At 36.9% G+C, this 72089-nt stretch overlaps 3 protein-coding genes across 5 annotated transcripts; 2 read left to right on the top strand and 1 right to left on the bottom strand.

The window, feature by feature from the left end:
* The first annotated feature begins 15276 nt into the window (after positions 1 to 15276).
* On the top strand, positions 15277 to 24920 carry LOC113299553. 2 transcript variants are annotated; one of them, XM_026548587.1, is made up of 7 exons: positions 15277 to 15475; positions 17922 to 18050; positions 18177 to 18220; positions 19608 to 22994; positions 23335 to 23439; positions 23602 to 23779; positions 24292 to 24920. In XM_026548587.1, exons 2-7 carry the CDS (start codon positions 17934 to 17936, stop codon positions 24499 to 24501), a joined length of 4041 nt encoding a protein of 1346 aa, XP_026404372.1. In that variant the 5' UTR covers positions 15277 to 15475; positions 17922 to 17933; the 3' UTR covers positions 24502 to 24920. The 2 variants fall into 2 exon arrangements, with proteins under 2 accessions (XP_026404372.1, XP_026404371.1); XM_026548586.1 differs by having other exon boundaries at positions 19605 to 22994.
* A 27510-nt stretch (positions 24921 to 52430) lies between these two features.
* Positions 52431 to 55363, top strand: LOC113293349 (endoglucanase 5-like). The gene is made up of 9 exons (XM_026542005.1): positions 52431 to 52877; positions 52992 to 53192; positions 53307 to 53396; positions 53488 to 53652; positions 53760 to 53883; positions 53983 to 54146; positions 54241 to 54571; positions 54694 to 54828; positions 54923 to 55363. The coding sequence occupies exons 1-9, from the start codon at positions 52473 to 52475 to the stop codon at positions 55210 to 55212; spliced, it is 1905 nt and encodes a 634-aa protein (XP_026397790.1). The 5' UTR covers positions 52431 to 52472; the 3' UTR covers positions 55213 to 55363.
* Positions 55364 to 55795: 432 nt separating this feature from the next.
* On the bottom strand, positions 55796 to 60032 carry LOC113299552 (nucleolin 1-like). Of its 2 annotated transcripts, none has more exons than XM_026548584.1 (17): positions 59885 to 60032; positions 59751 to 59778; positions 59511 to 59644; positions 59162 to 59263; positions 58957 to 59082; positions 58581 to 58691; positions 58414 to 58503; positions 57938 to 58057; positions 57748 to 57837; positions 57597 to 57653; positions 57397 to 57494; positions 57177 to 57294; positions 56984 to 57090; positions 56806 to 56875; positions 56626 to 56717; positions 56191 to 56495; positions 55796 to 56109 (listed from the first exon to the last, which is right to left on the bottom strand). In XM_026548584.1, the coding sequence occupies exons 1-17, from the start codon at positions 59897 to 59899 to the stop codon at positions 56084 to 56086; spliced, it is 1689 nt and encodes a 562-aa protein (XP_026404369.1). In that variant the 5' UTR covers positions 59900 to 60032; the 3' UTR covers positions 55796 to 56083. The 2 variants fall into 2 exon arrangements, with proteins under 2 accessions (XP_026404369.1, XP_026404370.1); XM_026548585.1 differs by having other exon boundaries at positions 57397 to 57488; positions 59885 to 60031.
* Between the last annotated feature and the right edge of the window lie 12057 nt (positions 60033 to 72089).

The raw sequence follows: 72089 nt of genomic DNA, 5'->3' as shown, positions 1-72089 counted from the left end.
TCCATTGCTCCAGTATGCTCCTTCCATGTGACAATAAGTACCTGAAACAAGAGTTCTCAAAGCTACGTCAAAACCAGAAAATAATAACAACTAAAAACAAAACTAAAAATAAGAAACCAAAGACAAGTGACAACCGCTGCCTCCCCGGCAGCGGCGCCAAAATTTGATCGCTGTCGTAGGCGTCAAAAATAATTACACTTTCTTACTACTCAAAGTATATAATATAGCAAGGACAAGAAAGGATCGTTCCCACAGAGATGACTAGATTGTCAATATGTTTTGGTATTTTAAGCAAACAAAAGGGGGGATATTATGATTTTGATATACTAAAATAAAATAAAAGCAAAACAAAGAAATAAAGCATACAATTCAAATATGTGAAAGTATTGGTCAAGGATATGGTTTTCATCCACAAACATGCTTTTCAACAATAACTAGAATTGATATTTAATCTCAACTTTATTAAAAGTCCTAAGATATCTTGATCGCAAGTATATCTCGCTAATTCCTTGATTTCATCACAACCACATTAAAAGATGCATATGTGAATTCTTCCTAGAAAGCAACCTAAAGTGTAAAAGCACAGTTAAGTTTAACTCCCTAAAAGCATTGATTTCTACGGAATAAGACTAATCAAAGCAATCGAACGTGTAAAAGCACTAATCCGACTTAACCAAGGTTATGATCCACTTGTGACTATTAGGATGCATCACTACAAGCAATACCCACAATTATGCTACTTGCAATCAGGAATTATCACTTTTACGTATAATAACCCTAATCTAGCAATAGAGATGAAAACTAATTCAACCGATTCGCGACTCGACTAAACATGTATTCAAATCATATAACAATATTAATAGTGAATCATAAGCAACAAAGTATGGAGACAAAACTAATTCATTGCATAAAAATCATGTTTGGAATTCAAACTTATTCCTTAACCAAAAGAAAACTAGCTCATGTTCATGGAGTTCATCCAAATAAGAAATAAATCTATCATGTTATAAACCCTAGAACAAAAGTAGAAGATGCGATGATAAAGATTGAATGAGAAAAATTTTCTCTTTTATAGGTGTCCAAGTAATAAAAATCCCGTGCACACAAACTCCTCCAATCTGTTGCCAAAACTTAACCAAGTCTGGCCGTGAGGTTGAGCCCACAAGTGAAGGCCAGGCAAAACAAATCCATCAGCTCACCTGAATCGGCGGGTTAACTCGCCTGAACCGGAACCCAACCGAGTTATGGCTGTTTTTGTTTAGTTTCTGTACAATCCTAGCATACATCCACGACTTATTCTAATTTTAACTGTAATTTCTCCGCCAGTTCATCTCTACCTGCAGTTCAGTTCCATCACCAACATCTTCTCCATCCATGAAATGAAAAACAACCCTTGTAATCTTCGTCTGCAAAAACAACACATTCTGCGACATATCAATTCCATCTGCATCACTCCATCTCAAGCTCAATTTCACTTCCAACAGCCCTGCAGTTCTTACATTCCTTCAAGATAAGCCTAACAAACATCTATCATTTCAGGTTTTGATTTGAGAGACCACTGCAACACCATTCCATTGTCTTCCTCATAACTCTCGATCCACAACAATCATTGACAGCATCAACCAATTCCAGTCCCATTGTTTCTGCAATTGCATAACTGCAACAACACCATCACTGCCTAGCCATTCTACCAGTCTCAGTACTACCAACTCCATTTCCTGCAAAGTTCCTAGCATGCATCTAAGTTTATTCTGTAGCTCCAATTACCACCAGTACACAGCCCCAGTTTTGTAAACCACAGTCCCGTTTCCATCGACTCAAGCTCAGCTTAAACTCTCACCAGGACAGCGTTACCATTATCTGCATCTCCCTGTCTTGCTTTCTATTCTTCACTGCATCAGTTGTAACTTCAACATCTCCATTAACATCTACTTGTTTACTCATAATTCCAGCTGCAAAGTAACAACACCACTATCTTGTCGCAACTTCATAACCTGCAATATCCCTGCACCAGTTCCGATAGCAGCTACTCATTTTGAACCTGACTGCAACCCATCTGGCTTCAACATCAACACCTCTTGCTTTTGCTGTTTCTCCTCTACTGAAATCACACCACCAGTACTCCATAGTATCTCCAATTCCTTATCTGCACCACCAGTTGTAGCTCCTCTTCTTCCCTGACTTCCGTGCCGTCCACAACTCCTTGCAACAACCATATTCACCAATTGAGCTCAAGCTTTGAGCAGAAACCACTATGAACCCATCTTCTACGACATTGATTTCTATTAAGCTTCATCTGCTCAAGCTTTAAGCACCAGCACCATCTTCCATTTAACTGCATTACCATTTCGACCATCAGCAGCAATATTATAAAACCAATCTTATTTGTTTTTCTCAACTATAACCTCAGCCACCCATTGAAATTCAAATCAATCCTAGCATTCATCTAATTAAGCAGTTTACAAACCACAAGATCTTATGTTCAGCTTCAGATTCTTGAGTTATATCTACTTCTTTTCATCTTTGCTCAAATTCCATCTCTTGTTCTGTTGCCAATTGCCAACTGAAACAAACCCCAAATTAGGTGACAACAACTTGTCCAATTCCTTGAACATACCCTTGGACTCCAAATCCTCACCACTTTTTCCACCAACTGAATCACAATTCTCAGAAATCATCATCTCCATCTCAGTAACAAGTCTTCTCAAATTCATCCCAGATTCGACAACGCATTCTCTAATCTCATCACATCAACATCAGAATTCAGAAATCCTAAATTTCACTCACCTCCGTTCTTCACTGTGTCTGATTTCGATCTCCCGAAAACCCATCTTTGTTCATCAATTTGTAACACCACGGAAACATCAATTCCTTCCTTTCATCCCCATGAAAATCAGCAGAACAAATTCCTTCTCCCATGTCTCTGAGTTTTAGGTGCCGCCATAGATTCAGAAATAAAAGCTAACGAGGAGGAGAAATGCTTCCTCTCTCAATTTTAGGGCTGTTGTAGGAAATGACAGGGGATACATCCACTTAGATAAGGCAGATAAGGGGTGACCAAGGTGACTTTATGCACCACTCATCAGATAAAGGCCATGGTTGTTTGGCCCCCTTGCTTCTAGGGATGTCAATGGATGCTAACGTAATGAAAATAGGCTCTGTCGCTGTCGTTGCCATTAAAAGTTAGCGGATATCCGTTATCCGTTAATTTCCGTCGGAAATAGGAAATTCAAAAACTTTACCGTTATGTTGGACTTACCGGATAACGGATATTTTTCCGCTACCATCCGGTATGTCACAGGACAACCACAAAACAAGCTAAAACAAAAGAACAAATACACATAACAACTTCTAAATCCAAGAAAACAGGTTCTAAATCCATGCCACAAAAAAAAAAGACATACAGATGTTTATGCCACACAAGAAAACAAGTTCAGAATCTTCAGATGTTCTAGCAAAAGAAAAAACCATGTTTTTTGCAAAAAAAAAAGACATCTCCATCTCCATTTGCTTCAACAGTTGCAAATGCATTCCTCCTCCATCTCCAGATTCTCCACTGCCAGGTGCAAACTGCATCTGCCAATGCATTCCACCTTACTCCTGAACTTCTGCATTTTGACAGTAAAATCAAAAGTGTTAGACATTTTAAGCTGGCAATGTCATTGTCAGTGCAATAAGCCAATAAATTGCAAATAAAAGATTAAGATGTACCAGTAACACAACTATCACTGTCACTGAGAGTGAGAGTGAGATCTGGCAGCCAATCACCCAAACAAAGCAATGCTTCAACAAGGTCTGGAGCTAATGAACTCCTGTGAGATGTGAGAACCCTGCCACCAATACTAAACATAGATTCTGAAGCTACACTTGTCACTGGAACTGCCAATACATCTCTTGAAATCCTTGAGAGAGTTGGGTACTTTGGAGCATGATTCTTCCACCAACTTAAGATATCAAACCTCATTTCTTCAGTGGTTGTGCCTTTAGGAAGAACTGGTTCTGCTAAGTAAGTCTCCAATTCTGACTTCTGAACCTCAAAGACATTGTTTTCCATAATAAAATCATCATAACCAAATTCATATGATGATGTTGTAGCTGCAGAGATCTCCATTCCAGCTGAACTCATTCCACTATCATAATAATCTGGAACTGTGGTGTTTGTTTCATAAGCACAGTAAAGAGCATTGAGTGCAAGCTCAAATTTGTTATAGTGACACCATATACTCTCTTCATAACAAACTCCACCCATCTAGCTTTGTACCTAGGATCTAAAACAACTCCAATTCCCATCAAAGTGTTACTTTCTTTCCAGTAGCTATCAAATTTCATCCTCATATTCTTGGCCATGTCTCTGATATACTCATGCTCACTTGATTCCCAGATCTTAATGCATCTATTAACTTCTTGCACTCCATTATAATAAAAATTTGCCGTGGGATACCTAATCCCAGCAAATTTGGTTGAAATGACATCAAACAATTCCAAACATTCACATATATTTATTCCTTGTTGCCAATCCTTAGAACATGGTAGTATCTTGAAGTCATTATCCAATTCAGCTAGCCTAACAAAAGCTTGTCTCAAAAAAATTGCATCCTTTAGCATCTTAAAGGTGGAGTTCCACCTGGTATCCACATCTAAACCCACATACCTTGAAGCAGGAAGCTTAACTTGGGAAATTGCACATTCAAATCTCTCTTTTCTAGCCTGACTTGACTTGACATATTTTACACACTCTCTAACTGCGTCTATAAATGGAGCAGCTACTCTCATTCCCCACCCAACAATCAAGTGAAATATATGATTACAACACCTCATTTGGAACATAACCCCATTTAGAACTAAACAGTCTTTGCTATCAAGCCATTTCTTCAGATGTTTCATCATAACATTGTTGGAGCTAGCATTGTCAGCAGCTACAACAAAAAGCTTATTGTCTATGTTCCATTCTAGACACACTGATTTCACTACAGATGCTAGAACCTCTCCAGAGTGTGGTGATGGCACTAAAGTATATGCTAGTGTTTTCTTAATCAGTTTCCACTCCTCATCTATGTAATGCAGTGTCACACAACATTAAACCATCCTTTGTATGCTTACATGACCACATATCTGTTGTTAAACTACATTTAGATGTAATATTCTCAAATTGTTCTTGTAATTCCAGTTTGAACTCAGTTGCTAGTGTCATGATGTCTTCCCTAACTGTATTCCTAGTGTAAAGCTTAGCAGCAGGATTCAGAGACTTAACAAACTCTCTAAAATAAGGATGCTCAATTATAGTGATTGGGTAACCATGTTTAGCAATCATTTTGGCAACTAGTCTCCTAGTAACAACATGATCAAACTTCCAATTTTCTAACTTGGTTTGAGCATTACCTGTTTTGACAGAAGTAATCTTCCTTTGTCCTTTCTTATTCTCAGGCTTTTCTTTGCAGATTCTCGCATGGTAATGCAAGCGGCTGGTTCCTTGGTTACTGGGAGCAGGTATTCTCTTGTGACAATGTTTGCATTCAGCTATCAGTATCCCAACCTCCTTCCCTTTTACAACATTTTTTCTAATTTTCCTGTCAAAATCAACCCATACATCATACCTTACTGAGCGCAGTTTTTTCTTCTCTTCAGCTATAACTGGGTCTTCATCTACTTCTACATCTTGTTCTTCTTCTTCTCTAGGACGAATTGTATGTGTAACAGAAGCAGGTGTTGAATTAATTCCAGAACCTTGAACTTGGTTGGATGCAGCAGCAGCAGGTAAATGTGATACAACTGAAAATGAGAGATTCTATGAAGACCCAACATGGTTTGATGCTCCTCTTTCGCTTTGGGACATGATTACTTTCACAAATCTGAAATTGTGAACCCTAATTTCAGAAACCCTAAATTGAAAATTGAGTTTTGAAGATTGAAATTAAACTCAAAAGAAATTGAAGAAGAGATCCCTAGTTTCTAATCAGTAATCACCCTCAGAAGATGATGATTTCTAAGGCAGGGAAGACGATGATTGATTCAACAACCCTAGTTTTGTCTCTTTTTCTCTCTGAGTCTCTGTTGTGCCGATAAAACTGAAGTGAAGAATGAGATAAACCAAACGTAATAACCCTAGGTATAAGAATTTACATGTGCAGTACGCATGTTTCCGGATAACATAACTAAACCTAACGGAAATATATGATTCCACTACCGTTACGTTAAGAAGGAATTATCCGTTAGCTTATCGGTATCGGATATCCGTTTACCGCTATGTCGGATGGTAGCAGTAACGGCTAACGAATTGTCGGTATCGGATGTCGGCTAATCGGTATCCATTGACAGGCCTACTTGCTTCTCTAGTCTAAGCTTTAGTGGCGGTCTCCTATTGTTGGTTTGGATCAGATTCGCTCCCAATAACAGTTGCCTGTGATTGACCTTTTTGCTCATTACGTTTCAAACGGATGTTTTCTCCTTCTTTTGCTCATAATGACTCAATTGCACCTGATAAACTCAAAAGCAATCATAAGATACATAATTTACACGAAACTCGCAAAGAAAGCATAAACACTAGATATAAATCTAGGTGCTTTGGACACCTATCAATCATATTAGACCATCCACTGGTTTTTAGTTTTCTGACATAACCGCGTTTTGCTAATCGAAATAATTGTGCCAGTAAATATTTATAAATGATTGAAACGAACTAGATCTATTAATTTTTCGTATTGTGTACCCTTAGCTAAGCCTGCTGATTTATGTATTTAATTTACCAGGACCGCCAGTTTTTATCAGATCAAAATTATTTAATAAAATCTTATAATTTGTCGTATCTTATATACTCGGTTAAACATGTTAACTCACATTATCAAATTGGCGGGGCCGACAACTTTTCAATATTCGATTAAGTTTTTTCTTTATCTGAAAATCATAAATATCTTACATAATATTATGAATTGTTGTTCTTTTCAACCATGAAAAAGATAGTGAAGTAAATTATTAGCTGTGTATGCGTAGGTTGAAAAGTTAACCTCATCGACGAAAAAAAGTCATAGTCTGGTTTGCTATCAAAAACTCTTTTTTACAAAACAAAGTTGAAGTTTTTACCCTCCACTCAATTTTTACTGTTACTGTACGATTTTGTTTATTTGGAAATTAGTCAATGTAATAGATTGTATCTCATCAGAAAATGACAACTGTTATTACTCTCTAAAATTAGAAAAGTTCATTTAAAGAAGAGATCTTTTATAAATTCACTATGAATATTCCCAAAAACATACAAAAAACATTGGTAATATCACTTCAGAGATTGATTTTATTCCTCAAAAACCACATTTATTACTATTAGTCAGCGTTGTATTCATCCGTTAAAATCATTTATGATTTCAGTGTAATATTGACTGACACTACATGTGATAATAAATTTTATATAAATCTAAAATAATTACCATAAGACAAGTAATTAATTTTTTTTAGTTTTTTTTTATATTTTTTATGAGATTTTAGTGTTTCTTTTTTAGGAAATCTTTCAAAATTATACTGAGAATTAAAAACAAAATCTAATCCAAGAAAACAAATCCATGGGTAAGCACTTGCTTCACTCTACAATTGTGGTTTTATCAAAAAAAAATTTACTGCTCCAAATATTTGGCACATGGGTTTCACTACCTAATGTGATTTCTCTCATATACATTTTTTTTACTGAATATGGTCCCATTCAGTACTAGTTAGTGCAAGGACCAAATAGTCACAACAGTGGGAAAAGCTAAGATGTTAACATACAAAATGGACAATTATAAACACTTCGTGCATCATATATCAACATGAATATCAGTACATTAACAACCGGAAATTAATAAGTATATACAACTTATGTTTGAGTGAAAAAATCATTATGCTGCTGCAATATGAATATCATCCAGGACTTTTAGTTCAACCCAGGAAGAATGATAAACAAATTTTTTTTAACTTCATCCAGTAGGAGGTGAAAAAACAAATCCAAAAGAATGCGGTCAATCAGATAAATAATCAAATATATACAAGCAAAACATTGAACTATGATACACTTCCAGGGTTTTTCACGATCAGGTCAGATGGCATTTAACCTAGACGAAAATTTGAGAATATTTTCATCAAAAGTTTGAGTTTTAAACATCATCTAATCTCCGAGGGTGATGAAGTTGTTCGGGTGCTTGCTCATTTGCTTCTTGCATTCGTGATGAGCATCATCTTTCTTAACGAGATTGATAGTAGCATGACTTCTGTTCGTCCTATTCTCAAGAGGCTCATCATGGTGATAAGGCTCACTGTGGTGTTTTACCAAGGTAAGAGGCTCTACATGGTAACGAGGATCGACATAGTGGTGAGGCTTAGCATGGTCTTCCCATGAGTCGGGATGTCGATCTGAAATCTCGTAAAATCCTGTTAAGCGTCTTGAAGCCTTTCGGGTTGCCTGGGACTTAGCGTCCTTTTGATGCAAGAGAGACACTAATAGAGAATCACCGTCTTGGATGTTTCTGTGATAGACATGGAACCGCCTTGCAGCTAAGAATGATGCCTCCCAGAATTTTTATTCGTTGTGGAAACATTTTGTGAGTCTACTCAAAGTTCAAATATGGGTTTCTGAGTACGTTTGTGTTATGGTTGGTGGTTGAAAAATCAAATTCATCCATGATGGAAACCATGGTCGTAACCTGTAACTACGAATGAGTGATCAACCGTCCCACCGTAATCACCAAAATGTATATGTCAAAAATATGCGAGGGTTAGTCAGGTAATCTGAATTTTTCGACTGTGAGGATGGGAGTCTGATGATGAACAGTCCCTGCCTAAACCAAGATGATGGTCGTTCAAATACTGCTTCAGTCGCATATGGGAGGTATGGTTGGTCTAGGGAAGGTATCCGAAAGAGATACGATTAGAGTTTCTCATTTGTAGACGAAATTCTAAGAGAGAGACAGTTGAAGAGAACTTTTTGTTGTTCTAGCTATTCTGTTATGTTTAGAATGACCAATCGTAGGTCTATTTATATCTCTGCATTACCCTAATATCTAGTCGGTAGGATAACGATAAGGAGAGAGGATCATCACTTTCTCATAAATCCCAGGAATAACTAAGGGTAGACAACCTGTCTAGTCCATCCTAAGCTGACTCCTCACACCCGACTATTCTCTTTTTATGTGGTCAGGATAATAACCACATGTTGTCGTAGACCTCCAAACCAAAACTCTAAGGTTATCTCCCCATTTATGACGCGACCAGATTTGTATGTGATGTGTTAGCATACTTACAAGTTTTCATAACTTTGCATGTGTTTTTGCATGGAGGTCATCTAGACTAATGTGAAGAGATCCAAAATACTTGTTATATCTGTGTGTGTCATGTGGAGAGCACAAGATTGGATGAAGTCTTCCGTGATCTAATCGTGAATGTTGACTTCGGCTGAGGCGTGTTGATCTGTCTCTATGAAGAGGCTTAGGAAAAGTCGATGCAAAAGTGGCGTTACGACTTGGAGGCGGTCAAATGTTGATTTGATCCGTTTGGATTGGGCTGAGGCGATCCATTTGACCTCGGCTAAGAATATCCCTTTGACGCCAGCTGAGGCGTGTTGAGTCGGCTCTATGAAAAGGCTAAGGCAAGGTTATTCCAAAAGTGGCGCTATGACCTGTAGGCGATCAAACATTGACTTGATCCGGTTAACCTCGGCTGAGGCGCGTGGTCGAATGCGGACCTATAGGAAAGCAATATCTTTAACCTTTAAGTGGTGAAGTCCTTTCTTTTTAGAGCGAATGAAGCTCTTCGCCTCGGAGAAATGAAGGTTTTTCGCCCCGGAGTGGCGGAAGTTTTTCAGGCCTAACTAGTTTCTTCAGCTTTGAGCTAGCTTCTCTTTATTCAAGAGTTGGACTCCGTCTTGAACCCTTTCTTGGCCGGAGTTTTGGACTTCATAGTGACTAAATTGCGTTTGAGTTCACATGCTCCTCCACATGGCCTAGTAGGCGACCGTATTCATGGGCATGAATATCTCGATTGGGTTGGACATTTTGGAAAAGTGACGATTTTTCCTTGACTACAAAAATCACGATTTTACCCTGGGTCATAAAATGACCAATTTACCCTCGGTCCAAAAATCACCATCTACACTAGTGAAACTAACTGATTAAGATACTGGACAACCCTTATTCATTCTGTTAAGTACCGTTAATAGACCTACTTACCACTGACCATTTGAAATAAATTTTGTTTTACATAATTAATATGAAAATTATCTATAATCAACATGCACATTAGAAATGTCGTAGAATAAAACTTAATGACGTATTATTCATTTGTATTTACATCGACTTACTTTCATCACATATTTACACAGACTTACTTACATCATTATATTAGCTCAGCCACTGGTCTTTAATTTTATGACATAACCGCGTTGTGCTAATCAAAATAACTGCGTTAGTATTTTATAAATGATTGAAACGAACCGAATCTTTTAATTTTTCGTATTGTATAACCTTAGTTAAGCCCGCTGATTTGTGTCATCAATTTAGCAGCGCCGTCAGTTTTTATCAGATCAAAATTATTTAATAAAATCTTATAATTTCTAGTAATTTATATACTCGGTTAAATATGTTCACTCACGTTATTAAATTGGCGGCGCCGACAATTTTTTCAATATTCGATTAAGTTTTCTCTTTATTTGAAAATTGTAAATATCTTACATTATATTACGAAATATTGCTCTTTTCAACCATGAACAAAGTCGTGAATTAAATTTTTAGCTATGTAACCTCATCGATGAAAAAAAGTCATGGTCTGGTTTGGTATCAATTTTTTTTTTACAAAACAAAATTGAAATTCTTACCCTCCACTCAATTTTTATTGCTACTATACGATTTTGTTTATTTGGAAATTAGTTAATGTAATATAGGTGGTATATCTTCAGAAATACCAATAGTTATTACTCTCTAAAATTAAAAAAGTTCATTTAAATAAGAGATCTTTTATTAATTCACCATGAATATTCCCAAAAACATACAAAAAACAAACAAACATAGGTAACATCGCTTCAGAGATTAGATTTATTCCTCCATAACCACATTTATTACATTTAGTCAATGTTGTATTCATCCGCTAAAATCATTTATGATATTAAAGATGATTTTAGTGTAATATTAATTCAAACAACATGTGGTAATAAGTTTTATAAAACCCTAAAACAATTCTCGAAAGACAATTAATTCAAATCTTAAGTTTTTGTTTTGGAAAATAATCTTTAAAAATTACTATTATTAATGAGAATTACAACCAAAATCCAGTTCAAGAGAACAAATCCATGGATAAGAACTTGCTTCACCCTCCAATTTTGGCTTTGTAACTGTTTTTTTACTGCTCCATGCGTTTTTTTTTTGCTAGGCCGAAGCCGAATCGAAGCCCCTACCCAAATTCAGCCAGTTGGATTTGCCAAACTGCCAGACCCAACCCCGCCAAACGCTTTATACAACTAATTTAAATATAAACATTTACGGTGGGGATTGAACCCCTGACTTCCTTCTTACTGGAGTTGATGAGATACCACTGAGTTATGCCCTTGGAACCATTAACACGACGCTCTAACCAACTGAGTTAATGGGCCAAGTTTTTTGCTCCAAGCATTTGACACGTGGGTTTCACTACCTAATGGCATCTCCGCCGAACACATTTTTTTGCGGAATATGGTCTCACCTGGTACTAGTTAGTGTAACCGTAAGTTCCAAAAGGACCAAATAGTTACAACACTGAGAAAATCTAAGATGTTAACATACAACATGGACTATTATAGACACTCTGTCATCAGAATATCAGTACATTAGCGGTCGGAAATGAATAAACTAAGTGTGGGTCCCACGGAGGAATACAAGCAAATATCCGATCATATGTGAAAAGTAGGTGGAAATGAACAAGTGAAAATGGAAAGACTATCCTTTAAGACTCTTGTATTTATAAACACTATTTACTCAAATTTTTTCTCGTCATATTTTCGTCAAACCATTAGGGGGAATTCAGAGAAGTCTCTATCTGTATGTGTCTGTGATAGACGTGGAACCGCCTTGCAGCTGAGAATGATGTCTCCCGGACTTCTTCTTTTTTTTGGAAACATTCTGCGAGTCGGCGAAAAGACTTTTCTTTAGACATAAAGTTCAAATTTGGGTTTCTGAGTACGTTTATGGTATGGTTGGTGGTTGAAGAATCAACTTCCTCCACGATGAAAACCATGATTGTAATCTGTAATTATGACTGAGTGATCAACCATCCCGCAGTGATCACAAAAATGTATATGGCGAAAAATATACGAGGGTTAGTCGAGTAATCTGACTTGTTCGATCGTGAGGACATGAGGCTAATGACGAGCAGTCCTTGCCTAAACCAAGATGATGGTCGTTCAAAGACTGTTTCAATCGCATATGGGAGGTAGGGTTGGTCTAGGGAGAGAATCATAAAGAGATCAGATTTGATTTTCTGAGTTGCAGATGAAGAAACTCTAAGAGATATACAGTTACAGAGAACTTTTGGTTGTTCTAGTTATTCTGTTCTGTTTATAATTACCAATGGTATGTCTATTAATATCTCTACAAACCCCTAATCTCTAGTTGGTGGGATAACGATAAGGAGAGAGGATCATCACTTTCTCATAGATCCTAGGAATAACTAAGGATAAATAACATGTCTAGTCTATCCTAACTAAGATGAATCCTCACACCTGACTATTCTCTCTCTGTGTGGGCAGGCTGATACCCACATGTTGTCGTAGATCACCAAACCAGAACCCTAAGTTTATCCCCCCATTTGTGGCGTGACCAGCCTTCGTATGTGATGTATCGTTTGACGTGTTAGCATACTTACAAATTGTCATAACTTTGCATGTGTTTGCACATGGAGGCCATCTAGAGTCATGTGAAGAGATCCAGAAGGCTTGTTATAGTCGTGTTTATCATGTAGAGAGCACAAAATTGGTTGAGGTCTATCGTGACCTAATCGTGAATGTTGACCGTGGCTGAGGCATGTTGAGCCGGCTCTATGAAGAGGCTTAGGGCAAGGTCGGGCCAAAAAGGGAGCTATGACCTGGAGGCGGTCGAACGTTGACCTGAGAAGTTTGGTCTCGACTAAGACGAGTTGTTTGACCTCGGGTGAGGCGCGCGGTCGAACGCGGACCTGTAGGAGAACGATACCTTTTACCTTTGAGTAGTGAAGTCCTTTAATTTTAGAGCGATGCAGGATTTTCGCCTTAGAGCGGCGGAAACTCTTCGTCTCGGAACGGCGGAAGCTCTTCGAGACTAACTAGGTTTCCTCAGCTTTAAGAGAAATTCTTTTTCTTCAGGAGTTAAAATCCTTTTTGAGCCCTTCTTGGATTGAGTTTTGGGCTTCATACTGACAAAATTGCGTTTGAGTTTAAATGCTCCTCCGTAAGGACTGGTAATCGACCGTATTCAGGGGCCTCAATACCTTAACTGGGTTGGACATTTCGGCAGAGTGATGATTTCGCCTCAGACTACCAAAATTATGATTTTACCCCTGCTCGTAAAATGAACATTTTATCCCCGCTCCAAAAATCACCATCTACACCAATGAAACTAACAGATAAAGATACTGGACAACTCGTATTCATTCTGTTAAGTACCATTGATAGCCCTACTTACCATTGACAATTTGATTTTTTTTAACATAACTGATATGAGAATTATCTATAACCAACATGCACATTAGCAATGTCGTAGAATAAAACTTGATGACGTATTATTCGTTTTCATTTATATCGGCTTACTTTCATCATGTATTTACGTCGGCTTACTTTCATCATATATTTACGTCGGCTTACTTACATCATTATATTAACTCAGGCACTGGTCTTTAACTTTCTGACATAACCGCGCTTTGCTAATCGAAATAATTGTATCAGTAAATATGTATGAATGATTGAAACGAACCGAATCTCTTATTTTGTCGTACTATATACCCCCAGTTAAGCCTGATGATTTGTGTATTCAATTTAACAGCGCCGCCGGTTTTTCATTTTTTATCGGATCAAAATTATTTAATAAAATATTATAATTTGTCGTATTTTATATGCTCGGTTAAACATGTTAACACACATTATCAAATTGGCGGCGCCGACAACTTTTTCAGTATTTGATTAAGTTTTTTCTTCATTTGAAAATTGTAAATATCTTACATTATATCATGAAATTTTGTTCTTTTCTACCATAAACAAAGTAATGAAGCAAATTGTTAGTTATGTGTATGCGTAAGTTGAAAAGCTAACCTCATTGATGAAAAAAAGTTTTTGGTCTGATGTAGTATCAAAAACTCTTTCTTACAAAACAAAGTTGAAATTTTTACCGTCCACTCAATTTTTATTATTACTGTATGATTTTGTTTATTTGGGAATTAGTTAATGTAATAGGTTGTATCTCATCAGAAAATGACAATAGTTATTACTCTCTAAAATTAGAAAAGGTCATTTAAAGAAAAGATCTCCTGAATTCACCATGGATATTCCCAAAAACATACATAAAAAAAACACACATAGTTGATATCGCTTGAGAGATTAATTTTATCTTTCTGTCTACATTTATTACTATTAGTCAGCGTTCTATTCATCCGTTTAAATCATTTATGATATTAAAAATGATTTTAGTGTAATACTGACTCAGACAACATGTAATAATAAATTTTACAAAACCCTAAAAACAATACCACAAGACAACCAATTCAAATCTCAAGTGTTTGTTTAGGAAACTAATCTTTCAAAATTATTATTAGTAATGAGAATTAAAAACAAAATCTAATCCTAGAAAACGAATCCATGAATAAGCACTTGCTTCACTCTCCAATTTTGGCTCTGTAAAAAAAGCTTAACATGCTCAACACATTTGCCACGTGGGTTTCACTACCTAATGGCATCTCTCCCGTACACCTTTCTTTGCTGAACATGGTCCACTTGGTACTAGTAAGTGCAACCGTAAGTTCCAAATGGACCAAATAGTCACAAGATTGAGAAAAGCTAAAATGTTAACATACAACATGTACTATTACAATCACTCCGTGCATCTTCCATCAACATGAACGTCAGTACATTAACGGCCGGAGATCAATAATCTCAGGCCAAAAAGCGGGACCCACAAAGGAATACAGACAAACATCCGATCATATGTGAAAAGTAGGTGGAAGTGAAACAAGTGAAAATGACAAGACTATCCTGGGAGACTATTGTATTTATAGACAGTATTTACTCAATTGTTTTCGTCTTATTTTCATCAAACCATTTAGGGGGAGAATTCAGAGCAGTCTCACACTCTCTCTCGTTTGTTTCAGAGGATATTCTCTCTCACTCTCACTGTTTCTCATCTAAATTTGGTTCTAAACAAGGGAGATTCTTGTTTTGTTCAACTTAAACTGATATAGAACAAGTGGGGCTGTGGGGGAGGAAGAATTTTGAAGGATTGGTGTTTCTTAAAATAGCTAACAATCGCAGGTATAATGAACTTCTTCTTTTTTACTATTCATTTTTTATGCTTTTGTTTTACTGTGTCTATCTGTCTGTCAGTATGTCTGGGTGTCTGAATTGAATTGTTTGTTTCTTTTTATTATCGCCATTGCTTTGATTGTACAAGTTTTAGTGTTTTGTGAGAAAATTATGTGTTTTAGAAGAGTTTGAGTTATGGGTTTTTTCATTTCTTTGTTGTTTGTTTGATTCAAGTGGGGAATGTTGTTTAAAGGGTCTGTTTATTTTGATGAATTTAGTTGAGGTTCTTTGAGGCTTTAGTTTGACTGACTGAAGTTCTTTTTTAGGAAGATGTAAAAGTTTAAGGTTTACTCAGTATGTACTTACTTGAAAGTTCTTATTGGTGTGTTGAGAATTACTTCAAGGATGTACTTGTGCAAACATTTGTGGATCCTTTCCTACATTGCTTGTTTGGTTAAAAGTATATGAGGGCGTTTTTTTGTTTTTGTTTTGGTGTTTTCATGTGAGATTTCTATCACTAATCAGAGGTTTTAGTTACTCATTTCTTTGTTTCTTGTATGTTTTTGTTGTTGTGATTGAGAGAAACTTGGGTTTCTTTTTGTATTTTCAATGGTCATGGTCAGTTACATGCTAGATTTGGTTTTTCCTTGTGCTACGATTTTGACTCCTTTTTTGTTGATATCAGAAAGATCAGAAAGATATATAAGCAGATTAAATAGGTCTTGTCTTGTTTCAATCTTTGACTACTATGTCATGTTTAGATAAGGGAGGGTTTGAAAGGATTTTTATCTTCTTAAAGTTAAATCATATATATTTGAAGTTATTATACCTTCTGAACTTTAAGAAAATGGGTTCCTCCTGTACATGAGTTTGAAATAGAAGCATGATTATGCTTTCATGCACTCGAGTCTGTTAATGTGATCTAAATTTGAGTTTGTAGTAGATGAGGTTTGTTGCTGGTTGAATTGCAGTATTGGGCAATTTGGACCTTATTCTTTGAGCACATTTGCTCAAGGTATATAATGTTTAAAGAACCGTACTGTTTGTACGTAGTTATAAGATTGCATGATGGATGTTTCTTTCCAATTTCATGATATGGTTAGGTTGCCCATGTTTTCCTTTGCTTTATCTTTCACCTATTTTCAAATGTTCCCCAAGGATGCTCAAATTGATTGACCTTATCTGTTTACTTGTTCGAGAAAATATAAAACATTTCTGTAAAGTATGTTTCTATGGTCTCATGTTGTGTGTATAGCAGCTAGGGTTTGCTTTCTTCCTAGTTTAATAACGATTCTTAAATTAGAGCCACGTGTTTTTACTTTAATGCAGTCTCTTGTTATTTTCTTCGGTGTAGTACCTTAACGGTAATAACCGCTCAGGGCTATTTGTTTTCTACATTTGTCAACTCTAGTTGTCGTTATATCCCATGACATGCTACTCACTTATCGCCTAATCACGTTTCCAGTCACGTGCTTATTTTTTACATTTAAAATATAATCTAGGTTGATATATTTTACTGTCCAAGCCAGCTGACTCCCCTTACTAGCTCGTGCTCAGGTTGAAGCATATGTATAAGTAACATGACTAGGCATGCTAGGCTCATTTTGCTTTCTGTTTCTATTATGGGAAAGTAGGTCGGTGTTAATCTTTGTATGTTCGAGTGTAGTTAAGGAGATTAGGATCACTTGAGGACCTGTTAGAAAGACGCAGTATTTGCTATTTGACAGCCCTATACTTCCTGATAGGTGACAAGGTTCAATCGTTTTGTCGGTATGTTTTGGGTAGGTTCGAAACAAAGAAGACATTCCTAAACATTATATGAGACATCCTAAAGAGTTTCTTAGAACATACGTTGATGAACTGGAAATTGTATTCCTGGAACTACCAAACAAGAAACCGAACTTTCTGTTGGCATGCATTATTTGTCGTTATGAGGTCAACGTTCCACATATTATAGGAAGGCATGCATTGTACTAAGTAACAATGATAGCCATAGCAAGGATGGGACATCACTCAGTTGGATTGTCCTGTGATCATCTTATGCTACGACAATTATCACTCTCTGTACTTGACTTTCGTGTTTTGTTTCTTAACAGCATGCACCTTACGTAAATGATTTCCAAAACAATGTTGTCTTGTATTTTTAAAAACTGATAGCACCTGCATCATACAACACAATAGTTCTCAACTGGTTTCATGCATGAGTTAAGCATACAACAATTGCTCGCATGTATAACTAGTTTCTGATTGTGCTAATAATCCTTGGTGGTCTTTCCTTTGAAATTGCATGCTGTAGTAATTATGTGGATACCTGACTATATGAATTTTTTCTTAGAGCTGATTAGGTATTTGTCTGTCAACTTCCTGATGCTTTCGAAAGTTTACTTTGTTATCTAAGTATTAGTTGCTTATCCATACCTAATATTTTCTTTTTCTTGTGTACTGATATGGACAGGCATATCAAGGCATGCAGCGTGCTCTTGGGAGGAGCACGCAAAGCAGGAGGAACGGGGTCTTACAAGGTGGAAATAGTTCTTTCTTGGGGAGGGCACCAGAGCCGGAGATCATCTTGAGCTCCTTGAAGGTTACACACCTGTTTGTATCAACTTGTTGACTTATATAAGACTTTTGCTAGGCCTAACCACTCGTTTGTGGACCATTTACTGTTTGTGAGTTTTGCTGGGTAATGAACACCCTTTTATTTTTCCAGGATAAAGCTGAAGCAGCTTTCCTTGTGATGCTTGATCCTCAAAGGTAGCATATTTTGGTGCACTTGTGTCTTTCTTTATTTTATTCTTCCATTTATTTCTCTATTTCTCTAGTTTGGATATCAGTCAACTAGGCAATTCTGATACGATTGTTCTAGCGTCTTATCATCACTGCGTAGTTCATTAGGTGATGCGAATAACAACCATGATAGACAGGATGAATGAAAATATAAATATCATCTGAAAATCTTTTTTCTTTGTCAGATACAATCTTTTGTTGATGGCAAAAAGATGAACCCAGAAGGCTTATATGTGGTATCTGTAACCTAGGTATACTTATTACTTAGAAGTCTCATAGTTCCTATCTTTAGTGCAGATACTCACTTTATAAGGAGATCATATTCACCAAAAACCAACCTGTAAGTCAACTTCAGCCTTGCTCCATGTCATTCTGCCATTTCACGCTTAACGACTTTAGATGCTAAAAAATATAAGCCGAGGGCCTTTATCGGAGGATCCATATACATTTACGAGTGACTCTAGGCCTATAGAAGTATGTAAGAAAATGTTTCAAAATTTCTCACCAAAAATAAATGGATTAATGAGCCATAAATATTTTTCCTTTTGGTGAGAAAGATTTTCTCTCTATCTTTGAAAATCAAAATAGTACTACTAATCTGTAGCACATGCTAGAATTTCCATTTAGGAAATATTTTTAACCAAAATTACTATATGTGATTCAATTATGTCAGTAATTTTCATTTGGGTTACAACACTAATATTCCATAACCATATTTACTGGCGGATAATTATGAACCATGGCTAACGAGTCAACTTTGTGCACTCATAGGTTATAATCTTACAACACCAGTTGCTTGGGGTTTAAGCGTCGACCACAGGATTTATCTAGTAAGACACTCTATATTCGGCAGTATAACTAGGATAATGTGTTTATGTCACATGGGGGTGACATTAATTTTTACTGGAGTATCAGACAATGGGGTTGGCTTTTGGTGGAGAAGATCCTCAAAGCTGGAATTAACTATGCAAGGGAGACACAGTAGTTTTGGTGGCATAATTGTTGCTCCTCTTTGATAGATCTCACAATTTTCAGTACCAGTTAATTGTTATTGTAGGAACATGCCTAATTTAGTTACATGATTCTTTGGGTATCGTTGATGCAAGTGGCTATAGGCACTTCAGATGCAGCCTGATGCAAATGATATACAAAAAATTTCCCTCATACCACTTTCTAGACTTTGGCGCTGGATTTTAGATTTCCCTCATACCACTTTCTAGACTGGATGCCAAAAAATTTGTTTGTGATATTCTACTCTTCCTGCATCTCATGTGAAATCTATCTACTCCTTCAACTTCTACTGATTAAGCAATTTCATGGCTATAGCTAATCTCTGCTCCTATTCATTCAGCAGGTTTATTATTTGTCCCGGATTTTTAGCTGAGAGGGGCGAAAATGGTCGCATACTGCTTCCGTTTCTTCTATGGCAGGATCATGCTGATCTAATTTCTTCTCAATCTGCTTCATCATCTTCGCCAAGTGCCCCTACTCTTTCAAAAAGACAAAGGAAGAAAATGGCCAAGGCTATCCATCAACAAAATTCCTTCCTTCCGAGGGATTTATCGGAATGGCTCCCTCAGGGGCCTGTCGCATCAAATGATCAAGACAAAAATTCCAGAAAGAAATTGAAGAAGAAGAGTAAGAAAACGAAAAAGACCTCAGCAGGTACCAAGTCGGAAACTTCATCTTCCAAAGAGGTCAGTGGAAGTTCTGCCTCTGCAACCTGTGGCGATACAGACTTGGCCAATGAGGGACCTTATACAGAGTGCGAGTTGCCTGAGATTACTCAAGCGGAATACGATACCGAGGGAAACAGTATCTCCAGAGCTAAACAGCCTGAAACTCCAAATACTGTCGTATCTCATAGTGATGGGGTTGTTGCAGCATCATCTCCAGTACCTTCTTCTGTATCAGAGGACTTTCATTCTGTTGATTCTAGAATAAGCGCTACAAATGAGATGGAAAATAGATACTCTATCCTCTCCTCCTTTGACGAGGAAACTGCATACACCCATGAGAGCACTGATAGTTCTTCTGAAGTCTTCTTTGATGCACGCAGTGCTCCTTTTACAGAACCTTTTTACGATGAGTGGAACAGTTATGAAAGTACCAATGTTGGTGATGATATTGAAGTCCAATCATCTGTTAGGGAAGATTCTATTATAAATCCATCGGAGACATCTGAATACAGTAAGTATGGCTATTTGGATCGTCCTGGAAGTAGAGGCCTTTCATCTGGTACTTCATCACATGAGGGTGTTGATGGAAAAGATAGACACTTGTCTGGGAATTCAAGTGTTCAAAATTTGGGTGAAGCAATGAAGAGTTCCTCCTTTGGTCCAATAAGAAAGAAAAGTCATTACATATGGCGGGAGGATCAAGAAGATGATGTTTGTGAAGGTATTTCTAATTCAAGTGATTCTTCTTTGTTGCAGTTGCATGAGTTTCCTACAGTCGCAGAATGTGGTAATAAAGGCAATAAGCGCTCTGGCTGGCGCAGAAGCTCTGACTTGCCTTCAGTTCTACCAATAAAAAGTGAACAGAAAGACAAAAACTTGTCTGAGTTTTCTATCAGTGCTCGAATACTCAGTCTAGAAGGGAATGTTTCTAGTGGACCAATTGGAAAGGAAAACCATTTGGTAAGGCAGAAGAAGGTTCGAAAGGATGATGTTGTTGAAGGTGTTTCTGAGTCAAGTGCTTCTTCTGGATTGCAGTTTGATTCTTCACTAAAAGAAGCTCCACTTTCGAACAGGGTTTCAAATGTTCTGGGTTCAGAGGAGGTAGTTAAGTCAAAAGATGACAGTAAACCAAAAGCAACAGACATGCCTTATAAGGAAGCGTTGCAACACCCCGTACAGGTGAAGCAGAAAGTTCAACGTCCTTTAAGAAGAGCACGGCTTGAAGATTTCACAGGACGGAGTCAGACTAGAACGATAGATCCCAATGCTTTTTTGGTCAGACAAGAACGATTGCAGAGGACTGGGAACATGGAACCATTGACGATTTCAGAGCTGGCGAAATGGAAGGACGAAAGGAAGGACCTTGAAAATGTGACAGAGACAGCATCTCATGCCATTGACGGCAAGGCCTCTAAACCTGTTGGGAACTTTGAAAGCTCTAAAGATGAAAGGAGTGAGCTGGATGTGTGTGCTACAGTTTCCCCACAGGTCGACTACAATGACTGTGAACGTTTTGTGGACTCAGAAATTGATAAAGACGAAAGGCAAAATGTGACAAAGACAGCATCTCATGCCATCGACTCCAAACCTGTTGCAAACTTAGAAAGCTCTAAAGATGAAACGAATGGGCTGGATGTGTGTGCTACAGTTTCCCCACAGGGTGACTATAATGCCTGTGATCGTGTTGTGGACTCAGAAATTGATAAGGACGAAAGGAAGGTGCTTCAATATGTGACAAAGACAGCATCTCATGCCATTGACCGCAAGGACTCCAAACCTGTTTCAAACTTAGAAAGCTCTAAAGATGAAAGGAGTGGGCTGGATGTGTGTACTACAGTTTCCCCACAGGGTGACTATATTGCCTGTGATCGTGTTGTGGACTCAAATACCTCTGAAGAAGTGCTTCAAGCTGTGTGCACTACAGTTTCTGATACGAATGGTAAAACTTCATCATCTTCAACACCTGAAATTGCAGACCAGACCTATTCGCTGTTGGGGCTTTCCGAGAGATGCAGTCCTATTCCTGTCTCAGATGCCACCATCAACATACAGCAGATAGAAGATTCTTGTCCAGAATCTGGAAATCAAGGCCATATTTCTGGATCTGGATCCATCTCGAAGAAGTGGTTACCTGTTCCGCGACAAGATGCTTCTGGGGAAACAGGTAAAAGAACATATGAGAATTCATTGGCATCGGTTGATAAATCAGTATCTGGGGGATTGACTCTGCAGAAACATGGTGGAAAAAAATTGAATCCCGATGCTCATGTTTTTGTTCCATTACAAAGTAATAATGTGAGAAATGTTGGAAAGAGTTTTGCAATCCCAACTGGCAGAGATAGAATCCCAATCCTAAAAAATCCACCTCTCACAGATCGAGTCCAGAATCTCCAGATAGAGAAGTTGAGAACACTTGCAACAGATGAGTCAGACAAGATAGTACAAGCCGTAGGGGATGCTTATAGAACGGAAATGAGATCAATAGGTGTTGATCTGGCAACTAGCAAGCCACTAGCTGAGTTTGAAACGTTTCTTCACTCCGCTTCACCAGTTCTTGGTCCAACTCGCACTCCTCATGATTGCACATCTTGCTCTAGAGATCATTTCATTGGCACTTCCCTTTGCAAGCATGAAATACCAGATGCATCTCTTGGAAGAATTTGGCAGTGGTACGAGGAACATTCGAGCTTTGGATTGAAAATAAAAAAGGAGGATTGTCCCAAGTTCAGTGCCTATTATGTTCCCTCCTTATCGGCAGTTCAGCTATTTGGAAATTGTAGAAGTACTTCCGATTGCAGCAGAGGATCTTCTAGAGCTAAGGCACTGAAAGCAGTAGGAGAGTCCAAATATGATGCAGATCTTGTAAAATCCTCAGGCCTCTTGCCTCAGCCAAGTGGAAATGCATCGGCAGCAGATTTTAGTTCACCATGCAGTTCATCTTCTATGTATGGAGAGGATGAGTTCATTGATCGTTCACTTGGTATGACACCACTTGAGTCAGAGCTCCTGTTTGAGTACTATGAACCCGAGCAGCCATTTCATAGGCGACCACTATTTGACAAGTAAGCATACCTGCTTCTTTCTTTTATTGTTATTGTCACTATTATCAGCATTATTGTTGATGACTCCGAGGCTAAGTTCTAGACTTTGTCACTCTACCTAACTTAACCCAGAAGTTAATGGGAGAATGATGGTCCGTCAGTTCCGCATGTTCTTCATTTCTTCTAAATTAGTGATCCTTGCTTCAGGATCACTGTTCATAGTCATTGCATGGTTACTATTCAAGAACACTGGCCAATTAGTTTATCTTTTGTCAATAGTTTGTGAAAGTACAGTTTTATTTGTATAAGGCGTTCTATCTTTTATTCATGGTACAATTTTTTTGGGGTTCTAAATAATCAGGATAAAAGAACTGGTTAGAGGTGGTGGAATTCAGAAATGCCAAACATATGGAGATCCAAAGAAGCTAGAATCTAGCAATCTGAAAAATCTGCACCCTTCCTCTTGGTAAGTGGAGTATTATTTTGTGAACCCCAGAAGTTTTTGCCTTAGATATTTCGAAATTGTTTCTTAGCTCAGTGAACATTTTCTTACTAAGTTGATCTATTGCCTCATGATACTTGAGTGATATCTACCTCAAATAAATCTCTAATTTTGGTTCTGTTTCAGGTACTCCGTTGCCTGGTATCCCATTTATAGAATACCCCAAGATGACTTGAAAGGAGCGTTTCTAACGTTTCATTCACTAGGGCATTTTGTCAGAAGGTGTACTCCATCAGACGATCGTGGTGGTAGTACAACTAGTATAGTATCACCAGTTGTGGGTCTTCAAAGCTATAACACACAGGTACTCCTTTTTGTACTCGTACTTGTTTAATTGTGCAAGGTTTCTCCTTAGCCTAATCCACAGCAACAAGAAGAGGTCCTTCTTCAGCTTGCCAGCATCTAAGGATCTTGAGGCAATTGATTTGGCCTTTACACTCACCTATTTTTCGACACGATCTACTCTTTTTATCTTTTCATTTTTTACGTGATGCTGTCAGTGTTTGTAAAATGTTGAAGCCCTCATGCCATATATTTCTTGCTGACTTGTCTGAATCATTAATTACCGAGAGAATGATCTCTCATTTTTGTGCCACTAGGCCCAGTATACCGTGATAAGATTATCTTTTGTTTGTATTAGTGACCTTTTAGGATTGTTGGATCTCATTCTTTTGCTTCTTGTGAGATGTCTTGAGTTTGATCTTGTGCACCGATAATTTTCTCCGCCTTCATGTAGTTTTCTTGTTAAATAAGTTTTAGCATCGTGTATTCACGACTGAGCTGATTTACTCATTTTACATATGCTATACATTACAGAAGGAATCCTGGTTCAAACTCAAGACACCTTTGATGACTCAGACACAAGAAGAAATCTCTAACCATGCTGAAATTCTGGAAGAACGTTTGAGAAGTCTACAAAAAACAGCATATGCTATGGCAAGAGCTGTTGTTAACAAAGTAGATGGGAATATAATTACAGAACATGGAGATCTCAAATTCTTTGCTACTCGAGGAGGGTTTAAATAGAGATTCCAGCAGCATTCTTCAGGTTCACTCACTCAAAAATTGCCTGATTTTTTTTGCGTCGATTACCAATAACAAAATATAGTTCAAATTTTATAAACAAAATACTCCAAAGCATCTTAACCAACAGAGAGAGCAGAAGTAATAATTAGGAAAGGAAAAAAGAAATGTCTTTTGTTGTCAGTTTGTACAACATCTTTTTCCTTCTTTTGTATAGGACTTGGTTGAAAAATTGTATCATAAGTTAAATTTTCTTTTGAGGGCTTGAAAATGAATGCTGCTGTTGGTGCTCTATCTAGCCCTGGCTAATTATTTTTCTTTTGATTAATAGAAAAAGAAAAAGAAAACTATTTGTTCTCAGAATTCTTAACTTATTATTTTACTATGGGTTACTTTATATATTTATGGAATGATTTGCACAATACACTTCCATGTCAGATTTCATTTTTCAATGCCTTTCATGGGCAAATTTGGGGTGCTTTCCCTGTTCACGCAGCAGTAGCACTTCTCATCCTACTTTGCTGGAGTCTTGGACTTGCGCATTCGTGTTTGCTAGACAGTTCATGCTGCATTGCTGCAATAAGTATGGGAAAATGCAACGAAGCAGCTACTGGTAGTGTATTTATTGATATATTTCTCATTTTTCTTCAATCGTGCAATCTTTTTAGATGTTTAAGGTTCTCTAGTTTTTCAGTAAATCGTATATCTATCTTCATTAGCTAGATATATAGTCGACTGGGGACGACGTGCAACCCATCAAAACTGCACTAATATTGTATTATTGTTAGTCTTTTAAATTTGTTCGCACCCAACCATGGGGTTGCTCGTGACAAACATGATTGTAATTTGTCTATAACGGCAACTTAAATTTGACAAACATGATTAAAATTGGAATTTATATTTCTGACGGTGGGTGATACATGATAATGTTGGGGGCCCCTAGAGTTGGTCTCCCAATAGCATTTTGGGGTTACCTCTTATCCCAAATTTTCGAAATGGCTAAACTACTCCCAAACCGTTAGTGTTAATTGAGTTGATTAGTTAAGTTAGATTAGTTGTTAATTAATTAAGTTAGATAAATCAATTTTAGGGGGAAAATTTAGATAATAAAAAAATTGTATTTTGGTGTTGGATAGAGAGGAAGAAAGTGAGTTTAGGGGGAAAATTTAGGTTATTTGAAATGAGTGATTGTAGTAGAGGAAATGATGTAGGTGAAGATTCAAACAACATACATGATTGTGTTGATGGTGAGATTGTCTAATCTAATCCTATGGATTGGATGTTTGATGAAGTGATTTTAAAAGAGGAAGCTTTGATAATTGTTGCAATGAAGATCCTTTTGCTCAAAATGAAGGAACCAATACTCAAAATGAAGAACCCAAAATTCTAAACAATCAGGTAAACTTCATATACTCTTGTAATTATATGAATGGTGCTCAGTGGTCAATTCATGGTCACTATGCAGCAGCTTAGTATGAGTGTCGTTGGGTCGGGAGTATAATAAACTGACGACCCTTATGAGTCATCAGTTATTTGGCACAAAAAAAAAAACGACTCAAATCTTCAGTTATGAAAAATCGTCAATCAAGTTTGAAAAAACTGACGACTCCAATCCGCAATTATGAAAAATCGTTAGAAAAAAAGAAGAAGCTAAAACGACCGTTAGAAATAATTGACGACTCTGATTATTCATTGACGATTCTCAAAGTAAAATTGACGATTCAATTGCTTTCTACTGACGACCCTTACATTTTTGTTGACTCAGAGGAGTTGTATATGAAAGGTACAGAGTCGTTAATTTCATAAATTGGTCGTCAACATAGGATCGTTAACACATTATTAATTAATTGACGACCCTTTCATTTTTTTCAAACAGAGAGGTGGTTTGGCATAAACGATGATTAAAAAGGGTCGTCGAAAGAATTGTTTTCATCACTTACACCTAATGGTTAACGACTTATCATGAATGAAACATCCATTTTACAGTACCAAACCCTTGTGTAGCCTTGACAGTTCGAACCAAGGTTGTCTTCATTGTAGTCTCCATCGACGTCGCTTCCCTGACTACTTTCGAATCAATCCAACACGTACATATTCAAATCACCAGCTCTAACCAACAACTCCACCTTCCAACAGTTCTGGTAACCCCCATTCCATTTCTTTTACCACCTAAATATCTCTCTGCTTAACAAAGAAATGAGACTTTCTTCTCTGCATAAAGAACATGAAATGTTGATGATGCTCTAACTTATTACTAGGACATGCAGTAGTGGAGTAGGCCACGTCCTTCGTTTTCTTTTAACTCTTCTCCTGTTTGTATCACAGCACCAAGTCCCATTCTTCTTTTAATTTATTTAGCCAACATGGACCCATACTGTAAACCCAATTCCATTTTACAGTACAGCATTACTATATACTGACGACCCTTTCGTATTAGATGAAAGTCGTTGGAAAAAAAGAAGAAGCTAAAACGACTCTTAGAAATAATTGACGATTCTGATTATTTATTGACGATTCTCAAAATAAAATTGACGATTCAATTGCTTTTTATTGACGACCCTTACATTTTTGTTGACAGAGGAGTTGTATATGAAGGGTACAGAGTCGTTAATTTCATAAATTGGTCGTCAACATAGGATCGTTAACACATTATTTATTAATTGACGACCCTTTCATTTTTTTCAAACAGAGAGGTGGTTTGGCATAAACGATGATTAAAAAGGGTCGTCGAAAAAATTGTTTTCACCTACACCTAATGATTAACGACTTATCATGAATGAAACATGCAGTTCAAGGTTAACGATTTTTCATAAATTATTGGTAGGGTCGTTTTCACCTCCACCCTAATGGTTAACGATTTTTCATAAATTCCACATGCAGATCAAAAATCGTTAAGCAATAAAACTTCGATGTTAACGACCTTTTTTCTGAAACTGCAAGTATAAATAGGATGGAAAAAAAATCCACAGTCGTTAATGGACAAAATGGGGACGAGAGGGAGGGGAGGAGAAGAAGAAGAGTTTTGGGTTGGAATGAAAATTGGGGGCCTATCTTAAGTGTTAATAGGATTTTAGGGTTAGTTTTTAGAGAAGGGTAAAATGGTATTTTCACCATCATTTTGGAAGCCCCCTAACTTTTCTGGTGTGGGTATAAATTTGGTGAGGCCCCCAATTATTTTCCGGGGCCCCCAATTAATCCTTGTTTTTAATACAAACACAACCAACTGAAAATTTTACCTCTCCTTAGGAAAAGAAGGTTATTATATTGGGGCGTCACATTCCAATAAAGGGGCTTCATTTGGATTTTTAATGTCCAAAAAAGTGGTTATGAGACATCCTAACACATATACAAAATGTCTAGATTACCCTTTAACTAAAATAAAAACATAAAAACCGTAGGTGATTTCACGTCCAGGTTTGGATTAATTCCAACCGTAGAATTTTATTTTCATGTAGTTTTACGTCCAGGTTTGGATTAGTTCCAACCGTAGAATCTCATTTTACATCTAGGTTTCTTTTAATTCCAATCGTAGAATCCGATTTTACGTCCAATTTTCTTTTAATTCCAACCGTATAAGTGATTTTACGTCCAGGTTTAAATTATTTCCGACCGTAGAAGTGATTTTACGTCCTGGTTTGGATTAATTCCAACCGTAGAATTTTATTTGCATGTAGTTTTACGTCCAGGTTTGAATTAGTTCCAACCGTAGAAGCTCATTTTACGTCCAGGTTCCTTTTAATTCCAACCGTAGAATATGATTTTATGTCTAATTTTCTTTTAATTCCAACCGTATAAGTGATTTTACGTCCAGGTTTGGATTATTTCCAACCCTAGAAGTGATTTTACGTCCAGGTTTGGATTATTTCCAACTGTAGAAGTTTATATTACGGCCAGTTTTTCTTCCCACAAAAACTTTGTCCCAGAATCACCAAGTATACAAAAAAATTCATTAATTTAATTTTTATCTAATTAAATTAAATTAAAATTAACTAAATAAGGGTTGTTTAGTCATTACAAAATTATTTTAGATAAGGGGTTTTTGATATTACTTATGGGTGATCCGTTTTTGTCCTATTAGGTGACGCCTCTCTAATGGAATGTGACGCCCCAATAATAGCCTTCTAGGAAAAGGGGCGAGTCCTATGAGTTGCTCAAATGCACAAAGACTATGGGCAAATGTTGTGAGCAGTTAAAGCAAGTCTTATGGGAGAATCCAACATATTCTTTCTAAGTTTGGGAAAAGTGTGGAATGTCAAGTCTAATGGATTCCAAGTTGATGTCATCCACATTTTTTGCCAAGCCATGTTTCATGGTTTTGTGGAATGGTGGGTGGAATCCAAAGAAAACGTTGTTCTAAATAGGGTGTTAAAAGACGAAAACGCTATTCAGAATAGCTTTTTCAGCATAAATCAAATGCAGAAAAGCCACTCTTAATTTCAACCATGCGTTTCTATGATTCCATCATAAGACTTGAGCTTTTATGAACGATTCCAAATGATGAGGTGGCATGGAAGATGAAATTCTTCCGACGCGTTGGACGCTGACACGACGCGTGTCCGACGCACCTACGTGCGCGTCCCACACGCGTCAGGTTTGGACGCACTGATGAGTTGCATTTGACGCGTTTTTTTTTTCATTTTCATTTAAATTTATTCTTTTATTTTTACTATTATTAACTAAATGAAGAAAGAGAAACATTTAGACTAATCATTAAATCGATTCATCCGATAAGAATACTAATAACAAGCTTAAGGTAATGTAATTGAGACATTAATTGATTATATTATAGACCCATACACAATGATTTTTCGTCCGAAAACAACGATCACCAACATTTATTCTACATATCGAGATACAAAAGTAAAGTCTTGGAAAAAGATTGTCCTGCTATTACAACATATGTAACAGAGGAGAAACGTTAAAGAATATGGAAATGAAGAGATAACTAGGTAGATGTGGATTGAGTGTTAGTAGAAGATGAAGCAAAACAATTCCACGGTGAATGAAAGTGAAGAAGAGGAGGCGAGAATAAGAAGTCAGAGAGAAAAAATGGGATAGTTAAGTCGTTATTAGGATTTTGTATTTGGAAATGACATTATGTAACTACCCTTGGTTGGGCACGTGTTGTTCTAAGAATACATTTTGACTGTGGCATGTGTTTAATAGTGATTGCTTGCGTGTATAAACAAACAATCTCTTCTTTTGAATTTTATATATAAAAACAACATAATGTGGCATCATTGTCTAATTTTCAAGATCGAAACACTTGATTTTATTGTATAAATACATGATTGTATATATAAATAATATATAAGTAAAATATGTATATACGTGTCTGTGTCCTAGTTTTTTTGAGAATTTTGTCGTGTCGGCGTCCGCATCGTCCACGCATCCGCTTCTGTGCAACCCAGTCCTTGGCGGTCGAAGATGTGGGACGAGGTTAATTTATATTTTTTTTTTCTTGATCGGTCACTAAAAAAACAAATTCATGAAAATTCTTGATTGGTCAGTAGAAAAAAAATCATGAAAAGAAAAGGTATTTGAGGGAGTACCTCAACGCAATAAATACAACCAAGAAAAAAAAAGACCATCCAAAGAAGAGAAAATACAAAAGGCCAAATGAAAGTAATAAAAATAACATACACTAATCATCTCATATCATATTCAAAGCGGTTGATAGAAATTTGATTTCCATAAGGCTATTATCATGTTATCCGTTAAACCCCACATTTTAATGTTTGAATCTTCTTAATTAATTATACTTTCTAAATTTCTACTTTTGTGATCGAAGATTCTAAAATTCCTTTCTTTCTATGCACCACGATATTGCAACGGTTAGATTGTTTCATATACGATCAAGCCGTTCGTCACCCCAAACGTGATTCCAAGCTTTTTATAGTTATGGAAATATTACTAAGGTAATCCAAATGAAGTTGCATTCTTTCGACAAAATAATCTCAAATTATCTTTGTTCGCCAACAATCATAAAATAAATAAGAACTTGTTTCATCTTATTCTTCACAAAAACGGCACACCATATGTACATTCATACCCCTTCTAAAGCTTGTCCGTCGACATCAAATTTCATGATATAGAAGTCATATAATATTTTTTTACTATACATGGATAATGACTCTAAATAATCAGCACCGAAAACCGCCATTATATTTGGTGGTTTGGTGTTTTGATTATCCCTACCTTATTAAAAATAATATTATTTGGGAAGGTAATATTGTCGGATTCACAAAGATAGTCAACACCACACTTAACCATATAAGCATCAAACGTATTATTTCTATCCGCCATGCACATTCTAGAGTCTAAGACCCCTTATTGGATATTCACCAATTCTACCAATGAGTTTATGGAAGCAAGCTCTCTCATTATATCTTGAATATATATAATTTGAGACATGAACTTCCATTCGATATCGTTATTCGAAATCTCATAAACCTAGCCACCACTCGCTCTTTTATTTTTTAATCTTCAAATGCCCATGGAAATCTATTGCATAAGACGCACGCTATCTCCAATCCAATTATCTTCCCGAAATCTAATATAATTGCCTGCATTGATCTTAAATCTCACATGTACTCAAGTTCATTATAAATATTGTGCCACACACTACGCACGTTTATCCCTTTCACTTAAAGAGTTTCCCAACCGGTTGATGATTCTTCTAAATTTTCCATTGTTACGTGTCTCCAAAAAGCATCTATTTTCGTTCCAAATCTCCACCACCACTCTTTCAAAAGTGCCGAGTTCATATATTTAGACTTCTGAATTCCAATATCACCACTTTCTTTAGATTTTACGACTATAGACCACCCGACAACATGAATTTTTCCTTGTTAGAATCATCGCCCCCAAGAAATTATCTTACTATCTTGTCAATCTCATTTTTAATGGAGCATGGTGCAACAAATATTAATAAATAATAAATGGGAAACTAGCAATACACTTTTAATGAGATTCAACTTACCTCCTCATGATATCGTCCTCCCATTCAATAATCTTCTCTCAATTTTGTGAGCCACTAACTTTATCACCCAATGGAATACCCGATGGTACGTATGATCTCTTTACCTTAGTGACTATTATTATAGAGGTGGAATTCAGAATAATGATAGACGGATAACTAGAAAACAAAAAATTCCCGAAACCAAATTAGAAGAAATTATCTTCTCTAAATTATAAACAAGAAAACTATTACAATTCTCTCTTTGTTACGCTCACAATCTCTCTAAACAGTGAATAACCTTAAATGTTTGCTAAGGTTGTTTTGACAACAATATATGTGTTTGTCTACAAGCTTTCTCTAGGTCTGTGTTTTAACTTTAAGCCAAACCTCCCTATATATATCCTTTCGTCGTACTTAGCCGACAAGAAAACCCAAACCTTTTAGGAATATATTTCCGAATCTAAGAATACTTCCCAATTAAGTAATCTTCCCTAAACTAGGAATTCTGCCTACATAGAGACTCCTTCCTAAAACAGGATTATATTCTCAACTTAGCTCGAGGTTTACTAAGTTCCCTAAAGGAGTATAGATACACATGTATCAACCGAGATAAATACTTGGAAAAGTTGATTTTTTAGACCCCAACATATTAGCAAATTTTAATGTCTTAAACGAGATCTTCTCCAAACAAGCAACTTTTTGCAAAGTTAATTTTCAAGCCCGGGGTTAACTTTAAAAAAAAACAAAGAGTAAATATCAAAGAGAATCTACTTATTCACACTTCGCATCGAGAAAAATAATGGTGTCATCGGAAAATTGGAGATGGTTAACTCTAGTCCCCCCGTTCATTACCGAGAAACCCGAAATTTTACCAACTTCCTGAGCCTTTCTCAAACATATGACTCAAAACCTCTCCGAAATGGTAAAAGGAAAAGGAGAAAAGGGATCACCTTCACGAGTACCCTTATCACTATCAGAAACCGATGATTGGTACTATTTACAAGAACCAAAATTTTTGAATAAGATAAATAATTATGTATCCAAGCACGCCAAACGCATTTAATGACTCAAATTCAATGGCTATATGTTGAACGGATATATCATCCAATGAGTCAAATTCAATATATATATATATATATATGTAATTTCATTACAACTCATACTTTATCTAATCTCATACAATTTTTTTCTAACTCAAAACTATTTCTTAATGTTTTTTATAAAAAAATGGCAACATCTCAAGTCGGTACCCAAGTTAGAGCATTACTCTGTCAAACTCACAAGTTTCGCTATCTCAGGCTTGTCATCAATGTTAGTTGCATAAAACTATATCTTGATTTCTAGTCTACTAAATCAAATCTCGGATCAATTATAAAAGTTCGTAGTTGAGTATCAGACATCACTGAATAGCCCTCGAAAACTGAAGATCGACGAAGACATTTGGAGAACATTATCAACACAAGAGGTATGTGTAGACTAAACATTCTATTTACTCACATGCATTACCATTATATCCATACGAGACTATGTCGTATGACCTCTAGCAGATTTAATATTGTAAAGAATAAATTTCGAGTCAAGCTTGTCTTGTAAAATATATCGAAATATGGTTTAAGCAATGGATGTTCATTGGTCCTTAGCAATCTTAGTTCGAAACAATTTATTGTTCAAGAACTATTTTTGTGTTATATGGATCATTTGAAAATTATCCAATCATTGATATTTATATCCATGGTAAATTGGAAGGTTTCAACATCAAAAAAGAGTTTATCAAGACTACTTTAATTTGGACTCATGGTAGATTGGCGAACCACTTATCAAACCATGGATATCTAATGTTCGAAATATAGGAAGGTTGGCCAACCTAGTTCGCAAACAGTAAGGTTCTGAATAGGACAATTCACGAATCGTGGTGATCTGAATTTGTGAAATAGCCAACAGTTCACTAACCCACGAACCGTAGACGTCTGATTTCAGGAATAGTACGACAATTCACGAACCCGGTTCATGAACCATAGCGTCCTGAATTCACGAACTGGCTAACGGTTCACGAACCATTTGATCAATAGTCCCAATAAGTATTAGCAGATGCTCAGAGACTAATTTTTACAAATATGTTTAGCACTGCTATGACTCTCATAAACACCTGTATGACATCTTTGATCACTCAAACACCTTGTGTATGTGCATTATGATTTTAGTCTTAAGTGTTTAAATGAGAAAAATATTGCTTACTAGTGAATTGTAATTGTACACGGTTCCGATACCAGGACCACTATGTGTATTCTTCTATGTGATTTGACAAACTTCTCACATGCTTACTTGAAACCCTAACTAGAGTTTCATTTAAATAGAGAATGTGTTTGCTTGAATCTCAAGTTATCTTAGCTTGAATTCTAATCAAACCTCAGTCTTCAAAATCTATAAATAGAGAGACTCATTCAACTGGGAAATATAATCTATTATAATTTGTATCCTAGTTGATTGCTAGAGTCGTCCTCTATTGGCCTAGGTTTCAACCGAGAAATATAATTAGGTTTACGACTGAAATACTTCACTTAGGGATTCGTGAAGCCAGGTATGACTATCTTTACCTTGATAGTTCATGTATCCTGATCTTGTTTTATATATTATCGAGGTTTTATTAATCTCTTTCAGGAGTGAGATATATATAAATCGCAAAGTTCTATCCGTCTTATACTTTGTGATTCCTCAAGATAGGTATTTGAAAACTATTCTTAATTGATTAGTTCACAATTGTTCCTGAGAGGTGGTTAAAAATCCAGGCTTCTCCGCTAACCGAGTGTAAGTGTTTCAGATTTGTGAGGTTTGCTAGCTTTGTCTATTGTGAACATATTTATAATCTTTGATCTATTCGATCTAAAGGCAAATCAAATAGGCTTGTCTATTAGAGGCATTTTGGTATCAAAGTATTCACTTGGGATGAAGGAACACTTAGGTTACAAAATATTCAGTTAAGGGAATCAATTGTGTGGGGCCTTGCGAGGTTAAATAGACATAAAGAGCACGACTGCAGATGAATTGCTTGGAGGGTGAATTCAGTCTCTGTTAGAGCAATGCTCGGTTTAACCCACGAGTTTTTTAATCTCAATCTTGTTATCAACGTTAGTTGATCAAAATTATACCTTGATTTCTAGTGTACTAAGTCAAGTCTCAGACTATTTATACTTAATATTTGAAGTTCTATCAAAGTATTAAGAAATAAATTACGGAACAAGAAGAGACACACAAAGTCCTCAGGTAAGTCCTCTGATTCAAATGTTGATCCTTAGGTTCATGTCAAAAGACTTCACTTGAATAAGAATTATTCAAAGAACTTCTATATTCTTGAAAAGCCTCTTAACCCCTACCTAGTGGAAGGAATTGCTCTCTGCAATAATCTTTTGGTTGGTTCTCATCTTCCCTTGGGTAAGAACTAAAACCTGAAGTGCGTAGAATTGTATCCTTTATAACAATCAAAAATCTCTCAAATTGTTGAGATACACTCCTGGAGAAATTTCCTTTACTAATAAGTCATTATGACTTATCGTGAAAACGGTTTACTTAACAATTTTTTTGGTAACAATCTTATTTACACCACAAAATGAGTATCTTGACTTGGTGTAACCACATCATGATGGTAAGTCCAAAAATATAATGACTTAATATGGGTATCAATATGCCTTGTATACTCTCTCTAGTACTCTCCAAGCCTATATTACTCCTAAGCAAGAGACAAGAACATGATCCATGAGAATCACTACGAAATTGGTGAAAGGCAATATTGTTAGAGAAATGCTCGGTTAAACCCACAAGTTTTGCTATCTCAAGTTTGTTGTCAATGTTGGATGATCAAAACTATATCTTGATTTCTAGTCTACTAAATCAAGTCTCAGACTAGGTTACAATTTGGTAGTAGAGTATCAGACATTACCCTTGAAGACTGAAGATCGACAAAGACATTTGAATAACTTCATTAATCATGTATGTGAAGACTAAACAATTCTATTATACTCACCATCTTACCGTTTTATCTTACGAGACTATGTCATATGACTTATAGTAGATTTACAAAGAAGAAATTTCGAGTCAAGCTTGTCTTGTTAAAAATGTCAAAATATGATTCAAGCATAGATGTTCAAAGGTCCTCAACAATATTAGTTCAAAACAATTTGTTATTCAAGAATTAATTTGTAGATCAATGAAAATTCCCCATGCAAATTATTTTATCATTTGAGAATGTTTCAAACATCAAAAGAGAAAAATTTAGAACTTCTGATATTTCGGTTCAAGGTAGGTTGTGAACCACTTCACAAACTATATATATATCTCAGTCTCAAAAATATAGGGAAGGTTGGCGAACCATTTCGCAAACCGCAAGTTCAGTGAGACGATTCACGAACCGTGGTGAACTGAATTTTTAATGTTGATATAAAAGGCTTACAATTGGCGAACTCGGTTCGCGAACCGATTCCATATAAGTTCTTGAGCCGAGTAGGGTTGGTGAACCCGGTTAACGCACCGTAGCACCTGACTCGTACACTAGCCTTACGGTTCATGAACCGTTTTGCCAACAGTCCCCGTAGAATTTAGCAGATGCTTAAAAACTTATTTTTTAAATTTGTTTAGCATTGATATGACTCTCTTAAACACCTCTAAGACATCATTGATCACTAAAGCACTTGTTTATGTGCATCATGATTAAAATCTTAAGTGTTTAAATGAACATCAAATTGCTTATTGTTCATAAGGCATATTTACCAAAAAGAACAGTCATTATACACAGTTTCGTAACTGGACCACTGTGTATATTCTTCAATGCATTTTTAAGATAATTTCTCGCATGCTTACTTGAAATTCTAGTTAGAGTTTCATCTAAACAAATAAAGTGTTTACTTGATTCTCAAGTTATGTTAGCTTGAATTCTAAGAAACCCTCAGTCTTGAAAAATTAGAGATGCTCTTTCAACTTGGAAATTCAATCCCTCACACTTTTTTGTCTTAGTTTATAGCTAGAGTCGTCCTCTATTGACCTAAGTTTTCTCTATGAAACGTTATTAGGTTTACAACTAAAAGACCTCGCTTTGGGGATTCGTGAATCTAGGTCCGACAATATTTTACCTTGATAGTTTGTGTATCCTAATCCTGCTTTACTTTTATCAAGGTTCTCGTAATCTCTTTCATGCAAGATAGATAATAATCGCAAAGTTCTCTTCGTCTCAGACTTTGTGATTCTTCAAGATAGATATCTGAAAACTATTTTTAATTGATAAGTTGAAGATTGTTCTTGAGAGGTGGTAAAGAATCCAGGCTTCTCATCTAAGTGAATGTAAGTGTTCCGGATTTGTGAGGTTTGCTAGCTTTGTCTATTGCAAATATATTTCCAAGACATGATCTTTGATCTAAATGGAAATTAAATAGGATTATCTGTTAGAGGCACCTTGGTATCAAAATTTCGCGTACTGAAAAAATCAGTTTGTGTATTGAACTTCTTTGGGAAATCAAAGTCTTAGAAGTTCTGACTTTGTATATCAAAAGTTTGCATACTGAACTACTATCTCCTGGATATTTTTAGATCCTCAAGTACACGAACTTATTTGTTCAGTACGCGAACTAGTTGATTTTAAGTAGTTTCACTTAAGTGCATGAACTGATTTGTACAATACACGAACTTTTGATACCAATCCGTCTCTAACAAATAAGTATATTTGATTTCCCTTTAGATCAAGGCTTGGAAATCAGTTTGCAATAGACAAAGATAGCAAACCTCGCAATGCGGAACACTTACACTCTTTTATATGTGAAGCCTGAATATTTTCCCACTTCTCAAGAAAAACCTTCAACTTATCACTTAAGAACAGTTTTCAGATATCTATCTTGACGAATCACAAAGTCTGCGATGAAAAGAACTTTTTGATTTCTATTTATCGTTCATAAAATGATATTATAATAATCTCGATAAAAGAAAAGAAAGATCAGAATACACGAACTATCAAGGTAAAGATAGTCGGACCTGGATTCACGAATCCCCAAAGAGAAGTATTTTAGTCGTAAACATAATTATATTTCTCAGAGGAAACCTAGGTTCATAGAGGACGACTCTAGCTATCAACTAGGACACAAAGTGTCAGCGATTGAATTTCCCAGTTGAAAAAACATCTATATCTATAGTTTTTCAAGACTGAGGGTTGCTTAGAATTCAAGCTAAGATAACTTGAGAATCAAGCAAACACTTTCTTTACTTAGATGAAACTCTAATCAAGGTTTCAAGTAAGCATGTGAGAAATTGTTTTGAAAATATAATAGAATAATATTGTTAGAGCATTGCTCAGTCGAACTCACAAGTATTTCTATCTCAAGCTTGTTGTCAAATTTATTTGTCAAAACTATAGCTTGATTTCTAGTCTACAATTAGTTAAGTCTTGGATTAGGATAGAATATGTAGTTGACAAACGGACATCACGCCATTCATCAGTGCGTTCTACCGTTTGAAGGTGAAGATCAACCGAAGCTTTTGGTGAACTTCTTCAACAAAAGGTAAGTGAAGATTGAACCACCTATTTCTCAAGTTATATTCACCTTTCTATCTATGAGACATTGTCGCATATCTAATTAGACTATCATAAGCATATCAAGAATTTCGAGTCAAGTTTATCTTGTAATTAGTCCTCGAAATATATGACTAATATTAATGAACATTTCATACCTGACGAATTTCTGTTAAGAAGAATTTATTGTTCGCAATCAAAATCACATTCGAAATAGCCTGAAATAGTGATATATGTCGTTGATGCTATTTGGGAATGTTTCGAAATGATTTAGAGAGAAATATAGAGCTACTGTAAATTCGGATATTAGACAGTATACATATCAGTCTTATAAGCTGGGAAAACTGTTACAAGTCTGAATCCGTAATACATGTACTCAGTACACGTAACGGAGTAGCTATATGTCGACAAATAGATTTTGGTACGCATACCCGTATGCACACCATAAAAAGTTTGTGAACTCGTGAACCCGGATCGGTACGCAAACTAGTGCGCGTACTATAAAAGAACTGTTGGTCCTGGAACCGGTGTGGTATCCATACCGGTACACGTACCAGAAAATTTCTGTGAACTCTGGAATTGGTTATTGTCTTAAGGTATCCATACCAGTACACCCACGTACCGTAAAAGTTCTGTGAACTCCGGAACTCGGCCATGTTATAAGTTATACATACCGGTACACGTACTTTGACTTAACTGTTCACAAACATGTTAATTATATGTACCTTGTACATCTACTTACCATGTCGATTAAATTCATATGCACATAAATTATTTCTCCGAGAAAATTAGCATTTGAATAATCTCTAAAAACACCATATACATAATTGGTCACATAATTGTTACTCGAGTTAAGTTTTAAGTGTTTATGAAAATACTCAGGCTTATAGTTCAGTTGGCTAGTTTCGACTAACCATTCATGAGCGTGGTCTTTGTACACGGTTCGGTTATGGTTCATCCTAACCAGAGTGTATATATTGTTATGTAAATTAGATTCAAATATTCATCTAACGATGGATATTGTTTGCTTGGTTCCAAAGATATCTTAGCTTAAACCTAAAGCAACCTATGCTTTGAATGTCTATAAAAGGGGACCTCAAGTAATTGGGATCTTTGAATCCCGACACTACTTTTTGGTGTGTCCTAGTTGTAACTAGAGTCGTCCTCTCCAAAAAACCCTTTTAGGATTTAGCGACTACAAATACTTCATAGGGATTCGTGAAGCCAGGTCCAACTATTATTTATTTGATAGTTCGAGTACCCTGATCTTGTTCGATTATTGAGCTGCTCACTTGAACAAGATAGATAGAAATCATCAAAGTTCTCTCCATCTCAGACTTTGATTGATACCACAAGTTTGATACTTGTGAGGTGAATAATAATCTAGGTTGCACTTCGGGTTGCATAAGTTTGGATTTTGAGTTTAGCTAGAGTTTGTCTATTGCTACCGATTTCCGATTACCTTGATATACGATCAAAAAGGAAACCACACATACAGGCTTATCTGTGGGAGGAAGATTGGTTTAAATTCTACAATTGAGTTCAAGCAACTCTTAGGATGTAAAAGAGGTCAGTTAAGGAAATCAATTGCGCAGAGTCCTGCTGGGATTCAAGAGGCGTAAGGAGCGCGACTGTAACTGAATTGCTGGGAAGGTTTAATTCAGTCTCAACTACATTCCAGTCTAAAGTTAATTGGTAGTATGCTAGTGTTTGTAGCGGCTTAATACAATTTGGTGTTCAATCTGGACTAGGTCCCAGGGTTTTCTGCATTTGTGGTTTCCTCGTTAACAAAATTTCTGGTGTCTGTGTTATTTCTTTATCCGCGTTATATTGTTTATCTTTATAATTGAAATATCATAGGTTGTGCGTTAATCAATCTATGTGGATACATCCATCATTGTTTGTTGGATACGACTTGATTTATTACTTGGGAAAATGATCTTTGGAATCACCAAAGTACTCTCACACGCAAATCAGGTTCACGGACTTGTCTTTGTAAACTTTATGACTGTGAAAGAGAGAGGTATTACTCTGAATATTATTCTTTGATTGAGATTCATTAATTTGAACTCTCGGAATTATATTTAAGATTGTCCATATAGGTTGCCTAAGAAAAAGTTGGTGGTATATTTTGGTACCCCCGCTTTTTCAATTGGTATCAGAGCAGGCAAACACGTTTAAGACCTAACAAGACTCTTTTTGAAGCAATCTGACTATATGGATAAGAGTAACATATCACCTGTTCAGAATAACCAGTTGAGTTTGATCAAAGTTTGGATCCAACACATGAGGAAACTGTCACATCTAGATCAATATCTAAATTCCTCTGGATGTATAAACTGTTGATAACTGGGAAACATGCCTAGAAGAACAGATTGATGAACTTTCAAATGAAGGTGACTCAGATATTGATAGAGACGATGATGAGAAAATCTTAGAGTATGTTAAGTTATTGAAACCGGCTGAAAAGTTGACGACTTCTTGTGTCACGCCTTTTCTGACCCATCTCTGTCGAGAAAACAAGAAATTAAAAAGGATTTACTCAGGTATTTATGGTTGGAATTCCCTTAACGATTCGATCCTCAAAGATTATAAGAATGACCTAGGTAAAAAAAATACTTAAATTTGATAATCTTAGTAGATATTTCTATAAGTTGGAAGGAAAACTTGCAGCAACTGAAGCAAGGATTAACTCACAGAAAACAGGTTTTAATGACAGAGAAAGCGCTTCTCTAGCTCGAGAAAAACGCCCTGAGGATGATTTAGCTGCTGCTCTTGATAAAATCAAGATGTTGGAAGAGGACTTGAAAAAGTTCAATACTAGCTCAAGCAAATTAACCACTATGCTAGGAGCAAGTAAAAATCATGATACACGATGATTGGGCTATAAGGGAATGGGTGATCCAAGTATTAGCAAAAAGGTAAAAAAATTCAAGGCCAGTAATTCTTCTCAACCAAAGGTTTCCGCTAATGGAAAAAGTGAAATACCTATACCGGCAGTTAAGGTTCGAAAGAGAAAATTATATCAACCTCCAAAGCCAGCACACACGAATCCAGATAATAACATTCTTTAGTTGAGAAATCTTGGAGAGAATAATGGGAAGAAGGTTTCGGTTGTTCCTAAATGCACTCAGAAGTGGATACCAAATTAAGAAAGTCAATAATGTATTGAGTGTAAAAAGGAATGATCTCCCAGAAAATTTCATGATTATGGAAAAGGCAAAATCCATGATTTTGGAAGTTAAGAATTTCTTTGGGAAAATGGATTTAGATGTGAATGGGTCTAAAAGTGATCCCATTCATGATAATCCAAAAGCTTTAACACGAGAATTGGTGGAGGAAGAAACGAAACAAGCCAAAAACTATAGATGGTGAAAAATCCATAGATACGGAAAAGTTTGTTTCAATCACCTGCAGTAAGCAAGACATTGTTCACCCCAACACAATTTGAATATGTTGAAAGTGCATCCTCATCAAGAATTCCCTATTATGAATACGGTGAGGGAAGCAACAGAATTAGGGCACACATATTTTGCTGGGTAAGATATTAAACATTTGGTAAAGCCGTATGATTCACGATTGGATTCTTCCAAAAAGGTATGTTTATAAACTTGAGCAAGTTTTATGATTTCATTATTATTATATGCTTGATGCCATGATCTATTGATATAAAAACCTTTTTGTTTTTGTACTCTTATTTTTTCGCCATTAGCTGGGAGTTAATAGTTCGTAGGTGAATTATTAATCATAGACAAACCAATGTGGCTAATGATCCATGTACCTTGTGTATTGTCCATGATTACCTAACTTGATTTGTGTTTAAAATTCTTAAATGTTCAGGTTTGAAGAAACAAAAAATGCCGATGACTTGACGTTTTTAGTGAATTGCAAAGAGAAATTTTGAGTTCGAGCTTATCTTGTTTAAAATCTCGAAATACAAGCAATTGTTGTTCATATTCTTGAAAAATATAGTGAAGAACAATTTATTGTTCATAAACTAAGTTTTTATGTCAATATTAATCATTTGAGAATATCCCAAGCAATAATATTCATCATGGATGTCATTTGGGAATGTTTCAAATCGATTAAAGAGAGTCTATAAGTTTACTACTAAAATATGGAACATGGACGGTGCACGTACCCAGTACGCATGGCAATGTAACTTTAGAGTTCCGGATACAGTGGTACATGTACCCAGTACGCATACAAAAATGCCCTGACCTTGAGGGACATGTTCCGTGGCAGTCTGAATTCACGTATAGGGTTGGTACACATACCTAGTATGCATACCGTCCCTGCAGAAATTTTTCGGATGCATTCAAACTACTTTTAAAATATGTTTGGCATTAGAAAAACACTCTCAAACACTTTTAAGACAACTTTGATCATTAAATCACTTGTGATTATGTTTCATAGGTCAAAGTCTTTAGTGTTATTGAACACGTTATTGCTTGAATGTTCACGACCTTCTTGGTTTATATGTGAACATATGATGCACGATTCTTAATGAGTTATATATATATATATATATATATATATATATGTTTGTGTGTGTTTGTATGTGTGTGTGTGTGTGTGTGTGCATCTTATTCTTTGTCAAGGAAATCTTTTTATACGCTTTTGGTAGCCATTCTTGGTGTAAATCCCGACAGAAAAGATTGATTCCTTCCTCTAGGAGCAAACCAACTTATATGTTTTTTACAAGTTTATATCCTAGAGAAGATGATCGCAATACTTGATCCTCATGGATATTCTTGTGTATTGCTCAAAGTCTTATGTGATATATGTTTCCTTTACTTTTTGTAAATTGAACTGATATCTCATATATGCTCAGAAGTTAAATCTATTATATTTTTATAAATTAAAAATAGAACAAACTCTATTGAGAATTTTCTCGCAGTATCGATCTACTTGTGATCACACTTTTGTGTTCTTACTACATGATACACTCCGTAAGATTTTCTTATGTTGAGCCATGTTGATTAAATTTATCTCTTTGTTTGTAACTGGCGTTGAGATTAAATTTAAGTCGATATTCAGGATACAAATCCATGTGATTTGTTAATGTCCAATAAAATCCTTCTTCTTCATAAAGTAAGGTCACTCGAGTTGTTCTATTTGGAATAACATCAAATGAGGGAGAGTTCTCAAAATAACTGGTGTTTAATTGATATATCTTTGTGGGGTATGCGGCTGCAAAATTTACATGGCATGCTTGTATTTTAAATCTCCTAGATGAGCGATAAGTATTTTCTTACTATGTGATATCATCTAAATAAAGTTGATATGAGGAGTATTAACTATGTTATTATGTATTATCCTTAACTCTCTTTAAATCCTGAAATATCTTTTGGTTGAATTCATTACGATCCCATGATTTTTGTATCTTTTCCAATTTTCATTAACAAAAGGGGTATAATTAATTAATAGTTTCGCACTGCATGATCATTAGGTAAGGGGGAGTGAATCAATAATCTATAGGTTTCACATATTATGCAAAAGATGTAAGTATGGATTAAGGGAGAGAAATATATCATCGTAGTATTACTTCAAAGTTGTGATAATATTGATCTTTGGAGAAGATAATAATATTATGTTTGTTTGAATCCCGATACTACGTTTTGGTGTGTACTAGTTATAACTAGAGTCGTCCTTTCCAGAAACCCTTTTAGGGTTTAGCGACTACAAAGAATTCATAGGGATTTGTGAAGCCAGGTCCAGCTATTGTTTATCTGATAGCTTGAGTATCCTGATCTTGTTCGATTGTTGAGCTTATCACTTGAACAAGATAGATAGAAATCATTAAAGTTCTCTTCATCTCAGACTTTGATTGACACCACAAGTTTGATACTTGTGAGGTGAATAATAATCTAGGTTGCACTTCGGGTTGCATGAGTCCGGATTTTGAATTTAGCTGGACTTTTTCTATTGCTATCGATTTTCAATCACCTTGATCTACAATCAAAAAGGAAATCACACATATAGGCTTATCTGTGGGAGGAAGATTAAAGTCTTCGATTGAGTTGAAGAAACTCGTAGGCTGTAAAGGACGTCAGCTAAGGGAATCAATTACGCGGAGTCCTGCTGGGATTCAAGAGGCGTAAGGAGCGCGACTGTAACTGAATTTCTATGAGGGTTTAATTCGGTATCAACTATATTCCAGTTCGAAGTTAATTGGTAGTAGGCTAGTGTCGGTATTTTCTTAATACGGTTTGGTGTTCAATCTGGACTAGGTCCGAGGTTTTTCTGCATTTGCGGTTTCCTCGTTAACAAAATTTCTGGTGTCTGTGTTATTTCTTTTTCCGCATTTTATTGTTTATCTTTATAATTGAAATATACAGGTTGTGTGTTGATCATCTAAGTAGATACATCCATCCTTGTTTGTTGGATACGACTTGATTGATTACTTAGGAAATTGATCTTTGGAATCACCCAAGTACTCTCACACGCAAATCAGGTTCACGGACTTGTCTTTGTAAACTTTCTGATTGTGAGAGAGAGATATAACTCTGAACATTATTCTTTGATTGAGATTCGTTCAGTTGAACTCTCAGAATTATATTTAAATTTGTCCATACAGGTTGCTTAAGAAAAAGTTGGTGGTGTATTTTGGTACCCCTCGCATTTTCAAGTATACACTATGGATCTGTTACGGAACCGAGTATAATGACAGTTCTGTTTGGAAAATATGCCTTTTGCATTATAAGCAAATTGAGGTCCATATAAACACTTAAGAGTTTAAACCTGATGCACACACATAAGTTTTTTAGTGATCAACGAAGTCTTAGAAGCGTATAAGAGAGTCATAACAATACTAAACATATTTAAAAAATAAGTCTTTGAGCACTCATATTGATAAGCACATATTTCACATATATTTGGTGTCAATTCCATGCTAGTATTTGTTGGTTTTCTTGCAAATTACTGTATATTACGCTTGTTTTCTCTTATTTGTGTTTTATTAGGTGAATCATCCAAAAGAAGTGAATTGGCACTTGATTGTGCAATAAAAGAAGCTAGCTACAAGTGGAGAAGGGCCAAATACCAAATGGAACCTATTCAAGTACAAGATTTCTACTTTTCATCTTGAAGAGGACGAAAAGAAGAAGTCAATGGCGAAAGGACGGAGTCATTCTGAGTTCGTATGAAGAAGTTATGAGCAAAATAAGAATCTGAAAGAAAAGGGCAAGATGGTCATTTTAGTAGCAAATGCAATTGCCACCCCATCGTTCGTTAAGGGGAATCCACTCTGCTAAGGGGCAACCATAATACAAAGGAACTGCTAAATACAGTCACATTTTACGAAGGGGGCTTCTTACATTCAAATATTGATAAGGGGACCCGGGCAAATAACTATGGGCTGCCATATTCATCACCGCTTTCAACTCACAGGAAAACGTGAATTCCTGCATTACCATGCAGTTGAGCTCAAGCCTGAAATAGAAAGAGAAATGGGTTCGCTGTCATGATCGAGGGGTTCTGTTCGTGGTTAATGGTAATAGAGATTGCCGGAGGAAGAGTGTTGTTGCTTCTAATCATGGCAATGGGGACTGATCATCGTGATGCCATTGATGGTAGCGGTAGAGTTGATCCGTGGTGGTACATAGGGTTCCTTGTGGTATCGAATGGCAGTGGTGTTGGCTGGTTGGAACTGATCGTGATGATCACAAGGTCTGTGCTCGGTAACAGAGATGACAGAGCTGAGCTGCAGTGATGCTGCCATTGAAGAGCTGTGGTTTACAAAAGAAGATGAGAAGGCAGTGTGTGGTGATGCTTGGGAGTCTCGTGATGATTCATGGCTGCTGTGACTCGGGATGAAAGAATGACGGTGGAGTGTAATGAGTTGATGGAGCTGTGATTTATCAACAAAGAAAGAGTAGGGATACCGAAGGCTTATGGAGATGGTGATTATCTCGCTGATACGAGTTTGGAGGAAACAAGAATGATGAAGAGAAGAAAGGGTGCAAATTACGTGGAGTTGTGGGTCTGTCTTGTGATCGTTGCAGCTGAGCCAAGTGCAACTGGCCAACTGCCAGGAAACTAGTTGGGTTTGTTGTTTCATCCGCGAAAACAGAGGTGGGAAGATAAGCCGCTATCTTCAATTTAGTGATGATGGATAGATATAATACTGGAGATTCAAGAGGTTATGGCGGTTAGGAAGCTTGGGTAGTTATCTGAAGTAAAGAACTTGCGAGAGAATTCAGCTAGAGAAAGTATTTTGATAAGTTTTAGAAGCTAGAAAACAGCCACCGACTAGTGCTTTTGCCGTCGATTTTCAAGATGAACGGTTGTGGATTAATATGAGTTTAGGGCTTAAGTCGGTTAAGAAGAGTGATATGTTTATCAGATCGAATTTACAGGGAGAAAAAGCTATAAATAGAGGGTCGAATAACTCTCAGAAAGCATCTCCTCACCCTAGTTTTCACGCCCATACCTGTTCGCAGAAAGTTCCCAGAGAAACACAGAAGCTTTAGGAGTCCAACTTATGCAGCAGTAGCTGGATGTCTCTTGCAACATGTTTGCAGTAGCTGAAGATCCAACAACTATAGCGGCACCAGCTAAAACCTTTTTGCGACTACTGTAGTTTGATTTCTTATCTTTTCTCTACTTTGATTGCTAAAAATTATGAGTAGCTAATTCTTTTAATTGGTTAGGGATGTAACCTAAAATCACAACTATGTTAATCTATTAATGCATTAAGTTTTTCATTCACCCTCTTGTTTATCGTTCAAGTTTTACTAAGCATAATAGTTATATGATTTTGTTCATGTAATATGAGTAGTTGTTTTGCATATTTAAGTCGCGAATTAAATATCATAATAACTTATCTATCACTAATTAGAAGTCTTAGGTAATTTTATCAAGATTCTAATAATTAGTAGTAATTTGTGATCACTAGCGGTGTGAATCGTGAAGGAAGTCACAAGTAAAACTTGGCCTAGGTTGAATATATCACGATTGTGTTTGTATTGCCTATGAATAACTCGTCTCATAGATTTTAAAGCTTTCCTCAAGTTGAATCTTCTAGCGATAAGCATTAGGTTATTTGTTGGAAAAGAATTCATATAATTGTGATTGCATTATTTGTTGATTTGTGGAGATGTAACGAAGTATATACACCGATTGGGGATACTTTAGGGTTATTGGTGAATGAGTGTGTGAATGATGCTTGATTGATAAACATATGTGGTGATGGACGACGAATTCCTTAACCAGCTTTTCCCTCTGATATTTTCTTAAACACTTTCAACTTTTTTTTTTAATTTAAATTATTTTTAAAACAACAAAATCCGACCGATTTACTTAAGTTTTCAAATACGAATAACAACCCATATCTCCATGTGGAACGAATCTGTTCTTATAACTATACTATTATTTATAATTGTGAAGTGAAAGAACTTAAATTATTTTTGCGTCGGCTGACAACCGACCACATATCCACGAGTCAGGATGCTACGGTTAGTGAAACGGGTTCGCAAACCCTACTCGTCTCGAAAACTCATATGCACACTTTTCGTGAATTGGGTTCGCCAACCATACTCGGTTTATGTACTCATATGGACACAGTTCGTGAACTGGATTCTCCAACCTTAAGCCTTTTATACCAGCACAAAAAACTCAGTTCACCACGATTCGTGAACTGTCACTAACCGAACTTGTGGTTTGCAAATTGTTTTTCCAACCTTCCCTGTATTTTTGAAACTCAGTCTATGGTCTGCAAACTGGTTTGCCAACCTACCCAGAGCAAAAATATCAGAAGTTCTGAATTTCTCTCTTATGACGTTTGAAACATTCTTTAATGATAAAATCAATTGTATGAGCGAGTTTCAATTGATTCTCGAACGATAAACTGTTTTGAACTAATTATTAAGGACCTTTGAACATTATGCTTGAATCATATTACGAGATATTTAACATGACAAGCTTGACTCGAAATTTCTTCTTTGTAAATCTACTAGAGTCATACGACATGGTCTCAAATGATAGAATGGTAAGATAGTGAGTAAAATAGAATGGTTCAGTCTTCACATACCTCATAAAATAAGTTCTCCAAATGTCTTCGTCGATCTTCGGTCTTCGAGGGTGATGTATGATACTCAATTACCAAATTATAACCTAGTCTGAAACTTGACTTAGTAGACTAGAAATAAAGATATATTTTTGATCATCTAAATTGACAACAACATTGATCTCACAATGTCAATATTAATGCAAAAGTAATCAACAACACATGGATTCAAGAAATAAATAACCTTCGCCTCAATCTCCATAATGATTCTTGATTTATTGAATGTTCAATGCTCTAGAATTCTTCGTTCTTCAAGTTCTTTTATGATTCTGCAGGTGTTCGTTTAGCATCTTGTTTTTGAAAATCCGTATTCTGATGACAACCTATGATACTCAAGTTAGAGCGTTTAGAATAACAATCAATTTACTCAATGGTTTATATGCTAATACGCATTTTTACCTACTTCAAAGTCCATTGCACCAAAACTTTAAAACAATACTACGGTGATATGTTCTCTCCCTTAATTTTTACTTGTCTCCTTTTTCTAGATTTGAAGCTTACCTTCAACAAATAATTCACACCCTCTTAGATAATGTTTCATGGAACCATATGTCTTAATAGATTACTACTAAATGATTATCCCCATTTTTGTCATAAATTGATAAAGTTTCGAATAAGAATATATAGTAATAAACTACGCCTTAAGAGATTATCAAGACTAAAGATAACATACCATATTTTTCAGATGATTCCACTAGGTTTCGCAATTTGGCATCTTCACCAAGGAAAGGTTTTTTGTATGTATTGTTTTCTCCTAAAATTCCATAGCCCCACTTCCTACAAATATGTAACAGTTAAGCACAAGTTCAAAATCGAATTCTCCCCATTAAATGTCATTCCTTTGAGAATAACATGAGCGACCTTTTTCTATACAAGAAAAGGAAGTTTTTTAGACGTTAACAAATTTACATTTCTCATGAGAATAACATGAACCTTTCCTTATACAAAAAAAATTTGTATCCAATATTTTTCTCACTTCTCGCTAGTTGCGAACAAATAAGTTTTTTTTCTTTAAATAATAGTCTTAGATTTTAAAGAAATTAATAGTCATTATTCTTTAGAGAAAAATAATCATCAACAAAAATTTGTTATTCTTAGCTATTATGAGTGGATAGTAAAGAGTGAAATTTTTGTAATATGATTCGCATAGGATTTTATTATATTATAGGTATGTACAAAAGTAGAATTTAAAATCTCGACATTATTCCCTTCTAGTTACGAACGAGAAAAATAAAACGACGTTTAAGAACTACCTTATGGAAACCCTGTAATACATTCAAAATAATCATGAAAATTATTCCTCTTTTAGCCGATCGCGAACAAAAAAGAATAAAGAGGTATCTTAAGAGAAATCATGAGAATACGTTCTAATCACACATCTATGACAATACAAAGAACAATCTCATGAATAATAAGCAATACATAAAGAATATTCAACAAAGATCAAATATTGCAAATATCATCATCAAAATAGAATTCAGATAAATAAACTTCATTTGATAGATGATAAATCTGATGTAGTAATGTAAGAAAAACATTATACACTACTTCAAAATACTATTTTTTCCTCCTTAAACAATAAGAATAAATCCTTACAAGAATTAATGCATCAAGTTGTTCCGAAGAGTTTGAGCAAGGAATTCCTTCTCACTGTTGAAGAATTCGTTGATAACAGAATCAATAAATTCTTCTGCATCGACAGAGATACTTGTCAGATCATATAATTTAGCTTTGAAATTTATAACGCATTCTTCCATTAGTTATATACCTTATCATTAATTACCTCCTTCAATGTACGATTAATACGAAACTTGAGAGAATTTTTGAAAAGAAAAATTAGATTCAAATAAACAACAACCACCACCAAGCCTTTAGTCCAAAACAAATTAGGGTATGTTATAAATAAAACTCATATCGAAGTCATAAATTCCAGAAGTATAACAAAAAAAATATATATACTAATAGGTCTGGATATTAATTGTACTGTTTTTTTTTTTTGATCGGTCAGTAAGAAAATTCATTGAAAAAATTGGCACTTAAGAGGGGTACCTCAACCCAATGATTACAACCGAACAAAAAAGGGGAACCGAAAGGGGATTCGGCTACCCAAGTAAAAAACCAATAAAAATTACGGAGACTGGTAAAGCAAATCCCATAAAGAAATCACCATATCTGTTGTAAGCCCTAACATCTTTGTGTTCGATTCGGCCCAAAAAAATGCTTGTAAATTGATATCTCTAATGAGGCTTTCCAAAGTTTTCTTTTTCTTATCAAATATTCTTGCATTTCGCTCTTTACATATGCACCACCATATAGCAATCGAGATGTTATTCTATATTCGGCTAAGCCTTTCATCTCCCCAATTAAACTTCAAAGTCTTTATCGATGTAGTGACACTAGGGTCATAAGTCCATAGGAAATGACACCCTTCAACAAAATAATCCACACTAGGGTCATAAGTCCATAGGAAATGACACCCTTCAACAAAATAATCCCATATTCTCCGGATTCTTCAACATTCATAGAACAAGTGCAAGCTAGATTCATCATCTTCCTTACAAAAACGACAAGGACTAGAGATATTCATCCACTTTCTTAAAAGTTTATTCGCCGTCATTAAACTATCCTGAGAAAGAAGCCAAAGAAATAAATTGATCTTGTATGGGTACTCACGGCTCCAAACAATGTTGGTTGGATAAATTCAGCTCACCTTGATTCCCAACTTCTTCAATTTCATCCTTAACCGTAGTATATTGACCATGATCACTTCCAACCCATATTCGGGTATCCGTAACACCTTCTTGAATAGATATAGAAGAAAGAAGGTTTGATATAGATAAAACTTCACTTGAGATATTTTATGAGTATCTTTGTGTAGACATAAATTTCCGTCTTAGACCACCTTCCCTAACTTCATACATATTATCCACGACACACTCTTTGGTATTTGAAGCTTCGAAATCCAAAGGAAACATATCACACAATTTAGTATCACCAATCCAAACATCTTCGCAAAATCTAGTTTTGTTTCCCTCGCCAAGTTTGAATCTTATATTTTATTGAAATCTTCAAGCTCTTTGTAAATATTAAACCACAAACTACCGTCTTTTGATCCTTTGGGTTGGAGAGTTTTTCAGCCGATCAAATCACCACCACCATTTTTTTAGCAAAGCCCGATTCACTTGCTTAGTCCTTGTAACACCTAGACCACCTTTCTCTTTTGGTTTTGAGACCATTATCCACTTGACATTATGAACTCTTTTCTTGGTTTAGAGAACCATTGTCCACTAACAGTACTCATAGCCTTTAGCCTTTTAGGGGCTAAAGTCCTAAGCTTTACGTCCTTGATTCCTAAGTCATGTTTCTGGTAGGCGGATCGTTGATTTCCACGCATTTATGTCTAAGGATGGCTCTTTGGCCACAATCCATTCTATTTAAGTCTCTTTTTGTTGCTTCTTCTCATTCGTTATTTCGTAATCTACAGGGCATGATAGCTATCAGCTTTGGTCGATGTTTTCCTCTCTTCGTGTTTACCACACTGGTTATGGTCCCAGCGTGCACTGATTGTTTTTGGGGGCCTCCGTTGGAGAAGTCCGAACCATCTCAGTTGAATAAATTTCTCCTGGATCAGCGCCACTCCAAGTCTTGTGTTGTCTTTTGCGATTTTATGAGAATTTAGAATATTCTTTTGAGATTCTAGGGAATTCAAATTCAAAACAAAACGAAGAAAAAAGAAATCAGTTTTTTTAATAAAAGAATTTGTATTTTTCTTAATACCCAAATCTGGGATCAATAAGTATCCAGATTCCAAAAAAAATTACCATTTCAGTTCCAATAATTTTAGAACACCGGTTTCATAATTTCATTTCCCAATTTCTGTGGCACCCGAGCAAAACCAAAATGGTTGACGCCCATAAATATCACTGATCAGATTGAAACGTGGGTCAAATTCTCAGTGTTCACTTCACCGATGGTATTTTGTGTCCAAAAGGCTATGGCAATTCTATCTAGGCTTACAATATCAACAACAGACAATCGAACTTTGGTTAATGATGTTTGTCTGGCTACGTGTGGTGTGGGTCTTGGTGTGGAGTTTTATCAGACTAGATCTTCTTAATGATTAAGCCTTATTTGTTGACCCAAAATTAACAAGTTAATTTAAAAATAAGTCAACCAATGAGAAAATACATGTATCACAACATACGTGCACAGCTCTACTACAACGTGAACACTACTAAAAACCAAAGTGCACACTTGTTCCGAGTTAGGAAATTCATTTTTCACATTAGCAAAGTCTCTATAAAAAGGCAATGACATCAAATTCTTCAGTACAAACATTTTTGATCCAAGTTGATTATCTATAGTCCGATCCAAATCGTATAAGGCTTGTTGTAATCATGAAAATCATCAACATACTACTTTTGGTGCTAAGTACATCTCTAACACTTGTGTCTGCTAATTATAATTATGGAGATGCATTGGATAAAAGTTTACTGTTTTTCGAAGCGCAGCGATCCGGTAAACTTCCTGCGAACCAACGTGTAAAATGGCGAGGCGACTCCGGTCTTAGAGATGGATTTCAACAAGGGGTGAACTTGGTAGGAGGATATTATGATGCTGGTGATCATGTTAAGTTTGGGTTACCCATGGCATTCGCTGTCACAATGATGGCATGGGGAGTTATTGATTTTGTAGATGAAATCAAATCTAGTAATCAATTAGGACACACTTTGGAAGCCATCAAATGGGGTACTGATTACTTTCTTAAAGCTCATACACAAGCTAATGTTCTTTGGGGTCAGGTAAATAAATTCTTTGGCAAACCAAATTTTACATTTATTTTTCTACCATAGAGCTCATGCATATGGGTTCGTGTAAAAGTATTCATGAAAATTATGGTGAAAATATAAATTCAGGTTGGAGATGGTAATTCTGATCATTATTGTTGGGAACGAGCTGAAGATATGTCAACTTCGCGAACTGCTTACAAGATTGATGCGGGACATCCCGGGTCAGACTTGGCAGGAGAGACTGCAGCTGCTTTTGCTGCGGCTTCTATAGCTTTCAAGCATTACGATTCTGCATATTCTAGTCTACTCTTGCATCATGCAAAACAAGTAAGACGTCCTTTGATTATCGCTTAGGCAATTCCTATTGAACAGTATCTGGTGTAGTAGAAGACCAAATTAACTCTTTTTTTTCCTTGTTATTTGTTCAAATGTATTTTGCAGCTTTTCACATTTGCTGATCGGTTTCGTGGTCGATACGATAATTCAATTCAAAATGCCAAAAACTTCTATGCTTCTGCATCTGGTTATTCGGTACGGCATTAGATTTGCATCCTTTTTTTCCTAATTTTTGTGGTTCTTAAGTATTTGACTTTTCTAAATTTGATCATTTTGGTATGAATAGGATGAACTTTTATGGGCTGCTACTTGGCTTTACCAAGCCACAGGGGAAGACTATTATTTGGCATATGTTGTGAATAATGGCGCCTTTTTGGGAGGAACTGGTTGGGCTGTTGGTGAATTCTCATGGGATAACAAATATGCCGGTGTGCAAATTCTCCTCACTAAGGTATATTCCTACAATTTTTGATATTTTGCTAAGATAAAACATTTGTATTGGTTTATATTCTTAATTGGATTTAATTGTGGCTAAGAATACTGAAAAATGAACTGCAGGTTCTCTTAGAAGGAAAGGGTGGAAAATACACTTCCACTTTACAGCAATATCAAGCTAAAGCGCAGTATTTTGCTTGTTCCTGCGTGCAAAAGAACAGTGGCTACAACGTGCCTCTGACTCCTGGTATGTTGTTGTCCATAGTAATGTTGATGTTGAGTAAATTAGCGATAAGCCGAAAAGATATTCATGTTGGATTCTCTCTTCTCCTTGTCGGTTTAATAGGTGGATTGTTATACATACGGCAATGGAACAACTTGCAGTACGTCTCATCCGCTTCATTTCTTCTCGTCGCCTATTCCGACTATCTCTCAGCCCATAACACTGCCCTCAAGTGCCCTGATGGTCAAATTCAACCTGAAGCTGTTCTCCAGTTCGCCAGATCACAGGTTATAAACTGGATAAAAACTAGCACTTCATTTTAACAATATGAAAGTTCCAAGTGACTGAATATGTTGAACCTGTTTGTTGAAATCCTTTCAGGCTGATTACATTCTAGGGAAGAATCCAAAATCAATGAGTTATTTAGTCGGGTATGGATCCAACTACCCACGGTATGTTCACCACAGAGGAGCTTCAATTCCATCTATGTCAGTTCATCGTTCTACTGTGGGATGCGCTGGTGGTTACGAGGACTGGTACCATCGCAATTCTGCAGACCCTAATGTTATTTATGGAGCACTTGTTGGAGGTCCAGATAAGTATGATCAATACACCAACGAACGTGACGACTATGAACAATCTGAACCTACCATTTCCGGCACTGCTCCTCTTATTGGTCTCTTCGCCAAATTGCAAGGACATGGTAGACCAGGTATACACCTCAAACTTGAAACAGATCCCATACCTTTATTTTGTTTAAATTGCTACTAATTCCCTTGATCACATCCTAATGAAACGATATTAACCAAATTTCTTGCATCATGGACCTTACAGCCCCCTCATATCAAATTACAGCCCCCTCGTATCAAAAACCAGTACCTGTTACACCTAGTTATGGTCAAGGGTCAACTTATCAGAAAGCAACTCCTGCAGTCAGACATCCATATGCATCACCCCAACAAACATCAAGTGAGTATCAATTTTGCTGTTCTTTTTGTGGTTTCGCGGTATCCTTTTTCATGAAACACGGTAATAACAATCTTATGTTGTTTCATGTTTGCAGATGTACCAGTAGTGTTCACTCATTCAATAACCGGCTCATGGAGAGTAGGAACAAACGCGTTCTACCGTCACAAAGTGGTGATCAGGAACACATCTAAGAAGCACATAGCATATCTGAAAATGGGTATTGAAAACCTATCAGGAGAACTCTGGGGACTTACAAAAACATATCAGAAAAACATTTATGAGCTCCCAGCATGGCTCAAGGGGTTGAAACCTGGTTCTCAACATAGTTTCGTGTATATTCAAGGGGGCCCTCAAGCTAAAGTTAGGATTTTGAATTACCGTTAAAAACATGTGGCGACTGCTTAATTTACTTTTTCTTTTCCTCGTCCCTTCTTGTTTTTGTTACGGTGAGAGTTGAGAGGGAATAGGATTTGAGTCTCTGATACAGTGTGGATTCTAGTGTTTCATATTAACCGGTCCAAATGTAAGATTATAAACCAAGGCCTAAATGAAAGAGCCTTTTTGAATTTCATAGTTACTGCACAAATCTCTTCTCCTAAATCTACTTGGTGTTTTACTAAAATGTCTGCGTAAACTTCAAAATCAGCTATACTAAGCTAACAGCGCGTTCGTAAAACTAATCAGGAACCCATTGGTCCATCTAGAATAGGCGAGTTTTAAGGGAATTGGATTCCCCCGGAATTCAATTCCGGAAATTTTAAGCCTGTTCGTTTCAGGGAATTGGGCACATTCCCTCGGAAACCGAACGCGCTGTAAAAGCGAAGACATGAATCTATACCGTGAAGAGTAGAAGAGGAGGATGAAAACACCAGGAAAAAAGAAACACATGTCTTGCGGCTCCCAGACATACCTAGAGGAGAAGTTTAAAACCAGGTACCAGTGCAAGAAAATAGGAACACGTGCAAGATATGAGAAGAGACAATGGTGTTGATTACTAGATATTGATCAATACAACTCTTGCTGAAAATCACACATTATGCAATCCCATTCATACTTTTTTACTACTTAGAGAATTAAGTTCAAACTACTAAAGTCTAACATACAGAAACCATCAGATTTCCCCTATAGAAACTCCAATCCAACAATAAAACAGTAAAAACAAAAATATAATAAGATTATATGGTCATAGTTTTATGAACGAGAACAGGAGGCATCCCAAATCCAAAACTCCTCACTGTTTCTCCCCCTTCAGCTTTTAATCATCAAAGGTGGTTTTCTTTCCTGCATTTAAAAAAGAGATGTTACATTAGAACGGGAAAAATGAAAGATATTGAACTGCATTATTTTCGGAGACAAACAAACCTGAGTAGGGAGTTGATCCGCGTCCTCCTCTAGCACCACCACCAAAACCTCCTCTACCACCACCACGTCCACCCCTTCCTCCACTAAATCCACCAGATCTACCCCCGTCTCTACCACCTCTTCCTCCACTAAATCGTCCTCCTCTGCCACCAAAACTTCCTCTACTGCCACGACCACCAGAGGCACCATCACGGTCTCTTGGTCTGGCTTCTTCAACCGTCAAGGCGGAATTGCCAAATTCAGCTCCATTCATCTCAAGAGCCTTGTTGAAAGCTTGGGCATCAGAAAATTCGATGTAGGCAATCCTGAGAAATACAACAGGCAGCATTATTATGACAAGTAACCTTTAAGAAATAATGTTCAAAAAGCGCAGCAACTAAATGCAAACAAGCAATAATTTCATAGGTGTAAACACAAGTTAGAAAATTTACTAACCCCTTGGCAGCACCAGTGTCGTAATCTTTAGGAATAGACACCCTTGAGATATTCCCACAAGTACCAAAATGCTGTTCCAGGTTGCTCTGAATCTGTTTGTAGGGGAAATCAAAATAATTACTAAACAATTACAAAACTGGCATAGAAAAAAACTAACGTGGATACACAAACTGATTATACCTGGTCAATTCCATCAGATGTATCAAAACCTCTAATGTATATGGTCTGTCCCTCCGGTTTCTGATATCCACTGGAAATTTGACAACCACCCACCAAATTATTAGCAAAGGCATTCACCCCCAAAAGAACTAGAAATCCAGAAGTCATTGTTTAGAATATTTAAAGTAAGTTGCAGTACCCACTCTGAGGGGTAAAAGCACCCCTATCACCCCTGTCACCTCTTTCACGAGCAAAATCAAGCTTGACATGACGTCCACATAATTCCTTACCATTCAACTTCACTGCCTGCAAGAGTAAATTGTCAATTAGAAAAATTCTAAAGAACAAAAGGGTTTTTAACAGGTCATGGGAGCATAAGCTGGGAAAGTTACCTTCTGTGCACCTTCTTCTGTTTCAAACTCAACATGGCCGAATCCTTTGAACCTTCCGTCCTCGTCTGAGGAGAAACGGATATCAGCAATTGGCCCACATTGTTTAAAGAACTCAACCCTACACAAAGACAGGAGAGGTGTTGAGACGATGACATTTATCAAAGGTCAGAAAATCAAAGGTCAGAAAGATTGAAATTTCTCATTAACAAAATATACTCACACATCAGGTTTATCAATAGAAAATGCGAGATTCCCAGCAAAAAGTGTCTTTGATCCTCCTCCAGTGCTTTGAGCCTTAGGAGTTGCAGGGGTCTTAGGCAACAATATGAAACAGGCAAATGAGTGATTGAAGAATGAGTTTGAAAAAAACACTATGATGAGAAAATTATAATTTCCACGAGCAAAAGAAAAGATCATTACTGCTTTAGCTGGTGTTGCTTCAGCCTCTTCCATTTCTTCATCAGAGTCTTTGCTGGCCTGCAAGTTTACCAAGTAATCAATCAGCACATGGACAGAATGTAATCCAGTGTGCATTAACACTTTAAACTCACAATTCAGTCAAGGAAATCACCTCTTTCTTAGGGGTCTTTGCAGACTTTTCATCTTCACTCTCATCGCTTGAGTCCTCAGATTCAGAACTGTTGTCTTTAGCAGCAGGTGCCTGGTATATAGTAGAATCAATGGTGGAATGAATAAACATCAAACCTAAGAGTAGAATCATATTGTAAATTGTTTATCACAGCTTCTTTTATGAGAGATACCTTTTTCACAGCAGCAGGTTTAGCAGGTTCTTCATCAGAACTTTCATCAGAGCTATCATCAGAGCTACTTTCCTTCTTGGCAGCAGGTTTCGCAGCAGGCTTTGCAGCAGGTTTAGCTTCCTGTAGGAATGAGCAGTGGAAATAGAATTCAGGAAAATATCATGGGACACAAGACAGAAATGATGATACACATCCCAATACGCTGTCGAACTTGGACCAGCAGTATGTCAAGAAGTCAATTTGAAACAGTTTATTTTAAGAAACCAAAAACATTAGCCATGTACCCAATGCATGTTAAGAGGAGTAATCCAAACTATCTAAACTGTCAAACCGTTGGGACCAACAACAACAAAAAATCTTCTCAACAACAACAACAAAAACTTCTTAAGCAAATAAAAATCATAGGCAACATAGAACAACAACAACACAGAACAACAACACCTCTGCAGTATTCAACATGCTCTGGCTATTTTTACCTCTTCATCTGATGAATCATCTGAACTGTCATCACTAGATTCTTCCTTCTTTGCTGCTGCTGCAGGAGCAGCAGGTTTCTTTGCAACTGGCTGTTGCATCAGGGGATTTTTTATCAATAAATCAACAAACCCCATAAAACCAATATGAAAAATCAAACAAAACAAACCTCATCCTCGGAATCGCTCTCATCAGAGCTATCATCACTGGACTCTTCTTTCTTTTTGGCTGTTGCAGGTGCAGGAGCTTTCTTTGCTGGGACTACCTTGGCAGGAGGTTCCTACAATAGAAAGAAACGCAAGTGAGTAAAACAGGTGGGGCATTAAAGCACAATAAAAGAGTAAAGTTGAACAAAACAAAATCAACAAGTGTCATACAAATAAAACTAAACAACTCCTCAAAATCAAATCATTCGAAAGAAAATTACAGTAGTTAGAAAATGGACGTTTCATTGATAAGAACAACAGCATATCCTGCTCTTCAGATAATTATGGTTTCACACAAAAAGTGAAATTATAAATTACACGTGGCTAAAGAAAACTCACATCTTCGGAGCTTGAATCATCAGAATCATCATCACTACTTGATTCCTCTTTCTTCTTAACATTTCCGTTCTTAACGGGAGCAGCTGCAGCCTTTTTAGTTGGAACAGCAGCCTTGGGTTTAACTTCCTAAAATACCCAACTTTCATTACACATAAAATCTTTTAAATGCAAAAGAAACCAACAAAAAAAAGATCTAAGTACTCACTTCCTCAGAATCAGAATCACTCTCAGAATCTGATTCAGAGCTGCTAGATTCAGGTTTTGCTTTCTTAGCTGGTACTTGTTTTGTAACAGGAACCACAGGTTCCTGAAATAACAAATTGAAATATGAAATAACATGTAAGACAAACAGAAAATAAAAACTAAACATACACTACAACATCAAAATAAAGAAGTCATAATGAAAAACCCAATTTTCCATAGTTGGGTTTCTCAAATATATATTAGATATAAAATCTCTACAAGAGATTGACCTATAACAGAGACTTTTCTGATAAAATTACTTCATGGGTTTAAATAACAGTGAAGTGCTTGAAAATAAAAACAAATCTTACATCATCAGAAGATGATTCTTCTTCACTGCTGCTAGATTCCTCTTTCTTCTTCTTAGGAACCACCTTCTCAACAACCTTTTGCTTCTTAAGGTTCACCTTCTTCTCGATTTCAGTCTCAGCATCTCTTTTGCTACCTATAAAAACCCAACCAAAAAAATTGATGTTAGTGAAACCACCAACCAAAATCATAAACAGAGAAAATAAACAAAGAAAACCATAAGAACATGATAAAAAACAAACCTTTCTTTCCTGATTTAGCAACGGCAACCTAAAATCAACAAACAAACAGAAATTTTTTTTATCAAAACCAGTAGAAGAAAAAACACCAACACTAGATACATCAACAGAAGAAGAGGAACAAGAGAGGCACATACATCTTTACCAGCCATTACGACTAAGGATCTATGAACAGAGAAGAGAAAAGAGGTGGAAAAAAAAAAGTGAAGGCTGCGAAAAACCCTAAAACTGCTAGGGTTTAAGGTGAAAGAGAGAGACTGAGAAGTGATTGCAGCAACTTGTTTTATATACGGCGATGAGTGAGTCTTTTAGGGTTGAGATTTTTGAGATATTTTGGGGGAAGAAACGGCGACACATGTGTTGTTTTATTTTGTACGTGTTTTGATCCACGCCGTTTATTGGTAAGATCTGAGAGTGGAGACTATGGGACTAAACGGCCCGTCTCAGTTAGGTTAAAAACTTGAAAGGAGGAGTCTCGCTATGGCTTAGGATTTTGGACCACCATCATTTGACCGTGGACAAGAGACATAAACATGCTTCAAAAAAAAAAAAAAACAAAGACATAAACAAGTGCTTACCAGTGGGCTAGCAATAAAAACATGATCGCTAAAAACGGTACCAGTTTAAACAAGGCCGATTAATCCGTAGAAAACAGAGAGATTTTGGTCGTTGGATCTCTGGATTGGCACTCGTCTTTAGCAACCATGAATAAAAATGAAAAAATTGACTAAATTATTAGTGTAGTTGATTAAATATCGCTACCATTTGATTTACAAACAACCTAGCTCGTAAAACCGTGGAAAACATTTTTAAGGTCGTTTCAAAATTGCAAAATCAAGTCTTTTTTATCATACATCTCATTTCATGTAATGAATTTCTTTTATTTATTTATTTATTTTGTAGATTTTGGACCGTTCTAAGGACAATTAATAATTTTGGAAAACTTAAAAGTTTTACGTATCCCTTACCTTCCTCTAATGCTTTGTAAGATTCTCACTCGAACCTTATAGATAAAGAAAATGAATCTTGAGGAATCATATTTTAGCAACGAGGGGTGTTGTGGCACCATAAGACCCGATTTTAGCGTCGTGACATTCCATGGTATCATGGAGATGTTATTTTGGCGCCATCGCGCGGAGATGGGTGTGAACATGTGATTTTGGCATCGTGGTCTGCCATGGCGACGTGAAAATGCCATTTTGGCGACGGGACAGGCCATGGTACCGTGGAAATGCCACTTTGGGCGGGGGCATATCATGGCATAGTGGGCATGCCATGTTGTCCCTTGGGGGTGCCATGGTGCCATACAGATGACCATGGCACTGTGTCATGGTCAAGCTAGCAAGGATGGGGCTATTCCATCGTGGCCATGGCTAACATTGGAGATGTCATGACATCGTGCCTGTTGCCAAGCTAGTAGAGGAAAGGCCATGACACTGAGCCATAGCTAAGCTTGGAGATGCCACGGCATCGCGGTCGGGGCCAGACTAATAGGTTGTGGCTAAGGTAGTGTTTGCATTGTTGAATTAGCATCATGTTTGCCCAGGATGGTACCTTGGTGTTGCTTTGGTTACAAAGCCAATAGCAAATCAATGTTGCTCATACAAGGATTTAAACATGAAGCGCATATAACATGTACGAGGAATCCAGACGTGGAAGTTTGTTACTTAAAGATAACATTCAATATGACTCTTGTCATTAAGGAATGCCCCAGCATCGTGGAGAGAGGCTTCAGGTTAGATGGAGGCTTTATCAATATGTATACCGAATAAGTTCAAGGAATTCACTCATGAAGTTCTGCGCTCCTCTTAAGACATCTTCAATATTACTCAATAAGACTATAAATATTCATACTGGAATGAATGTAGATTCCATACACATGCGACTACAATATAAATATTGGAATGCTCTGTAAATATATTAAATACTAAGAGTTCAAATGGGTGAATCCTTAACACATATATATTTTTATAGACAAGTCATAGAGGTCAGTATGGAACTCTCACGACTATTGACGGATACTATGTGTCTCTGATACAGTTCGTACACGAATTTACAAGTTCTGCCCTTGTCAAAAAACCACATCAAGAAAAGGAACTCGCTTGAAAGATTTATTTGACGAGAAAGGTAAGTTTTATTCACAAAGAGAACAAAACAAATAATGAATTTCCTCTTAGAAATTAAATATGGTTGCCAAACCTAATACTAACAGATTTAGTTGGATAGCTATGTATACAAATGATAGCGAGTAGGACGACTATCATCGTTATTGGTATTGGAGGATATGGTGGTGGAAGATACTTCTTCTCCCCCATCAGATGGTCTCAATATGTTTTCCATGGTGTTAGGAAAAGAAAATACTAAACCAAAATAAAAAAAATTACTTGAAAGCTACTAAAAGAATTTTCAAATGAATGCTGACACATTCTTGTCGAGCAAAACCCTAATCGTGCTTTATATACGTCTTCAACTCTTGTATTTTTGATATACTTTGTCTAACTCCTTTCTTGTTTGTAGGTTCAGGTTACGAATAATATTCAAGAAAAACATGTTGATAATAAAGTGGATGACCTTATCTTTTCCGGTGGATCAAGTGTGCAATAATCCCCAACTATCAGTAACTTCGGTGTTGGAGAATTCGAAAGAGGTGAGGCAGAGCGCATTGCCGATTATCATATTGTTGGTATTGACTTTGTTAGCCATATTTCACTTTTGACTTCGGATGAGATACTCATGGCGGATTTGGTGACATGAGGAGAATAACTCCGAACGGTCTTGCTTATGATGATCTTATAAATCTGGAAATTTGATAACCACAGGTGATGAGAATCTTCGTTTCAATGTGAGGCGATCGCGAGAGTGGCTGGATTTTGTTAGAGTTGTCTGGAACAAGCTAAACTCCGGTCCTTGTTTTCTGAAGTAGGCCCTTGATATTGGAAGAGATACTGTAGTGAAATGGAGGCAAGGATGAAGGCCTTACAGAATTTTCCAAAAATGTAAAGGTCGCTGATGCTAGATGATTTCCTTAAACGTTGGTAGTTGCCTTCTTTAGACCTTTCTCGTACATATCTGGTGAAGCAAGGGGTCCCTCATGAACTCAAACTTGATATGAACACTAGATTAATCCATTGTGCATGCTTATAGGTGAAAACTCTAAGTAAAATTCGTAATAAGAAGTCCTCCCTTGCGCGACTTTCACTCCGGAGACTGTAGAAACTTCGTTTGACATCCGATTTCAGTGGTTGACACCAACTATCGAACAAAAAAGACTCAAATTTCATATACTGGTGAAAATTTTATATTTCAAGATTGTTTGATTAATTGTAAGTATATGTGCAGTTAAACTTAACAATCTAGGGATTTTCAGGAGCACTTCATTCTAGTGTTTCGATCATATATCTTGGGTCATATTTTTGAGCATCATATATACGAAGTTTATTCCTCAAGGGAGCCTTGTCCAATTCTTTACCCATTTGAAACAGTTTTTCGAGTTGGAGCGCTGAAGTTTGAGGCGGTTTGAGTTAAAGAAGATACAGACTCGCTTCGAACCAATACAAACCCTCGTTTTATCGCGCGTATGTATGGAGTAGAGGGAAACCTTAACTGTTTCTTCCACTTGGATGTTTTGAGTGACGAAACTACTCAGGTTTGAATCTTCATATCTTTAGTCAGGATCTGGGACATAGTTGCAATTGTTAAATACAGAGAAGATGCTGACGCAGGAGAATTCTACGATACTGAAGAGAGATGAGAGATTCATTGAGTCACAAATAAGTGCCCCTCACCAATGTAAAAATTGATCTCTAGTCTTCATACCCCAAGTAATAACATGTTGTAAATTGGGTGTGAGGAACTTCGTACGCTTGGAAGTTTTAGAAATACCCTCGGAACATTCGAGACTAAATCTTCAGGCAGGAAAATGACACTCTACGGGTTGGAGACGTCTTCACAGAGTCATATCGGGGTCTTGGTTGCATGCTTCTTTGTGGACTGGTTGCATGTGTCTTCGTGGACAAGATAAAGTTGTTGTTCCGCCTCCGTTAGGTGTCTTAACAGAGACTCATTTGAACTTTTGTAGCAAAATTATCCGTCAATATTTATTCTTATTCTGGGAGAATGGTCAGCCGGAGTTGAGAGTAGTATATGCATTTTAGTACCAGCACGGTAATGGATACACTCAAGTCCAACTTCATAGTCGATTTTTGTTTGCCTTATTGCTGGGAAAGTTCTTTGGGAATCCGCTAGGTAATTCTTCACGTGGAGGAGTCTTGTTTTGACCTGAGGAAGTTGAAAGTGATCGTCATATCTTGTCATTCGCTCACCACGTTTGACTTTGACTCCTTGGATAGCCTATCGAGCCTATCTTTTTGAGAGATGAGGCTTTGACCGAGGGAACTACAATCAGGCTTCTAGATGAGTAATGTGACATGGAGCTACGGTCTTGGATCCTTCCCTGTTTACTTCAATGACAACAACTGGTTATGGTTGTACGTCGATTAGTGGAGTCTTTATCTAAACGGTTGACCTCACGAGTATCACTACAGATTTCTTTTCCCTTGATAGTTTTGGTGCGAAGATATTTTCCTTCTTGGTGAACTGATATTTCATCGAAAAATAAAATTGTATAGTCGTTTGTGCAGTTCAGCTGAAGGCTCATCGAGACTTGGTCGCACAATTGCTAGGGCTAGTTCCTCATCTTTCTGACAGAACGGATGTTGAGATAGCATATCGACGGGAGACTTTGCATCTTTGGAAAAGTATGAGGTTTGGACGAGCGTCGTTTTGGAAGCTAGCCTCGTCTTATACTTTGTCGCGGTATGATCATGATCCTCTGAAGCATGAAAAGCGACAAGTTGTATCTTGGATGGCTGTTTATGACCGTATCTGGCTCTGCAACACTTTTGACTAAGTCATGAATTTTTTGGAGCCTTTCTAAGCGTTTGCTAACTTTTTCCTTTAGACGATGAAAATACAAATCCAATAAAAAAACGAGGTTAATTTGATACATAATGAAAGAGTTATAAATAAAATAGTGAAGTGAAGTAAACTTCCCGAGTCCCCTGTGATCAGGTTGAGGGCCCTTGACCTAAATAAATTTTGAACCAAATATTCATCGGAATCTTCAAGTTTAGATCATCATCTAGTCTTTCAGGTCCTTGAGAGTGATAAGGTCGGTTGGATGGTTGTTCCTATGCTCTGTCGCGTTCTTAACGAGCTTCATCTTCTCCGTGGATGTCGATATGGGATCGAATGGATCCCATCCGTGCTGTTCTCAGCAGTTTTAGTACTCATTCTTTAAGAAACTTGTACCCAATCTAGATTTGTTGGATTTATCCCTACTGGTAACTATAAAGGTGTTTTCAAATAAGTCTGGATGTCGATCTGAGATTTTGTAAGATTTTATTAAGTCCCTAGGAGCTTGCCTTGGTCCTTACCCAACGTTTTTAAGGATTAGTACTAGATAAATAACGTTGCAAATGTAAGATTATTTTGGGGTAAAAACTGATTCTGTTGGTTTTGGTAAATTTGGGTGTGCCACCGAGAAACGAATCTAAACCCTAAACAAATGTACTGCACGAGAGTACTTTAGATTTGAGAGATCAATCTGTACAATTCTGGCCTAAACCAAGAAATGGTCGTTCCGAACTTGCTTCGGTCACAAAGTGAAGGAGAAGGGTTGATCTTAGGGAGGGAAGCGAAGAAGGTGTTGAGATCAAAAATCTTGAGTTTTGAAGGTGTGGTTGTTTTATGACTTGTATCAAAATATGAAACTGGCATGCGGAATGCAAGCTATCAGTTCTTGGTGTTTTTCTGGATACTTGTATTGATAACACTTACAGTTGTTTTCGAAATAGGTTGAAAACCTATTTATACAAGTCATGATTGAGCACACCTTGATCTCGTAAGAAGTGGAGACAATTAAATAGTGGAGAAGTGGGGTTGTGTAAAAAGAGGTGACCTTTACGTTTCCATCATGAGGGAAAACTGGTCAGCCTTACGCCTACTACTCTCTTACCATTATTAACCGTCCGCCCTTTCCTGAAACTTTCTCGTAATGGGCGCATTGCACGCCGCACGCTGTAAACCGTCAGACCAATACCCTGATGAACATCCCCCAGTTTGTGACATGTTTGATGTCTCGAGTATTTTCGTGGAAAATATGCAGCAGGTTGCTGAGTGGGTCTTGTGTTCAAGACCTAGCTATTATGACCAATCGCGCAAGCTGGGTGGCGGATAGTCATATGTGACGGGCCAAGTCATGAGACTTGCTGCCAAGAATAGCATGTGATGCTGTTAGAGCATTGCTCGGTCGAACTCGCATGCGTTGCTATTTCAAGCATGTTTGTCAATATTAGTGATCAAAACTATAAGTCTTGATTTCTAGTCTACTATAGCTAAGTCCTGGACTATGATAGAAAGTGTAGTTGAGCTCGAGAACTCCATGGCGATCATCATACAAGACGAAGGACTACTTAAGGAACTGGTGGATCTTCATCGACTAAAAGGTATGTGGAGACTTGAACTTATCTATCACTCAAAAGTCTATCTACTTTATCTCCTATTTTGAGACAAAAGTCGTTTTGCTATATAGACTTTGATTATACACATTTGCTATTTCGAGCCAAGTTTATCTCGCCTGTCTATTTCTCGAAATATGTGTTGGTAAGCTTTTGTATTGGCCAAGTTCGTCTTTACCTAGTGACGAAAGTCATGACACGTTTCAATCACCTTGAAAATTGCTTACTTTGACGAAATGTCCTCTAAGAATGTTTCAATGGTTGAAATGAGAGTTTAGATCAAATAACCAATGATGGATATAAGTATTGTGTGGCAACACATATATGTATAAGTCCTTTTTCCTTGAACCGAAGTTTGCGAACTTTGTTGATCAAGAGAACCGAAAAAAGAGCTGTGAAATCAGTCCGCGAATTCAGTCCGCGAACCCAGTCCGTGAACTGACGGAAGTTCTCGACCGAGAAAATCTGTTGTAGTTTGAGAACTCCTTCCAGGAACTTAAGTCCGCGAACTAAGTCTGTGAACTTAAGCTAGTTATATCTAAAGACGATTGTTTGTGAACTTATTTATATTAACTAAGGAATGCTAAATGCAAACCGTGGCTATATAGTTCATGAACCGATTCGAGTGAATCAAATCGTTTTTGCTTCTATTGTGTCTTGTGTAGTTACATAAGATTTCCTTGCAACTGAACAACTCTATAACTAGTTCATTTGAGTCATTTGAACTAGTTATGGTGAAGAAGAACATGGTTGATATGAAAGTGCTCATATGGCTAACCATTGGTTAACTATTGTTGAACCAACAAATGTCCATGTTTAGGTACGGTTACATAAACCCAAAATAGTACATTTCATTTGTATATAACAAGCTAAGTTTTCGATCTAACGGTTGAAAGATATTAGCTTGAATCCAATCAGGTTTTCATCTAACGGTGAATATTGAATGCTTTGTTACCAAGCTAACATTGATTGCAAACCCTGATTTGAAAGACTATATAAGGGAGAACTCTAGCAATTGGGAAACCTAATCCCCACACCTCCTGTGTGATACTAGTTGTATTAGCTAGAGTCGATTCTCCTTTAACCTTAGGCTTCTTCTTGAAAACCAGGTTAACGACTTAAGGACTTCATTGGGATTGCGAAGCCAGACCGATACTACTTTCTTGTAGTTGTGTGATCTGATCTTGCTGATTCTATCGTTTTGAGTACAATCGTAACGATTGGCTTGAGATTTATATCTCCGATAGGCAAGATATAAAAGTAGTCACAAACATCTTCGTCTCATCGTTTGTGATTCCACAATATCTTATTTCGCCGCGTCGATTAAGATTATTGTGAGGTGATTGATAATACTAGGCTGTTCTTCGGGAATATAAGTCCGGTTTCTCAATTGGTTCATGTTCACCTTGATTTATCGAAAGACGGAACAAAACTCGTAGGTATTTCTGTGGGAGACAGATTTATCTATTATGTAGACTTTTCTGTGTGATACAGATTTGTTTATTAAAGTCTTCGACTTTGGGTCGTAGCAACTCTTAATTGTGGGTGAGATCAGCTAAGGGAATCAAGTGCGTAGTATCCTGCTGGGATCAGATACGTAAGGAGCGCAACTGTACCTTGAATCAGTGTGAGATTGATTGGGGTTCAACTACAGTCCAGACCGAAGTTAGTTAGTAGTAGGCTAGTGTCTGCAGCGGTTTGATACAGTGTGGTGTTCAATATGGACTAGGTCCCGGGTTTTTTCTGCATTTGCGGTTTCCTCGTTAACAAAATTTTTGGTGTCTGTGTTATTTCTATTCCGCATTATATTTTCTTATATAATTGAAATATCACAGGTTGTGCATTGTATCGATCAATTATGAAATCCAACCTTGGTTGTTGATTGGAAATTGATTGATCCTTGGATATTGGTCTTTGGTACCATACAAGCTTATTATCCTTGTATTTGATAAAGACTCGCAAATTCTTATTTGCTTGAGTAAAGATCAAATCAAGTGAGAGAGATATTAACTCCTCAATATACTTTTCTCTAGATTGAGTCTGACTGTCTAGTTGATTCTCTAGAAAGTATATTGGAGTTTGTCCATACAGATTTCTAAGCGAAATATTGGGTGTGGTTGTTGTACCCCCGCTTTTTCAGATGCTATTAGGTTAAATAACTAAGTTATTTGTGAAGTCGATACTCGTAAGATATCGTATTGTCTTCGATGTATGTAGAGTATCGCTTTTAAGAAAGCAGATCAAAATAATTGATGCGTGTGAAGCATCGTTGTATAAATCTCGCTTAAATCAGTCGCGAAGCTTAATGTCTTAAAAGTAGCATGACCGACCATTTTCAAGAAGCTTCCAGGAGCTATTCACGCGTGCCAAAGGCAGGTCGGTCGGTCCTTATAGGAGAGTGATAGTTGGTGACTATGGTGACATCTTATTGGTCGCCTATGACTTAATCTAGGCCGGTCAATTCGGCTTGCGAAGTTGGACGGCCGAAATGATTTGCGGCAGTTAATGGCTGCTTTAAAATCCATGTAAGCGGCTCGACCAACCCCTTTTGCACGATCGTTTGGGAGCCATATGGGGAGCCGTGGCTTGGCCGATCGCGGCTTATGGAAGGGAGTGGCCGTTGATCATGGCCACATCTTGTTGGCTACCTAAAATAGGAGTTAGGCCGACCAATTCATTTGGCGAAGTTGGGCGTCCAAGATTATTTGCGGCAGTTAATGGCTGTCGTTGATTTAATTTAGGTTTTAAAAAGCCGTGTGGCCAACCTATTTTAGGGCCAACATTTTTGGTGTTGGCGCCGTGTTGGGAGCCATTCGTCTGGCCAGCACAATAGCTGGGCCGCTGGTGAGCGTATTTGCACCTTGCCCATTGATTGAGATTGAACCTAAGCCGGTCAATTCGGCTGGCGAAGTTGGGCGGCCAAGATCTTTTTGTGGCAGCAATATGTTGCTGCTAACATAAACTAGGGTTTTATAACTCGCGCGGCCAACCTACTTTGGGTAAACGTTTGGTGGCTACGCTTGCGAGTTGGAAGGATTTCGATCGGCCAATGCATTAGTGGGCCCGCCGGTGTGCATGGTGGCGCTTGTCCGGTCACGTCAGGAGGCGGCCAAGCTTGGTAAACCAACCGGCAAAAATGTGCAGTTGTGATCGTTTTTGAGACTGACATGGGAAGCCTAGATTAGATTCCTTAAGGAATTGGGCGCATCAACCAACCAACTTCCAAATTTATTTAAGTGTGCGTGTGCGAGTTTAAAGCGATATGATTGGTCGACAGGAAAGGGGGCCGACAAGCAATTTATGGGGCGTGGCCGGCCAGCCATGGGCAGTGCCTGCTAGGGCGAACTGGCCGGCCAAGTGGCGTGGTCGCACCTCCTTTTGTTGTTGCTTCTACTTTCCGTCACTCCTCTTTTACTTCTTGTTTTCTGATTTTTGGTAGGACTTTGCTCCTACTAGTCCGTGGCGGATCAATTTTGAAAATGCGGGGGTCTAACCACCACACCCAACAATTCGTTTGGCAATCTGAGAGGACCTACTCCAATATACTTTCTAGAGAATCAACTAGACAGTCAGACTCAATCTAGAGTATAGTATATAAAGAGTTTAATATATCTGTTTCACAATGTAATTAGCAAATCAAACAGATAGAAATTCGCGAGCCTGATTATTATGTGAAACAACTTGAACGGTACCAAAGACCAATGTTCAAGTGTCAATCAATTTAAATCAACAACGAAAGGTTGTATATTCTAATTGATTGATCTTAACGCACAACCTGTGATATTTCTATTATATAAAAAAATATAATGCGGAAAAGAAATAACACAGACACCAGAATTTTGTTAACGAGGAAAACCACATATGCAAAAAAAACCCCGGGACGTAGTCCAGTTTGAACACCACACTGTATTAAGCCGCTACAGACTCTAGCCTACTACCAATTAACTTCGTACTGAACTGTAATTGAACCCTAATCAATCTCACATTGATTCAAGGTACAGTTGTGTTCCTTACGTCTGTGATCCCAGCAGGATACTACGCACTTGATTCCCTTAGATGATCTCACCCACAACTAAGAGTTGCTACGACCCAAAGTCGAAGACTTGATAAACAAATCTGTCTCACACAAAAAAGTCTATAGATTGAATAAATCTGTCTCCCACAAAAATTCCCAAGAGTTTTTGTTCCGTCTTTTGATAAATCAAGGTGAACAGGAACCAATTGATAAACCAGACTTATATTCTGGAAGAACAACCTAGTATTATCAATCACCTCACAATAATCTTAATCGACTAGCGAAACAAGATATTGTGGAATCACAAACGATGAGACGAAGATGTTTGTGATTACTTTTATCTTGCCTATCGGAGAAATCAATCTCGAGTCAATTATTTCAATTGTACTCAATATTAGGCCTGTCAATGGAAGAATATCCGTCGGATATTTAGAAATCCGATATCCGACATGTTAAGTACTACCGGATATTCGATATCCGATAATATCCTACAGGATATCAAAATCAGATATCGATTCCGATAGGCTAAGCTGTCGGATATCCGATAAATATCCAATAGTATCCGGTTATAACAAAAAAGCTTAAAAACCCTTGTAAAACATTTTCATAATTGACACTTATGGGATATTTATCCGACAATATCCGATAATATCCGATACTAAACTCGAAATTAGGATAAATTACAAATAAGTTCCTATACTATCGGATATTAACATTTCGGATGAGGTCTAATCCGTTTCCGATATGTTAAGGAAGAAATATCCGATAAAATATCCGATCTGATATCCGATATCCGATAAAACGGATAAAATCCTATAGGATCTCGAATACTCGGAAACGGATACCGGATATCAGACAAATATTGACAGGCCTACTCAATATGATAGAATCGGGCAAGATCAGAACATGCAACTACAAAGAAAATAGTTGGATCTGGCTTCACAATCCCAGTGAAGTCTTTGAAGTCGTTAACCTACAGGGTCTCGAAGAAACCTAAGGTTAAAGGAGAACTGACTCTAGTTTATGCAACTAGTAACACGCAGGAAGTGTGGGGGATTAGGTTTCCCAGTTGCTAGAGTTCTCCTTTATATAGTTTTCAAATCAGGGTTTGCAATCCAAGTTACCTTGGTAACAAAGCATTCAATATTCACCGTTAGATGAAAAACCTGATTCAACAAAGCTAATATCTTTCAACCGTTAGATCGAACTTAACTTGTTACACACAAATGAAATGTACCCTCGTTTAGGTTTATGTAACCGTACCCAAACTTGTACACCATGTTGGTTCAACAATAGTTAACCGAAGTTATCCATATGATTACTTAACCATAACTAGTTCAAATGACTCAAATGAAACTAGTTAAAGAGTCATTCAATTGCTATATTCTCATAGAAGTATACAAGAACACAATTGAAGCAAAATCAGTTTGATTAACTCGAATCCATACATGAAAATTATAGCCAGGGTTTGCAAAGATTGCATTCCTTATTTTATAAATGTTTAAGTTCATGTACACAACTGATATTAGAAAGTAACCAACTCAAGTATGCAAACGGGTACGCATACTTAAGTAGCCGGACCGAGTTTGGCTACGCCAGTACGCGTACGGGTGCGCATACCAATTTACATTCCAAACTCCAGCAGAAATTCACGGACGTGAGACTTCCGCCAGTATGCGTACGGGTACTCATACTTGCCCAGACATCCAACAACCGCCAGTACGCTTACGGGTACGCATACTTCAAGTTCCCGATTTTGGACTTACACACAAATGTGATAACACACTATGTTTATATCCAAACATGGTT

Source organism: Papaver somniferum, chromosome 7, assembly GCF_003573695.1.
Source record: "Papaver somniferum cultivar HN1 chromosome 7, ASM357369v1, whole genome shotgun sequence".
NCBI classification, from domain to species: Eukaryota; Viridiplantae; Streptophyta; class Magnoliopsida; order Ranunculales; family Papaveraceae; genus Papaver; species Papaver somniferum.
Note: the sequence above shows the minus strand (reverse complement) of the source record. Positions and strands in the feature narration are given on the sequence as shown.

Coding starts and splice junctions, on each gene's coding strand:
- LOC113299552 (XM_026548584.1), bottom strand. Junction 57,838..57,937: donor AACCTGCTGCTGTGAAAAAG/GTATCTCTCATA, acceptor ACTATATACCAG/GCACCTGCTGCTAAAGACAA. Junction 57,295..57,396: donor TCTATTGATAAACCTGATGT/GTGAGTATATTT, acceptor GTCTTTGTGTAG/GGTTGAGTTCTTTAAACAAT.
- LOC113299553 (XM_026548586.1), top strand. CDS start 17,934: ATGCAGCGTGCTCTTGGGAGGAGCACGCAAAGCAGGAGGAACGGGGTC. Junction 18,051..18,176: donor TCATCTTGAGCTCCTTGAAG/GTTACACACCTG, acceptor TTATTTTTCCAG/GATAAAGCTGAAGCAGCTTT. Junction 18,221..19,604: donor GTGATGCTTGATCCTCAAAG/GTAGCATATTTT, acceptor CTATTCATTCAG/CAGGTTTATTATTTGTCCCG.
- LOC113293349 (XM_026542005.1), top strand. CDS start 52,473: ATGAAAATCATCAACATACTACTTTTGGTGCTAAGTACATCTCTAACA. Junction 52,878..52,991: donor CTAATGTTCTTTGGGGTCAG/GTAAATAAATTC, acceptor ATATAAATTCAG/GTTGGAGATGGTAATTCTGA. Junction 54,147..54,240: donor TCCAGTTCGCCAGATCACAG/GTTATAAACTGG, acceptor AAATCCTTTCAG/GCTGATTACATTCTAGGGAA.